The sequence below is a fragment of the Phyllostomus discolor genome, chromosome 5 (assembly GCF_004126475.2).
Source record: "Phyllostomus discolor isolate MPI-MPIP mPhyDis1 chromosome 5, mPhyDis1.pri.v3, whole genome shotgun sequence".
Lineage (NCBI taxonomy): Eukaryota > Metazoa > Chordata > Mammalia > Chiroptera > Phyllostomidae > Phyllostomus > Phyllostomus discolor.
The window spans coordinates 126,136,996-126,207,290 of NC_040907.2; the positions used below are offsets into that span (position 1 = coordinate 126,136,996).

Sequence of the window (70,295 nt, forward strand, 5' to 3'; positions counted from 1 at the left end):
GGAAGAAAGAGAGAGAGAGAGAAACATCAATGTACGGTTGCTGGGGGCCATGGCCTGCAACCCAGGCATGTGCCCTGACTAGGAATTGAACCTGCGATTCTTTGGTTTGCAGCTCACACTCAATCTACTGAGCTATGCCAGCCAGGGGAATTTCCATTTCTTTAACAGTAATTCCAGCACAGACCTGCCTTTGTACCTGGAAGGGAGGCCAGACAAGGATCCCTCTTGAGCAGGTGAGGAAAGCGGGGCCCAGAGAGCCAGGAGTGAGAGGTCCTGAGCTAAAGCCGGGTCTCCTGCCAGTCCAGGGCGGACAGGGGCTGGGGGCACAGACATCACGGGCAATGCCTTCCCCTTAAATCACTGAGGTGATGTGTGCCTGTGAAGGGAAGAGCCTGGTGCCACCACCGGGACCCCCCTCATGGGGGCCAGCGTCACCTGTCGGCTATGCTCTGGGTTCCAGCTTCCGCTGACCACTTCCCTTTTCTGAGGAAGTCCGGCCTTCATGAGGCAATCCTGGTCACTCTGGACCTCCGTCTTCCCCAGGAGATGACTTCCATATTTGAAGCAGGACCCCATGGGCTCTGGTCTGGAGCTCACCTTTGTTCCCGCAACTCTGAGTGCCCAGTGTTCTCCCTGAGGCCAGCCCTCCAGATGGGGCCTGCCAGGTAACACTGGGGGTGCTCCAGGAGGCCATTCTGGACAGTTTCCAGGAAGGCCACGATGGCCAGGCTAGGCTAAAACATCACAGGCCAGTGTGGGTCCACGGCTTCTCTGGTAGCCACTGGGGTCCACCGCCACCCCCCACATGCTCCTTGTTGAGCCAGACATACATTTGGAGGCTGGAGGGACAGGAAAGGGCACGGGTCCCAGGTGAGGGTAGCGTAAGAAAGCCACAGCTCCCACCTGGGTGCAGGCTGCAAGCCTGCGCCATTTCAGAACTAAGACCTAGGAGGGCGCAGTGCCCAGACCTGACAAACTAGACGGGGCCGGGACCTTCAGGCTCCTCCGGGGGCAGTGTGGGTCTCCTCCCTACCAGGCTTAGGCCCCGCCCGCCCCGAGTAGGGGGTCTCTCTGGGGGACATCTCCCAGAATGCGGGGGGTGGGGGGGGGAGCGTGTATATGATCTGAAAGCTTCCCCCAAGGAGGAAGGGCGGGGCTGGGCGGCTAGGAAGGCCCAGGCTATAAGGACTGAGGCGCGGCTCTCAGGCTCGCCCAGCCCACCATGCACGCCCACCGGCTCCACTTCCTCCTTCTGCACGTCTGGTGGGCCCTCCTCGAGGCGGGCGCCGCTACAGTCGCCCCCGCGCCCCTACGCGCGAGGGGGCAGCCCTCGTCGCCGTCCCCTCTGGCGTATATGCTGAGCCTCTACCGGGACCCGCCCCGGGCGGACATCATCCGCAGCTTGCAGGCGCAAGGTAGGCTGCCCACACCGCTGAGCTCCCCGGGCGCCTCGCGGCCCATCCTACCTCCGCCCCCTGGAAGGCGCTGGAGCCGGCTGGGGGCTGCGGGTTTCTGCGGGGGACGCCACGGTTGAGGACGCGCCTACGAGCTCGGAGGGCCCGGAGGGGGTCCTGGGTCTGGGGGTGTCTCGACGCCGGCATTGGTTCGTCTGCAGGGTTGGCGGGTGACGGGATCGCGACTCTCCGGGTGTGTCACGGACTGAGACCTCTGGGTCCCCGGTCGTGGGGGTAAAGTGCGGCACTGTAAGGGGGAGCCTGATTGTGCCACTGTCTGTCTGTGCGGTTTTGTTAGATGGCGTGATTAGGGGCGCGTCGGTGTGCGCACCTGTAGACTGGGAATAACAGAACCTCCTTCCTAAGTCTGTAGTGACGAAGCACAAAAAAAACTCGTAAATCTAGGTGACAGCGCACAAAAAAAACCTCGTAAGAACAAAAAAAGGTCGTTAATATTGCTACGGTAATTTTGTCTTGTCGCCTTTTTTTTATTTTTCGCGAATGAGGGTGGCCAGGTATCCGGGTCTGGCGCTGAGTGTGTCTCAGGAGGAGAGCAGGCTTCCAAACCGGGTCTCAAGCGTGGAACACCAGGCATTAGGGTTCAGAGAGCTGGGATTGGAGGTGGGACACCCCAGAGCCGAGAACTGGGGCGAGTTTGGGTACTCGAGGCCAGGCTGGGGAGGTATCAGTGTCCCGGGGTACACCGGGCTCAGGGACCAGATTTAGAGGGGGCTGGGGGAGTCAGTGACCGTGCTGGCCTGGGAGTTGCGCCCTCCGGAACGGGAGAGCGTGTCTGGGCACCGGGCTCGGCGGGCATAGGGGTGTCGCGCAGAGGGAGCCTTTCCCGCGAGGCCCCCTTACCCCGCGCAATCCACATCCTGGACTGGTGAGGGGAGCCCTGCCGCCCCGCGCCTCCCGCCGCGGCCGGGGCTAGACGGCCCCTCCCCGGAGCCCGGGCGAAATCCACATCCGATAATCTGATCTGACTGCCACCCGCTGGCCCTTGGGGTCTGTGGGTGGGGCCTCCTGGGTCCCTGGCCTGCCTAGACTCGGGTCAGACAGTTTGTGACCCTCTCCGGAAGGGTCATCCGGGGACCAGCCAGACTAGGGACACCCCGGGGAGCGGAGCAATTTGAAAGTGCTTGGCTCCTCCACCAGAAAGCGGCGGGGGTGGGGGAGGGGGCGTCTGTGCAAAGCGGGTCGCACTTCTCCAGTTCCTTTTCCCGGAGAGTTCCCCAAGGTGGGTCGGTCAGTCTGGGGCTGGAGAACTGGGTTTCGGCCCGCCAAACCCTGCTTCCCAATTCCCTTTGTGTCCCTGAAACTTCAGCTGATTTTTCTAGTTTCCTCTTTTGTAAAACAGGGAGCTGGCTTTCTTTCTGCCTCATTTGTATGTGTATGGAAAAACATATACATAACAAAAACCGACCATTTTACCCATTTTCAAGTGTCTAGTGACATCAAGCGCATTCACACTCTTGTGAATGGGCTTCACTTTGTGGGAGCAGCAAGAAGAGCCAGGCTGGAGGGAGTTGGACACGGACGGACAGACGGACAGACAAACAACGCATCCCGAGCGGCTCCTTTCTCTTCTGGGCTGACTGGAAGGCTGCATGCACCAGGGTGGGGGGCACAGGTGCCCTCCCACCTACGTCTGTCGCTGTTTGACCACTTCCACCTTGGACGGTCCGCTCCTCACCTGCAGATGGGGGTGCAGGTGGAGGGTTAAAGGAGACAGTGTTTATAGAACACTTGGCACGAGGGCAGCCACAACCGCATTTATTGTTTCAGTGGGAGATACAGTTTCCCCCCCACCCTGGGGAGAGCTTTCTTAGCTTTTGTCAGGCATCGGTGACCCCTGAAAAGATTAGCACCCCTATTCCAAGATGAACTGGAGCCAGATCCAGGGGAACCTATCAGTGCTGTGTCCCAGGGGGCCCTTGGCAGGGGTGGGGTTGTGGGTCCCAGACTCTTCCAGCTGGAAGGAGTCATTTCCCTGCCCTCCCCTCCACTGCCCATCCCTGTAACACTTGGCTTCGGCCCCGGCCAGGTCCCTGTCCACCTCTACCTCCATGTCTAACTCTGGACTGCGCGGAGACGGTCGACGGTGGCCCGAGGGCGTCCCACTCTGGTGGCTGTGCTCCGTAAAGTTCTTCACACACGTCTCAGTACATCAGCGGTGGATGCTGTCCCTACTTACAAAGACGGAATCCGAGGCCCCAGAAACTCTCAGATAGTAACCAGCCCACTGTGAAATAGCAAATGGCAGAATTTGAACCATCACCGGAGACAACAGGGCCCCTGCTCTGAACCACTGGCTGGAAGGCCTTCCTGTAAAAGGCCATTTGTGGATACTTGAGACTCGAGATAAGATGCTAACTCCTGGCGTGTGTGTGCCCCGAGTTGCTGCATGTCCCACCTCATCCCCGGGGGGCCAGGTGGTGCTCCAATGGGTAGCAGGTACTGTCACCCTCCTCCCCACACCTCTGGGGAGAGCTGCCAGTCTGGGGCCGGTTATTGCCCCCTGCAGGTGCTAATGAGGAGGGAAGTGGAAATAAAGTGAGAAGGAGCAGCTGGGGAGTGGCCGGGAGAAGCTTCCAGAGGCTGAGCCTAGGAATTAGCCCTTCTAATGCAGGCTGGGTTTCCAGGGAGAAATTCACTCACCGTGACCCAGCGCACCCTGCGAGACAACAAAACAAACAAACAACTGTTATGTGGTCTGTCCAGAAGGACTTAAATCAGAGATTTAGGACCTTTGTAGAAAGAGTTACTGTTTTTGTTTCTAATGAATAACGCTTGACTTTTATTAAGCAATAAACCCTCAAATCTCTTAATTACCCTGGGTCTAATAATGCAGATATGAATAAGGCATTCCCATTACAAAGAAGAAGGAATTGGGCTGGAAAAAGTTAAAGATCACTTTTAGGCGACCTGAACATTTATAAATTCATGTCATTCCCAGACATCAGACCAAATTAGTCCAGGACTGAAATAAATGGAATGTGCTTCCTGCTCCTTTGCATCTGTTTCAGGCTCAGTGCCTTAGGTGAGGGGAACAGGGCCATGTGTGTGCGCGTGCATGCGTGTGCCCTTGCTGAGGCTGCCCTGGGTGTGTGGGTGACCCGGGGCAGGAGAGGGTGAGCGCCCTGCAGGTAGGGAGGAGAAACCACTGGGTGGAAAGTGGGAGGTCAGTGCAAAGTCAAGTTTAGATGCCTTGGGAAGCCTATTTGTAAGGTTGCCAAAACCCTCTGTAGTTGCTGCCTCCATCTTGAGGAATGGGCCGGGAAGGGGGTAGCTGGTGTGTGGTTTCTGCTGTCTGTGCCTCCCTGGGAGCTCCCCGCCTCTCCACGGCATGCACACCAACTTCACCGTGCCGGTGAAGTGGGCCACCCTCCTAATGAGAAAACAGGGCCTGGGAAGGCGACTTGAGCCAGGGTTAGAGGGTCTGTGCAAGCCCAGGGTTTAGGTTGGAAGCTCAGGGCATGGCCTTAGGCTGTGTGTGTGTGTTTGTGTGTGTGTACAGGGGAGGGGAGATGAACTTGTCCAATTTTTACCAATTGCTCTCTGGCTTCGGAGGGTCTTGAGGGGGAGTAGCAGAACAGTGATTTGGAGTTTGGGCTTTTCAGCTAGACAAATCCAGGTTCGTTTTTGGCTCTGCCACCTGCCAAGAATAAAACCTTAAGCAGGTAATTTAACTTCTGAGCCTCCTTTGTCCTCATCTAAGTGGGTTCAATAACACTCCCAAGTCATAGGGTAAAGGAGAGGATTCAGGGAGGTGATCCGCAGGAGGCCAGAGCTCAGACAGGAGCTGTGGCTGTTGTTACGCCCACTGAGACGGCAGGACCCCGCTCACCCTGCTCCCTTCCTGTGTTTCCCCCACAGATGTGGAGGTGGACGGGCAGAACTGGACCTTTGCTTTTGACTTCTCCTTCCTGAGCCAAAAAGAGGATTTGGAGTGGGCTGAGCTCCGGCTGCAGCTGTCCAGCCCTGTGGACCTTTCCCCTGACGTCCCGCTCTCCATTGAGATCTTCCATCAGCCAAAGCTGGAGGCAGATCAGGACCCAGCCAGCTGCCTGGAACGTCTTCGGATGGAACTGTTCACTGTCACTCTGTCCCAGGTTACCTTTTCCTCGGGCAGCATGGTCCTGGAGGTGACCAGGCCACTCTCCAAGTGGCTGAAGCACCCCAGGGAGCTGAAGGAGCAGATGTCCAGTTTGGCTCGAGAGTGCTGGCAGCGGCCTCCCACGCCGCCTGTCACCAGTGTGCTGCTCCTGCTCTACTCCAACCTCTCTCCTGAGCAGAGGAGGCTGGGCGGCCCCACCTTGCTGCGGGAAGCCGAGAACTCCTGGAGGGCCCAGGAGGGACAGCTCTTCCGGGAGAGGGGCAGGAGGCACCCTCGACATCCTTTGCCCGACAGAAGCCAACTGTGTCGGAAGGTCAAGTTCCAGGTGGACTTCAACCTGATCGGATGGGGCGCCTGGATCATCTACCCCAAGCAGTACAACGCCTATCGCTGTGAGGGCGAGTGTCCTAACCCCGTGGGGGAGGAGTTCCATCCAACGAACCATGCGTACATCCAGGTGTGGTGCCAAAGCCTGGGGGAGGGCTGGCAGTCTCGGGGAGAAGGGGCTGTCCTCCAGGTCAGGGGCATGGGACTCCCGCCTTGCTACTAAATGACTGCATTCATTCCTGCACAGTTATCCAGGCACCTTCCAGGTGCCAGGCCAGGGGCCAGGGCCTGGGGATATGGAGAGGACCAGTGACGTCATCCTGAGAAAGCCTCCATGCAGTCGTGCCCCCTTGGGTAGCCTTGAACACATTGCTTTCCTGGGACTTTGTCCTTGTCTTTCATAAAATTAGGGGTGGAGGGTATAGACTAGAGGGTCTCACCTCCTCCCCAGCCCTGACATTCTAGGAAAGGAAGTTCAGCATCTGGAGTTTAGAAACAGAGAGGCCTGGGTTTGATTCCTACTTATTAGCTGTGCAATATCAATCAACATGCTTACTTTCTCCAGTCCTCAGTTTCTCCACCTGTGAGATGGGGACAGCAGTGCCATATGTCATAGGGAAGTCACAGGGTTAAATGAGGTGCTATGTATACTGCATGTACAGGAGTTGGCAGGTAACAGGCATGTCTGATGTTACCGTTACTAGAAGCCTGAGATTCACTGATGAAATGGGGGCCACAGTTATGGGGCTGTAGTTGAGATACTACTATTCTAGCTGCTGTATGTTTGCTGCCTAAAATAGTTAGAAAGGCCACAGGCTACCACCAGGTGCCACCAATCAGCCCAAGTCCTAGAAGGCGGTGGAGGGAGAGGAGTGGAAGGAGGAGGAGATGGAGAAAGTAGGGAACAGAGGCTCATGTAGCGGCCCTGATGTTGCAGGCAGCCTGCCCTGCTCTCAAAGGTCGTAAGGGGCCATCATGTGTTTATTTGCTCCAAGAAGTCTAGGCTGAGAACCCCTTGGTCCTATAGTGCCTCTTCCATGCAGGGTTCAGAGGCTCTGGGGAGCATGTGAGCTGACCCTGCACTGGTGGGGGCCAGCTCCTCAGGGAACATGGCCTGGGCAAAGGCCCTCACGAACCTCTCCCAACTAACCCACCTGCAGCAGATCAGAGGGAACCACAGACGCCCAGATAGTCCCAGTGGCCAACTCAACCCGTCATCGGATCACAGGGACAGAGCCCAGCTCCAGAACTCGGAGGGGTGGCTGCCTTCTCTCCCGTTGACTCTGTCTGCCCTTCTCGGGGCAACAAACAAAATCCTGCAAGAATGTCCACACGGCTCTTTTCTTGGAACTAAACCAGCAGTTTCTGAGAATATTTTTAAAACTGGTATTCACTCTAGACTATAACAATAGGAGAACATATAATTTAGCCACCGTTCTCCCCAGAAACAGCTTTAAAACCTTCTGTTTAAAAGATGCTTAAAAAAGAGAAAATTATTCAGAAGTTAGAGTTGATGATGTATTGGCATGCTGATTCTTTCTGAAAACAACTTTCCTCTATGTTTACACCCAGAAAGTGATTTAGACTCTATCTTTTACCCTCTACCCAGAAACGACACTATTCTGACCTGCCCGTTGGGGTGCAGACTGACTGACCCCCGCTCTCGCCCCTTTCACAGAGTCTGCTGAAACGGTACCAGCCCCACCGAGTCCCCTCCACCTGCTGTGCCCCCGTGAAGACCAGGCCGCTGAGCATGCTGTATGTGGACAACGGCAGAGTCCTTCTGGACCATCACAGAGACATGATTGTGGAAGAATGTGGGTGCCTTTGAGGAGCTCCTGGAGCGGTGCCGGGTTTGCCTGTACCCTGGGAGGTTGGGAAGCTCCTGAAGGCACGACAACCATCTGATCCCAAGGGGAGAAATAACGGGGGAAAGCTGCTCTGTCCACCGGACCGGAGGAGGACGGGCTGCCCAGCCTGTAAGTGAAGGCCCTGTGGAGTCTGGCTAAACACAGAGGCCATCGGGAGAGGGAGGAGGAAGCCTGTGCAGCAGCCTTGCTGGGTTTTCTCTCTACTGAACAGACAGTGGCAAGTAAAAGCACTAATGTGAGAGTTCTTTACCTGAGTTTTTTAAACCTGTGAGCCTCCAGAAATTGTATGCCAAAGTTGGGGCATATGTGTATTTTTGAGATGGGATAAGACTGTCTATAACTTTTATGTATTCTAGAAAGTGGTCTTTGACACCCCCACCTCCAAAGATTAAGCTTCACCGAGTTACATGGACAAGTTCGGCGCTCTCGCTGCCTCAGGCTGGGTGAGGGGCCCCACACCCTTCTGGCTGGCCAGTTGGGCTCTGTTGGCCTTGTCCAGGCTCCCTGAAGTGTGTCTCTGCTAATGAGTTGTACAAACAATAAAGCTATTGTCTAGTCCTTCTAGGCCAGCTGGTGCCTTTGAAGGGAGAGGCAGGAATGCCTCCATGAGAACTGGCCACACTGCACTGCAGAAGCCAGAGCCCTCAGCCACCCTCGAGGCGGTCTGCTTTGGCAGACACAGTCGAATCTCGCAAGCCTGGTGACAGTTTACCTCCCTCTTAGTGCTCACTGTGCACAAGACCCCTCAGCTTCCTGTCCGTAGGGGTGAAGGCCCTGCCCTGCGTGGCAGATTTGAGTTACGGTCACAGCTCCGCCACTGAGAAGCTGTGTGACCCTCCTCCCTCAGGTGATAATTCACTGCACATCCTCATCCTGAGACACGAAAGCAGGTGGACCCGGATGCATGCCAGTGAAATGTCTGTTGGCAGGCTCAGAAGACTGCCCTCTGGGCTTTATCCACATCTCCCTATAAAGCCTGCTAGCCCAGTCCCGTCCCACCCTTTATCTAACCCTTCATCAGCTTTTGCTGCTCAGGGTCCGAAGACTAGCTTAATTTCAAATTCCTCATAGCACAGCAAAGGGACCTAAGTTCTCTTATAGGAAGCTCTCCCATCAAACACACAAATCTGTCTTCTGGCTGAAAAGACCCTAAAGGCAGAAATTCTGCATTTCTCTTAGCAGCATTGCCAGAATAGGAGAGAGATTATATATATATGGTGTGTGTGCCAGGGCCAGAGGGCCATCTTGTTGGGAGTGCAAATCCACAGTAAATCTGTCCCTGCTTTCCCCAAGAAGCCCCCTGACTTGTGCTCCACCCAGCCCTTGGAACATGATCTCAATCGAGTGAGGACACTTGCTGAGTTTAGACATGATTCAACTGCAGCCTTGGTTGCCCAGGAGGGTTGGCTAGGCTGGAGCGAGGACTGGACCTGAGAAACTGCAATGCTCTGATTCTGCAAAACAAAGCTGACCCAGCTGCTCACTTCCTGGAGTGGAACTAGACCTGCCCTAACTACAGTTCAGGGTCACGATAGGATTCTGCATCTGACTCTGCTCAGAAGACAGTGCAGCTGGGGAGGCCTGGTGAGGTCAGCTTTCGTCCTACCCTCTTTCCTAAATGAGGCCCCCGAGGCCTAGAGGCCTGACCACACAGCTAGGAGTGGCTCTGGTCTCTGGAGCCCCAGGGACACTGTCCTTACTAGTTTTTAGAGGTCTTTGCCCCCTAGCTTTGGATCAAGGCTGTAGCCTTTGGAATCAGATGTGAATCCTAATTCCACCACCAAACTGAATTTCTTGGGAGAGAAAATCCCATCCTAGAGCTTCAGGGCATCTTTATTAAGTAGGTGCCGAAGAGTTCTACAGTTGGAGCCAGGACAGCAAAAGGTCAGGCTATTTGTGGCTACAGCTTGTGGGAGTGCTCAGTTGGCGGCTCTGACTGAGCACAGACCTCCCTGACAAGGCACTGCCTCCTACTAAGCCGAGAAACTCTACTTTGCTGACCCCTGCTGAAAGTTCGGGTCTGCTGCCTGGTGGAGGCATTTGGGGCCAAACCTAGGAACGCAGCTCCGTGGTCTGGACCGTGTGTGCTGGTAAATGCTTTGTAAGTCAGAAGGAATATTGCCTCTGAGAACAGTCCTGCCCTGGCCAGGGGGCCAAGGGGGCTTTTATAGATTTGTCAGAGGTACCCGTATTTTACCTTGCTCTGAAGGCAAAGGTCTTCCATTGTTTCTACAGCAGTGCCAAGCCAGTAGGTCAGTGGGAGAAGTGTGCATGACTCTCCTTGGCTGGGGAAGTGGGTGGTGGCCTGGCAGCAGGAAGGAATGGAGAAACGGAAAAAACGAAGAAACAGAAATAGGACATACAGCAGTTGGGAGGCAGTTGTTACAGCACCCTCAGGGTTTAAATCAATCTTGTAAAGCCCCCTTTTTATTAGCAGCAAAACCATTACCCCTCTATCCAAAGTTGCCTTTGAGGTTAATATCCTATTTGCCTCTGGGGCAGAATAAAGGACGTTTGAAAGTGCTTTCAAAATTATTGAGCCCCATGTTTCCTAAAGAGATTCTTCAGTCCTTCTGGAGCTCCCACCACCAGATGGGGGCTACTGTCCACAAGCCTGCTCCACTCCCAAACTTGCACACTCGAGGAAAAAGGAGACCCAGCTGACCAAGCTCTGGTGTCATGCCAGCTGAGTTGTGCTTGAGCCCTTGAATGAACTCTGTTACAAGGCACTGGGCTAAGTGCTTCCACCATCTTACCTGAGCCTCACAACCACCTAGGAAAGGCAAAGCCGAGAGACTGCCGTTGGCAAGGGTGCGGCTACTTCGCAGCAGAGCTGGGAGCAGCCTATCTTCCAAAGGCTGTTCACATCAAGGCTGTCCCAACGGGAACACTTCCCAAGTCCAGTTTTATTCTGTGGACTTGTTTACTGCATCTAAAACACGGAAGGATAGAATTCTTGTTCTCAATACTAATATGCGAGTCTCACTACATTAGTAACAGCAAGGAAGCTGAGGCTCACGCAGCACAGCCCGGTTTAAGTCATCAGGTAGGATGGATTTCTAGCAAGTGCTCCTGAGAGGCAGCGGCAGCTCTCCTCAGAAAAGCTGTTAGGGCCCCCTCGAGCCTGGCCCCCAGTTTTCTTGTCCGCCTGCCCCCGGCATATACACTTTCACCTCCAAGCTCCTGAGGGGACACATCACCTTCTTGCACGTACAGGGCCCAGGGGACAGCCAGTGCTCCCCAAGTGTCGAGAGCAGACACGTGAAGTGGCCAACTGCTTTCACCCACCTCACCAGCCAAGACCCTCAGAATGTGAAACCAACAGGACTTCACCTGTAGTTTAAAAAAATTACACAGAACACCAAGTTAATATTCAAGATCTTTATTGATTTAACTGTAACAGCAACCATTGGTGAGAATTTATTTTTTCCCCTAATTTTCCAAACACCTGCTGGTTTGGAAGGACAGTTAGACAAAAATGAAACAAACAAAACCCCCAAAACAACTGATCACAGAATCACACAGGACTGCCTCAGGGCTGCACGGTGCCCTCTGCCACCGTCCGGGGCCGGGAAGCAGACGGGAGGGATCGGGACAGAGGGAAGATGCAGGAACTGGCGGTCTCTGCTTTTCCATTCAGAAAGGCTGGGGCTGGAGCTGGAGCTGGGCCACTGGTGTCACTAAGACTGGGAAGGGCATTTTTTAACATAGAAAACATTTTAAAGATGATTAAAATGGACATCTGAATATGTATGTCCACCGGGCCCTCCAAGCCACGTTCTCTAAGGTTTACCCTCGGGTAGTGGGGTCTCCTCACCGCGGTGGGAAGAAACGGGCCCCACCCCTCCACCCTCAGGAGTTACCCTTGGCCGGGACTGGGTTTTTGCTCCCGCCCCTTTTACGATTAAGACGAACAGGATTATAATGGGGCAAAAATGGATATTCTGTGCTAGATTCATGGAATTCTCCAAGTTTGAAGGATCTAAGAATTCTGGTTTTAAGAACCGACAAGAACTCCGTTTGCAAATTTCAACATAGCCAAATGATTCTGCAGCACCTCTCGCTGATAGAAAGGTGGCAGGGTTGGGGTTTAAGTACCCCAGAATGTGTCTTCGTCGGGATAGTCTTTCCCATCAGGCGTCCACACAGTGTGGTCTGCTAGGCCGCATGCAGAGGTTAAGCAGAGAGAAACCACCGACCATCCGAAGAGGGCCTTGAAAGACTTCTCCTGAATCTAAGCTTTGCCAAAATGTATCAACTGCCAGGAATAACCCAAAGAAATGTAAATAGAATTCTAGAGCATGAGAAAGGTGACGTAAATGATTGTTTGGAAAAATACAGATCCATCATCTTTAGTCTTCAGTAAAAAAATTTTTTCGACCTAGCCCCATGGACACTCCAATACTAAACTGGAAAGCCCTTACTAGATCAGGAAACGCCCCTGGGGTCCAAGCATTCTAAAGGGCTGAGAGCCAATGCGTCAAACTAGGATTTCTTCCATTAAAAGCTGAGAGGGATGAAGGGGACAGGCCCGGGGGTGGGGGTGTATGTGTGGTAACCATGTCCCCTGCCCAAGCACAGACAGAAACTGCCCTCCCAAAGAAACAACGCTTCTTTAAAACAACTAGTGCCCCATGCCAGAGGCCATGGGTGGGTGATTGGGTTTCGCAGATTAATAAATAGCTGCCTGTATGTATGTAGGCCAGAAACATGCCAAGAAGGGAAAGCTCTGACTCACATAAAGGCACTGGGCCTCCTCTTTGAAGGAAACTGCAACGGGCTGAGGGCTTGGGCTTGAGCAGCCAAGACGCTCAATGCCCCACTGAGGATCCAAGATGGGAGAAGGGAAAAGGGTGCAATTTCTGGGATATTGCTGTCAATATGATGAGCCCTTACACCAGTGGTCTTAAGTCAAATCAGGCGCTCGATACACACTGGCTGAGTGCTGGGCTCCGGGGGCGACACCTACGCAGTTTAGCAGGCTGCACTGAAATGGAAATGTCTGAACTGGGAAGGTCAGTACTAACAATCCCAAAGAGCTGGGAACTCAAACGGCAAAAATAAATCACCGTCTATGTTGACTCCACTTTAAAATCAGGAGGAAAGCAAGACTCATTTGAAGGTGCTTTAAAGATGAGTTCCTTACTTCTGGAGGAAATAGCTTTTTCTCACAGCTGCCTCAGTAGCGATGCTTTTATTCAAGTCTACTCGCAAGCAAGCAGGGCTACAGACAAGGAAGTGCTGGTGAGCGGCAGAGTGTAAATCCACACAAGAGCCTACATATTTGCGATGTCGGAACTCTCTAAAGACTTGGCGGGTGTGGGAGCCCAGCCACACAGCAGTCACGGAGAATGTATGTGCCGAACTGACGAGCCTCACCTAAGTTTCTCTCAGGGGTGAAGACAAGACCGGTTCTTTTTAAAAACCCACTTCCACCAGGAAGCCCAGAGTTAACCTGTGCACTGGACTTAAAGGAACCATGAAGCACAGACATTCCTAATTCCCAGATGTTCCCTACTTTGACAAGTAGCTTCTCGGGTGAAACCTGACCCAAGACGGTTTCGGCTGGGGTAGCTGAAGAACGGGCGTCAGGCATCGACTCTGGTGGATGTGGTCTAGACGCTCCCATCTCTTCTGCCCTGAATCTGAATTCTGCAGCAAACAGGGCTACGGATAAGAAAGTGCTGCTAAGAGGCAGAGTATAAATCCACTCAAGATGCGTTCCTGTACAGCCTCCCTTCAGCTCAACAACTCAACATCTAATTCGGGTTTGCGCCCTTTGCTGGGCAACCCTGACTCCGATTACGTCAGCTTTAGTGGATCGGCTACAAGGATCCACTTCCCTTTGTCAACTCCTGGCCAGGAGGGAGAGCATGTAAGTGGTATCGAGTCTTAGAGGCACCAAGCCTAGAACTTACAAAGCAGCATCTATGGGCTGCTGGTAGTTAGGCAAGTGTACAGGTATTATGTTCTGGGAACTGCCATATCCAGCCACTCCTCTCAAAATCAGCAGGGAGCTTTCAGGAAAGAAAGTCTATCTTCTATCCCAGTTTGGTGACACACACCTTTGAGAACTGTTTCCAGTAGCAATGTCTCTCTCAACATATCATCTAGTTTAAACCTAACCCCTACCGCCATTGGCTTGGTTTCATCCTGTTAGGGATGAAGTGGTATCCACAAATTCTCTGATACGCTCCATGCAGTAGGTGGGGCCTAATTCTGCCCTTGAGTGCAGGCTGGGCTTAGTGGTTTGCTTCTCAGGAATAAAATAAGGAAGTAAAGGTGTGTACTTTCAGAATGTCAATAAAAGGCATGGCAAATTCCCCCTCGTCGTCCCTCCCCCCAGATCACTCACTCAGGGGAAGCCAGCGGCCATGGTGTGTGGACACGCACAATGCCCTACAGAGACCCACATGGGGAGAAACTGAGGCTTCCTGCCAACAACCACGAGAGCTTAGAAAGGGACTGATGCAGACCCTGACAATATCTTGACTGCAACTTTGAGACTGCAGTGCCAGAACCACGGCGCTAAGCTGCTTCTGCATTCCTAACCTATAGAAACTGAGAGATGATATTTGCTCCTTTGAGATCGTAAGTTCGGGGGTAGTTACACAGCAACAGATAACAGAGGCGGAAGGGCAAAACTCTAGGCTTGGAAGCCTAATACCTACAAGCCAGTTTCCCTACAACTGTGCCCTTGAGAATGTGGTAGCTTTTTAATCAGAACGAGGAAGTGGTGAGCTCAGGAAGCCACACTATAAAGAAGGCAGAACCATGACAATGCATGTTGCCTGCTGGAATTTAGAGGAAGATGTCATTTATCTGAAGATGTACTGTCCCCAGAAATATAGAAACATGGTTTCCTCATAAAAAAAAATAAAAACGCTAAGATTTTAAGAACCATCTCACTCAAATGGTACCCTAAGGGTGTTTCCTCCCCAAGGAAAAGCCAGGATAGACAACTCATTTTGGGCTTTATCTCAATTTCCTTCCAAACATCCAGAAGTAAACCACCTACTGGATTCTGGCTTGACCTGAAAACAATTCTGAGGCATGGCCAAAAGTGTCATCTGCTGAAAGTTTATCTTTTGCCTTGTGAAATCATCTTTAAAGCATCAACATATGAAGTCAAAGTATCTCGGGCAGAAATGGCCTCCAGGAAGCGCACCGAGCAAGAAGGAAGCCCTTGCACGGAAGGCGAAGGGGCTGGGCTGCTACTGTACCATGCAGCCGACACTCCCAAGAGCCCTAGAAACGTAGCTTCTGATTAGGCGGCCACGTGCAGCTTGCTCAAGATGGCCAAAAAAGAAAAAAGAAAAAAAAATGGTGCCTTAATACTACTCATGCTGTCATGTTTTAATTCCACTCCCCACTGTTTGGTGAGGGAGCCGAGTTTTCGTGCGCAACGATGAAGACCAGGAAGGAGATGCTCTCCTGGCTCACTGACAGACCGACCGGCTGCAGGAGTCAGATTCCACAGGACGCCAAGGCTAGGGGGTGAGGAATGAAAAGCTTCATTCCCACAGGATCATGCTCCCAGGGGACAAAGAGGTCCTGAGCAAGCTTCTTATGCAAATTACAGTGCCATTTGAGATTTTCCAAGAATATAAAGCCAAATTTGGAGTTTAATAATAATCAGAATAGGAATACAGTAAACAAATAGACATAACGTACTTTTCTGATCATTAATTTTTGAGACTGAAAGCATCTCCAAAACTTTGGAGGTCCAGCTTATTCCTGAGACATCAACCATCACAAAAGGTCTTACTCTGAACTATTCACATTTCATAGCAGAAAACAGAACAAAGTCCCTCTCACACCCTCTCTCTCGTCTAAAATGTATTTGCAAACAGAATCTTTTCAGAGTTCAAAAGAAAAACAGCTTTCTTTCTTAGCCAGTTGGCCTATTACCCTCACCCTGGGTTGTGATCTCTTAATACGAGGGTTCAGGGCATCGAATCCAAACAGGAATTCCCAGGCTACTTGTCTTTCTATGAGGGGACAGAGGCATTAGTCTTTCTGAGCGGGGAGTCCTCTCCCAGGATTACTGTGCCAGTCCATAGTCAGGGGAGCGGCCGGGGAGGGGGAATGACAAAGCGCAGGGTAAGGGACAAGAAGGAGGTGTTCATGTACAACCCACGACAAGGCAGAATGGTCCAGCTGTACAAGCCACCCGCTACAAATGCCAAACATGCACACCCAAAACTAGAGGAAGGAGAGAGCTGCAGGAGACAAAGGCTGGTGAAAGGGGACAGCAGACTCGCCTACAGACATTCCTCACCTTCCTGACACTGGAAGATGTGATTAAAAAGTTGCTGTTCAAAACTGTACTGAAAACATATCTAAAAATAGGTCTGTAGTCATCTTAAAAAATAAAACGTCACTCCTCAGGTAAGAGAAGTGACAGATATTATCAGATACCAACATGTGAGGTATCTTTGATGTGTATTTGAAAAATGGCCTGGCAGAGAAAGAGGAAGGAAAGAAGAGGAAGGGAAGGAGGCAGGGAGAAAGGAAAAGAAAGGAAAAATTCGGAGTACAATGGGAAAGGCAAGAAAATGGGGAGGAACACATTTTGAAGCCCATGCTTATCTACTTCAGCAGCCAAATAAAGCAGGTCCACAAAGGAAAAAAGGCTGGTTCTTTCCTAAACTCAAAGTAGAAAAAACTACAACCTGAGATAAGCATTACAATAGTCATTGGATTGAAAAACAATGACCACTGAGACTAGTTATTTAAATGAGTCAATGCCCTTCCAAAATCATTCTTAAGTATCATCTTCAGGATACTTGATCAGGCCTTATCCAAAATGCCTGTCACTTGGTACGGACCTGCTCTGGGAGCAGTGAAATCACCTGGATGCTCAGAGCACACCAGGACACCAAGCAACATGATATAAACAGGGGGGAATGAAAGGAGAGGAAAGAACAGCTGGTTATCGACAACCCCCTTCTCATGCAGAGGGCTTAGAATTTTTTGCACACCTGTGCTAAGGAAAGGAGTGGGAAGACGACCTGTAACACCAAAGACAGAAGGTGGAGGGGAAGCAGAGCTCCTAACAGAGTCACGGGGTAGTGCTACCAAGAGCTGTTCAACCTGTGCTGGCCCCAAGGACAAACACCTCAGGGTAAGAGGGACAAGTATCTCCCTTCTTTTTTCCCCTCTTGTTTTGAAGACCCCACACCCAGACTCTTGTAGCACTGAACTGTGGGCTGGAGACAGGGAGGAGAGACACAGGGTAAGAACACAAACAATGCTGAACCCAGACTTCCCTGATGACATTTGTTGTTAGGTTGGTATTTGATTTGGGATTAAAAAATTTGGGGGGGTGGGCGGTGTATTTCTCAATACGAAAATGACTTAGGGAAGCCAGAATTCAACTCTTTTCCTTTGTGGGCTGCTTAGTTCTACATAAACATGCCATGGGCCTTCCATCTAATCTAACGGGGAAGGGGAACAGGAAACAGGGAGAGGAAATGGTCAGATGAAGCTCATCTTCGCATCATTTGGCACCCAGAGGAAGAGGAGGTGGAGACTGCAACGGCACCACTGGTACCGCCTCTTCTGTGTTTTCGTTGTTGATCCTACGGGCCACATCAGGTTTACACAGGTATCAGTGTTGCTGCTGTTCTTCTGATCCTTGCAGGACAGTTAGATGTCCATCTCAAACTGAGCATCATCTCCTGGTTAGAATGAAAAAGATAAGAGGTTTTATCTTTTGAAATAAAAAAGATAAGAAGACGACAAAAAGGAAAAGCAGAACAGCTTTAATTGTCATTCCTCTGCATGAGGGTCAAAAATTAATTCAAACTGTCCCATTTTCTGCTACCTTAAAACAATTATCCTGCTTTACTTTGGCTGGTTTTTTTAATCTGGGGGAAGAAAGAAAGAACGGCTTTTAAATCTCCAATGGGAAGGAGCATCTGAAGAAAAGGATGCTAGTGAAAACTTCCTCAGTGTCCCTTTCTCCACAGGCTGGCGAAGCAGGAGCTCCAGGGCATGCCATCTATCCAGGGCATGCCATCTATCACACTGGCACACTCTGCTGGAGGCTGCGAACTTTGGCCCTGCTTTGAATTGACAAATTGTCCATTAAAAACTCATCTGGATTTTGGGGAGGCAGCATGCTGGCTCATGTACGTGGGTCACGGAGTGCAACCTGCAGTGGACTTTAGGGGCCGGCTGTTGTTTCCACCTCCCGCTCCTGCTGCCAGAGACAGTGAGGACTCATCACTAAATGTGTGTGTGTAGGGGCTATTTAAATATTGTAGGCAATCTTAGAAAACAGGGGAAAAAACATACTGCTTTTCCCCACACCATAAAAACGATGAAAATGGGGACTACTGAATGGTTTTGAGGTGTTTGGTATGTGTTCTCCCTAGTCCCATAAAGCCTAAGTTCAAGGAGTCATCTTTGGAATGTACCACTCCCTGATTTTGGATTTTTCCTTTGCACCCAGTAGATGAAGTCTGATTTAAACTTAAGGTTTCCAGAACATTTCAATTCACCTTGGTGAGGGGACTGGGGGGAGGTGGGAACCTTAGAGTCATATAACTGAACATTAGTTATAACCGAGGCATCGGCATTTTTCAACTACAGCTGACTGGCATTCAAATTTCCAGAGCTGCCTCCTTGGTTCCCAGTTCTGACATTCTCTTACCAACTGCATGCTTCCTATCATGATTGTTCAAGTTGTTCAAATTGTTTACTTCTACTTTGGAGTCTTCGATTAAGGTGCCGGGGCTGGTGACTCCTGGGATGTTGGGCAGACGGCAGGGTGGCGTCTGAGCCATGGGAGAATTGCGACGATCCAACAGAAACTTCCGATCGTAAATGATTCGGGTTCCTGGAAAACATCAGTGGAAAGAGTTTTAAACAAATTAAGGGGTTATTTTGCAAATCGAGGAAATAGGGCTGGCTCTAACCGCCCTGGCCCCTTTGCCATCTGGAATACCTTTTCCTCCACACCCTTTGGGGAAACTCCCTGCTTATCCTTCGAGCCCCAGCCCCAACATCGCTTCCTCTACACAGCTCTAGAAAATCATTCTTCCCCCCATCTTACTCAATGCACATGACCTATTTCAGGACGGTGGTTTATCTGTTTGCCCCTCTAAAGACTGTGAGTTCCTTATGCCAGGGCCAGGGCTCATTTATGTCTGATGCAGGTCCCACTCGTTCAGTAGATCTCCAACAGAGTTTGAAATATAGTTGGCAGATAGCCACCTTTAGGTTAAAAGCACTGAGATTGACATTCTTCCCAGACAGAGCTGTAGTAGAACATGAAATTGGCAGCCAGTCCCCTATTTTACAAACGGGTCTGCTTACAAGTAAGTGCTACCAAAATATTTTGTAACAGTTCTGGAGTGCACTTTACCTGATAAACAGTTAAGAAAAACTGCTGCTATTTCTTCTTTCCTGGTCTTCCCAAGGTACTAATGGCTACAAATAAGACAAAAAACTAAGTGACAATTTAGAGATGCTTGATGACGGCCTGATGCAGTGGATGCCTGGAGCTCCGCTGCCCACTCTCAGACTCCAGTAAGCTCAGGAGGAGAGAACGTGGGGACCACGAGGTGGTGTCTGTCGAACAGGGGAGGCGGGAGGGGCAGTGGCGGACCAGAACGCTAGCCATCCCTGGCCAAATAACAAAGGGAGGTAGTCATGTGAAGGCATCTTGCCCATACTAGGCTTAAATCCAGGGAAGAAAAACCTGATTTAAGGGTTTAGGCTAAAGAGAATGAAAATAAAATTGTGTACAAAGTTACATAGTTTAAAGAGGCAGAATGTAAATATTATCTGCTGATCAATGCTTTTAGATTCCAAGTAAAAGGAAAGAATCCTGCCATATTATAACAAGGAGAGTCTAGCTCAGGCAGATTTCCTCAAATAACAGGTGACAGCTACAGCCCAGGAAACAGAAGAATAAGCACAACGGCCAGCTAATCTAGCTGAAATGTGAGTAAGCAAGTGGGAAAAAGCAAGGCATTTACTACCAGAGGAATGACAACTCTGGGGTCTTCCCCAGAAAGGAAGGAAATGAATAGTTAATCTAAATAAATAATACCAACATTAAATAAACAGTTGGGAAATGAGCTATAAACTCAGTAAGTTTCTTGGGAGTAACAGCTGCAGTGGTGCCGTGACACTTTATGCAAATGCCAGTAAATAATTTCCTCTCGATGAGATGGAGAAGTGTCAAACTAGGTGAGGAAATGGCCAACAGGGACACTACCCCCCACCCCCGACCAGCCTTGCTTTAACCATCAAAATTAAGTACTAACCACACTCTCTTCTCACTAATACTGCAAAACTCTCCCAGGAAAGAATCACTAAGTCTCAGATTCAGATGGGAATCTATCAGCATGTGAAAGCATTTTAAAATAAAAATCTTTAAGACTTGTAAACCAACTCTACAGGTTATCAACTTTCTTTTTTACTGTCTAGTTCTATTGTAACTATACTGCACACAGTCATAGTTATAGTTTATAAGATGTGAAAATAAAATATTTGGCTCTCACCCTCTCTATAATTAAGAAAAATACAGTACCATATTTAGAACCTACCAAGATAGCATTTTTGCAGCTATCTGTATAAGCATCAACAGGGATGCTTGTTAAAAACATTCAAATTGAATTCAAATCCTTGGCATTAGAACCAGAAAATTAATATTTTTTCAAGTTCCCCAGTCTTGTAGTGTTCCTTAAAGTTAGGAACCCAGCTTCATCCTTCTTCCCAAACCCTAGAAACAGTACTTTGAGAGTAGATGAAATATGAAAGAATCAGTAAGACAGTGATGGAAGGGACAATAGAGATCACTTTGATGGATGATGCTGAGACTCAGAAAAGTGACTTAATCAAGGTCACAAAGCCAACCAGGGCACAATCTGAACTCATGCTGAGGTCTCCTGACTCCCAGTCCAGCCCCTTTCCCGTGCGCCTCAGTCACTATGATCTCCAAGAGTGGAAGCGAGCTGTCTGAAGTGAAAGGGATGGAAGGGTATACCACTCAGCATAAATAACAGGGTAAACAAGCACAGGTGTGGCAGGCAGTTTATGTAACACAGACCACCAATCATCTGCCCTAACACACCACTCTTCAAGAAGTGATGGAGGGTGTTTTTGCTTTTCTATACATTTTATAAATTACTTAATCTTTGTATTTCTTCTTACATGAAAGAGAAATACACAATTTTTAAAATTATGTGAATAGGTAGGTTATATAACCTAAGAAATTTATTTCAGAATACTAAAGGAGCATCACGAACTTTGGTAATAAAAGAAGATGCTGGTAGAGATGCTGATCTCTGAAGGACGGCATAGCGCAAGCCAGGCTAACAGCTCTAACTGCTGTTAGCGGGGCTTCTTCACCTATAAGGCTAAAGGATACAGGAAAAGGACAAAACTTCACAAAGGACATCTCTAGGTCTTCTGAGAGTGGGCTAGAATTAGCTTCCTAGTTTGACTGTTAGAAACATTTACACATACAGGCCTGTAGTCCATTTGTGACGGACCATGATCCTAACCTTAGTGCAACAGTTTTGTATGCCTCCCTCCAACGCCTTAGAACACTCAGAAAAACTGGAAATCATTTGCTCCTTATTTAAAAAAGACACAAGTCTTATATCTTGTTTCAAATATAATTTTAGGACAAGGAATGCAGAAATTTACCTTCAACCTTTTTGCTTTGAAAAATAAGAATTGTAACAACTCAAAAAGGCACCTGGAAATTATGAGTCATTTTAGATGGCAGAGAACAGTTCAACTTTCAAAAAGTGAATAATTCTAAGTAGTTTAGATAAAAAATTTTCTAATATGGATTTAAAATATTTTACTACCTTAAACAGAAAACTATTCAATGCTTTCTTGATGAATCAGGTTATGATTTTGAAAATCACTTTTTAAAAAAGATTTTATTTATTTACTTTTAGAGAGTGGGGAAGGGAAAGAAAAAGAGGGGGAGAGAAAACATCCGAGTTGTTGCCTCTCACGTGCCCCCTATTGGGAACCTGGCCCGCAACCCAGGCTTGTGTTCTCACTGGGACTCAAACCAGCAACCCTTTGGTTCACAGGCTTGGACTCAATCCACTGAGCCATACCAGCCAGGCTGGAAAATCATTTTTTAATACTATATTGTCACGTAGAAAGTCTCAGGGCCTATTCAATTGATGCTCTTTATTTTCCTTACATTGCACAGAATTCAGATGGCCAGGGTTGTGCTTGTACCCTTCCCTCCAGAGTTTGTCTCCTCCCTCACTCTTAGGCTAAGAACTGCCTTTTGCCCATGCCTTAGTCAGTATGGGCTGCCATAACAAAACTCCATAGACAGCATAGCTTAAAAAGAACCACACGTGTATTCTCTTACAGTTCTTGAACAATCCAAGATCCAAGGTGGCCAGCATCAACTGTTTCTGCTGAGAGTTCCCCTGTGGGCCTGCAGACAGCCACCTTCTCACCGCGCTCTCACAAGGAGAAGAGGGGGAGCAAGCTCTCCAGAGTTTCTTTTTACAGGAACATTAATCCCATCAGGAGGGCTCCACCCTCAAGACCTATTCTAAACCTAATTACTTCTCAAAAGCCCCATCTCCAAATACCCTCACCTAAGGGGCTAGGGCTTCAACATATGAATGGGGAGGGCATGATTCTATTAATAGCACACCATTCACCCACTGAAATTTAAAACTCCTAATCTGTTGGGTTTGGAAATCAGTGGTCTGCTTTCTAGAAGGATATGTAAAATAAGAGCAAGCGGGCTGAGAGGGGGCCTGATGGCTTTCCAGTGAACAGAGAGAAGGAAGGGGCGTTAGTGGATGGACTTTGCACATCTGCTATTACCCCTCCACACACACACTTCTGATGTTATCCTTAGGTTTCAGAAGGGTGAGGTTTCATTGTGAAATGCTGTAACATTCAACTTGCAAGTCAGAACAAGATTATTCTCATTTCTGCAATACACCAAGCTTGGAAACTGGAGATGAGTGGTGGAAAAATGCACAAGATAAAAGCTTTCTATTTATAAATTACATTTAGCAATAACATATGCATTAAAAAACTGTAAGTGGGCCCTGGCTGGGAGGCTACCTCGGTAGCAGCGTGTCCCATACACCAAAAGATGGCAGGTTTGATCCCCAGTTAGGGTGCATACAGGAGGTAACCAATGTTTTCACTGTCTCTCGTCCCACCTCCCTTCCTCTCTAAACAAACAAACAAACAAACCATGTTCTATGGTGAGGATTAAAAAAAAAACTAATTGAAATAACTAGGAAGTAATAGAACTATCTATATGTGTGAGATGGTATAAGAGAAACTTTGAAGAACTTCTGATTGCAGAGGTGATAGGGCACTTTTTTACAGCTTTCTTGAGATATAATTCATTCACTCAAAGTGTAGAACTCAATAGTTTTTAGTATATCTACAGAAATGTACAACCATTACCATAATCAGTTTTTAGAGCACTGTCATCAACAGAGATAACCTGCGCACATTTAGCAGTCCCTTCTCCTTCTCCTCCAACCTCTTCCAGCCCCAGGCACCCACTAATCTGTTTTCTGTCTCTAGATTTGCCTATGCTGGACATTTCATATAAATGGAATTATATACTATGGTCTTTTATGACTGCCTCTTTCACTTAATATTTTAAAGGTTCATACGTGTTTAGCACTTATCAGTACTTCATTTTTCTTTTATTGCCAAATATTCCATTGTAGGAATATATCACATTCTATCCATTAATCGTAGATAGACATCTGGGTTGTTTCCACTTTGAATAATGCTGCTTTTACATTCATGTACAAGTTTTTGTGTGGACAAGCTTTTGTACAGGGTGGGGCAAAAGTAGGTTTACAGTTGTTTATATAAAAAATACAATAGTAGCCCTGGCTGGTGTGGCTTAGTGGTTGAGTGCCAGCCTGCAAATCAAGGGGTTGCCTGTTCGATACCCAGTCAGGGCACATGCCTGGGTTGCCTGCTACGTCTCTAGTGGGGGGTGTGCAAGAGGCAACCACACACTGATGTTTCTCTTTCCCTCTCCCTCCTCCTCTCTAAAGAATAAAAAAAATAAAATCTTAAAATAATTTTAAAAATACAATAATAAATAACAAGAATAAACTGCTTTGCGTACTCACAACTGTAAACCTCCTTTTGTCCCACTCTGTATATTTTCATTTCTTTTGGATATTACTCCTATAACCTAAGAGTAGGATTGTTGGATCATATGGTAACTGTTCTCAACCTTTTGAGGAACTACCAGATTGTTTTCCAAGTGACCAGACATTTTACATTTTTTAAAAGATTTTATTTACTTATTTTTAGAGGGGGGAAGGGAGACAGAAAGAGACAGAGAGAGAAACATCAATGTGTGGTTGCCTCTTGTGTACCCCCCACTGGGGACCTGGCCGGCAACCCAGGCATGTGCCCCGACTGGGAATCGAACCAGCAACCCTTCGGTTCACAGGTTGGCACTCAATCCACTGAGCCACATCAGCCAGGGCTATTTTACATTTTTAACAGCAGTGTGTGAGGGTTCCAATTCATACACATTGTAGCCAACACTTACCTTTTTTTAATTATAGCCATTCTAGTGGGTGTGATGTGGTTATCTCATGGTGGCTTAATTTTAATTTGCATTTCCCTGATGGCTAATGGTCTTAAACATCTTTTCACAAACCTATTGACCATTCCAACACATATCTTCTTTGAAGAAATGCCTATTCAGATCCTTTACCCATTTTTTAACAGGCTGTCTATTTACCACAGTTACGAGTTCTTCACATATGATGAATAGAAGTCCCTTATTCATATACAATTTGCAAATATTTTCTCTCATTCTGTGGGTTACCTTTTCACTTTTCAGTGACAGTGTTCTCTGAAGGGCAAACGTTTTTAATTTTGATGAAGTTCAATTTACATCTTTTCTTTTGTTGCTTGAACTTTTGGTGTCATTTCTAAAGAAACTATCACCTAACCAAGGTAATAAAGATTTGTGCTCATTTTCTTCTGAAAGTTTTATAGTTTTAGCTTTTACAGCTAAGTCTTTCAGCCATGGGGGTCCAGTTTCAGGTTTTTTTTTTTTAATCCTCACCAGAGGATATGTTTATTGATTTTAGAGAGAGACGAAGAGGTGGGGGGTGAGGAGAGACATATGTGCAACGGAAACATCAATCCCTTGCCTCCTGTAAGCACTCCGGCCGGGAATTAAACCCATCACCTAAGGTATGTGCCCTGACCAGGAACTAAACTCCTAGCTTTTTAGTGCACAGCACAATGTTCTAGCCGAGCCACCTGGCCAGGGCTCCAGCTTCAGTTTTTGCATGTGGATATCCAAATACACCAGTATCATTTGTTGAAAGGACCCCCCCCCCCCCACCGCCGCCATTTAATTGTCTTGGCACCCTTGTCAGAGATCAACTGGCCATAACCGTGAGGGTTTATTTTTGGTCTGCCGTTCCTCTATTATGTCTATCTTTATGACAGTACCTGATACTACACTGTCTTGATTTGTAATAACTTTTGAAATAAGGAAGTGTGAATACTCCAACTTTGTTTTTCTTTTTGAGATTTTTGGGGCTATTTTAGGTCTCTAAAAGCTCCACATCAATTTTAGAGTTAGCCTGTGAACTTTAGCAAAAGAAGTCAACTGGGATTTTCATGGGGATTGTGCTAAATGTATAGATAAATTTGGAAACTTTTACCATCCTAGCAATATTAAACCATCAATCCATTAACATGGAATGCCTTTCTATTTATTTAGGTTTTTTAAAGTTTTCTTTTTTTAGCAATGTTTTACAGTTCCCATAGTATAAGTTTTGAGCTTTTTTGGTTAAATTTACTGCCATGTATTCTATTATTTTTATGCCAATACAAATGGAATTGTTTTTCCTGGTTTTGTTTTTGGATTGCTCATTGCAAGTGTGTAGAAATGCAATTCATTTCTGTACACCAATCTTTTACACTGTAACCTTGCTAAACTCACTCAACAGTTCTTCTAATAATTTTTTTAGTGGATCCCTAGGATACATGGATTTGAATGCAAAAAAATTAAACTATTTAGAAAGGAAGACACCCTGAAGAACTAGTCTTAAATGATGCTGTCAATGGTCTCAAATACAGCCAGGGAAAATATAATTACAAAAGCATGGTATTTTACAGGTTTGAATTTTAGATCACTACAAGTTAAAAACAATTAATTGTAGCAGACAATTAGCAATAAAAGGGGAGTCAACCTGTTAGTGACTGAAGAGTCTATGGGGTAATTCAGAAACGTATGACATTCAAAAAACCAAAACTATTCAACGAAAAACATTAAGACTCAACTATGAATAAAATGCCAGGAAAAACCCCCCTTATTTCCTTTGTTAAATATTGTTTTTACTGTGAAATTGCATGAATTCCAAGACAACCAATTAGAAAACCTAAAACACTCAGTGTCTCTTATACACATGCACAGAGACATATTTTCTGAAGCAAAGACCTCCCAGTAATTCACTTTTCTTCCAAACTGCTGTCATGTTCATGTCCTCCTGACTTACTGTCAGCCATCACCTCTACAATTAGAAACAAGTTACCTTAAGGGAAATCAAAAGACCACATAAGAAACCCACAGCTTGCGTATAACACAAAATAAAATAGGGCATGATTATGATCAATTGGTGGAATGTTTAAAAAAAAAATCACTTGACCTTGACTAGAGAAACTTTTTCCTTCCAGTGAATTTTCCATTTCCTTTTCTATGAAAATAATCATACCCCTTGGTTTTGTGTTGAGAAGTTAAAATGGAAAGGTTGACCCTACTGGCAAAGGACAGGTAGGACAGATGGGCAGTATAATTGTATGCAGAGGAGAGCTACAGCTGATAGATAAACACAAAGGTTTAACTATATTATTTAGAATTTTAAAGGTAACTATTCAAAAGAACCAAAACTGATAACATAATGTACAGGAATTGGTAAATTGAGAGGGGAAATGCGGTAGAAAGTAATGAAAGTATCCTGGATTCCTCATCTTTCCTAATAGAAAGTCAACGATATTGTCTAATGTTAAGAAATTGTAGTATACTCACATTAATTACAGCAACAGTGGTAATCAGTAAAAGCACTATAAACAGAAACTATTAAACACAGTTGTTTACTGACACTTTACTTTGCATTTTATGCACTTCTGTTCAATATTTCTTTTCCTATTTTGTTTTTAAAATATGCACTTATTACTTTAGTCTTCATGTTTGGATATCAGAACAAATAAAAACTTTTAAAGCTAGGGTCACCATCATATATTGACAAATTTTCTTCATCCCTTGGTGACTAGATATTAGGGTAAATCTACCACCTTGAGCCAGCATGTTCTTGGTGCTGACATGACTAGCAAGCACAAGAGTAAAACTAATGAACAAGGTGGTAGTTATTCTACTTTCACAGGGACCCCATCATAAAATTCTGTTTAACTAAGGCTGCTTCCAGAATCAGAATTAAGCTACACTCATGCAAAAACACAGCCAGGAACAGAAACATAACTCGCCCAACTGCAGAGCTTAAATAACATGGTGACAAAACTGAGATGGATCTATACCCTCACACAACAGTGTCCCAGGCAGGCAGGAGAGTGTGGAGTCAAATGGGACTTCCCTAAGGGGCTTTTTCCACTGAAGAGAAAACTCTTTCTCTGAAAACTTCTAGGCAACTTCTCCCCTCATCTAATTTGGCCAGAACTGGGTCAGATGCCCACCAGAATGGACACTGGGGAAGCCAGAGTAGTCATGGTGTATACCTGGGTCCTGGTACACCATCACTTAAAAAAAAAATAAGGAAATTTGGGGTAGCACAGAAGAAGGTGGAATAACTATTGGGCTGGAAACCAACAGTGTCAGCCACATCTGTTTAATATTTACCTAAATTTAATAATTATTATTTTAACCAAAATGGATTAAAAATTAAATTAGTAAGTTTGGAGGTAGAAGTATGTATGAGGTCTGTCTGGAAAATGTCTAACCATTGTTAATATAACAAGAATGTTTTGCATGACATTGATGCAACCGGGCAGCCAAGGCGAGAGGATTGGAATGCGCATGCGTGAACAATGAAAACTTCACTAGACTAGTCAGTGGGGGTGGTAGACGCTGTTGAGTGAGCATGTATATTGTGTGGCCGCCCCATTCAAAATGACTCAGTGAGTAGAACAATAAATCTCTATCAAATTTTGCATTAATCTTGAACATTACTCTGTGAAAACTATTTGGATGATTCAGAATGCCACAGCTTTGGGCAACTGGTGATTGGCAGTTTCATCACAACAATGTACCCACTTGTGCACTACATCTCGTGCAGTTTTGGGGGGAAACATCAAATCACCTAGGCGACACAGCCCTACTACAGCCCAGATTTGCCGCCCTGCGACTTCTGGCTTTTCCCAAAACTAAAATCACCTTTGAAAGGGAAGAGATTTCAGACCATTGATGAGATTCAAGAAAATATGATGGGGCAGCTGATGGTGACTGGGAGAACTGTGTGAGGTCCCAAGGTGCCTACTTTGAAGGGGACTGAGGCATTATTGTCCTATGTACAATGTTTTTTGTATCTTCTTCAATAAGTGTCTTTTTTCACAGGGCATGGCTGGATACTTTCCGGACAGATCTGTATTGGGAAGATGTATATAGTAACTAAATACTCATCTTCCACAGAAAGCTAATTGTTAATATCAAAAACAGAGAAATAGCATTAAATCATGTTACTCAGAAATCCAGAGGTAAACACTAAAAGAAACAGCTAAAAGAGTTTAGAGTAGAAATGAAGATTAGAGGGGGTGCATGGGGCATGAGAATGTTGCTTTTTGTTATTAGCCTAATATTACTATCACTTTTAAACCTTACTTTCATAGGTATTAAAAAAATAAATGCAAAAGAGAAAAGGGAGATTACATGAATCTTGGAGATATTATGCTGCATCAAAGAAGTCAGTCACAAAAGGACAATTATTGAATGATTTCATTTACACAGGTACCTAGGGTAGTCAAATTCACACAGATAGTAGAATGGTGGCTGCCAGGGGCTGAGAGGGCTGGGTGATAGTGAGTTATTGTTTAATGGATATGAAGTTTCAGTTTGGGAAGATAAAATAGTCCTGGAGATGCATGGTGGAGATGGTTGCAAAACAATGTGTGAATGTAGTTAATGCCATTAAAATGTACACTTAAAACTGGTTCAAATGGCCCTGGCTGGTGTGGCTCAGTTGGTTGGAGCATTGTCCTGTGAACCAAAAGGTTAAGGGTTCCATTCCCAGTGCTCAGGGCACATGCCTGGATTGCAGGTTCGATCCCTGGGCGGGGAGGGCCCAAGAGGCAGCGAGACTTGCATAAATGTTTCTCTCCTTCTTTCCCTCCCTTCCCCTCAATCAATGAGCATGTCCTGGGGTAAGGATTGAAAAAAAAAGATTAAAATGGTAAATCTTATGTTATGTATATTTTAACACTATAAAAAATAAACTTGATTTCAGACTTCCAGCCTCCAAAAATGCAAGCATAAATTTCCTTTGTTTAAAGCCTTTCCCCTACAAAATTTTTTAAGATCAAGGGACAGTGTAAAAAAATAATTACAAGGGTCCTGATCAGAATGGCTCAGTTGTCTGGGCATCTTCCTATAAGGCGAAAAGTTGCCAGTTTGATTCCCAGTCAGGGCACATGCCTGGGTTGTGGGTTCGAATCCCAGTAGGGGCACATACAAGAGGCAACTGACTGATGTTTCTTTCTTGCATTGATGTTTTTCTTCTCCCTCTGTATCTCCCTCCCTTCTCCCATCTCTAAAAGTAAATATATAAAACATTTTTTAAAAATCACAAGGAATTTAAAAAAGGTGACCCCAAAGTACTTGTGAATATATATACATACTAGACCGACACTGCTAAGGCAGCAGGGGCCATGAGGAAGGAAGATATCCTTCAAAACTAGAGAATGAATTTAAAAGAAACAAAGCACTTGACAAGTAACCTCAGTATTCCATTAGGAAGTCTCAAGATTTCTGCATCTATGCCTCATGTAAGAGCCCACCAAGTGATCAGAAACAGAAGGAAGATGGCCCTGACTGGGTGGCTCAGTTGACTGGCGCATCGTCTTGGACACTAAAAGGTTGCAGGTTCAATCCCCGGTTGGGGTGCATATGGGAGGCAACAGATTGGTATTTCTCTCTCACACTGATGTCTGTCTGTCTGTCTGAAATCAATGAATACGCCCTTGAGTGAGGATTAAAAGAAAAACAGCCCTGACTGGTGTGGCTCAGGGGGTTGGGTGTCGTCCTGCTAAAAGATCTGTGGTTTGAATTCCCCATCAGGGCACATGTCTGGGTTGTGGGCCAGGTCCTGGTTGGGGGGCGTGTGAGAGGCAAGCAATCGATGTTTCTGTTACCCTTTGATATTTCGCTCCTTCTCTTTCCCTGTCTCTAAAAATAAACAAATATATATTTTAAAAAAGAAAGAAATAGAAGATGGACAAGCAGCAAAGTGCTTCTATTGAAAGGAAGTCAGCCTCTTCTGGCCACACCCCCTCTTAAGGGAAAAATAAGAAGACCTGGCTGGTGTGGCTGAATGGATTGAGCACCAGCCTGTGAACCCAAAGGTCTCCGGTTCTATTCCCAGTCAGGGCACAAGCCTAAGTTGCAGGCCAGGTCCCCAGTTGGGGTGTGTGAGATGTAACTGATCAATGTTTCTCTCGCACAGCTTCTTTCCTTCTCTTTCTCCCTCCCTTCCAATCTCTCTAAAAATAAATAAACAAAATCTTAAAGAAAAAGAAAATAAGTAAAAATACAGACAGAACTATAAAGAAAGTAGTTTTCTTTGCTTTTTATTCTTCCAACTTGGGAAGGTGATAAGAGTTTGTGTCTGACTGACTGGACTAAAGAACACTGCTGAACAAACTCCGGTTCTCAGCATCTGTTCTTCACGCAGGCTCTGGATGAAAAGACAGTCTCTTGCCCTGGCTGGCATAGCTCAGTGGATTGAGCGCGGGCTAGGAACCAAAGTGTCCCAGGTTCGATTCCCAGCCAGGGTACATTCCTGGGTTGCAGGCCAGAACCCCCAGCAACCACACATTGATGTTTCTCTCTCTCTCTCTCTCTCCCTCCCTTCCCTCTCTAAAAATAAATAAATAAGATCTTTAAAAAAAAAAAAAGACAGTCTCTTGAAAGCTCCAAGCCAGAGAACCCAGAGGAAACTCAAAGCTGCTGCCTAACTCAGTACCCTCCAGGGAGGTGGGTGGTGGCTGACCTATGTTCAGTATATGTAACCATTAAATCCCTAAAGTGCTAATAAAACCAAAAAAGGGACAATTTTTATATCAACAAAAGGTACAACTGGAGCCTTGTGACCTAATAACTTAGCATGATTAAATTATTGTGGTGAATGGAAGATATCCAAAGACTGTGCAAAGCCAACCCTACTGTCCTTAGGCTAACTCCATGTACCAGTAACTTCTGGGACCAAGATTTCCAAGATATTAAGGAGAATGATGGCTCCCCACCCAATCACTTAGGACACTGCTATCACAGAAGACACTCTAGGATAAAAGGAAAGGTGATGATGACTATGCTCCTATTTGGAAGGTCCAGCATTGAAAAAGGACTTAAAAAGCATCTTGCATGCAGGAAGCCTGTTATTTTACAGATGAAGATACTAATGTCCAAGAAGTTAACAGTGTTTGTGAAAGATCACACAGTGACCCAGGAGTTTGGAAATCAATACAAATAAGCAAAGTCCTCTAAATAAGTATGGTTCTCTTGAGTCTTGACTGCAAAATGAGTTGAAACAAGTGATCTTTTAAGGTAGCACCAGATCCAAAATGGCATGTAAATCACGAACCAATCTCAAATAAATGCCACCTGATTTTAAGTCTGTCTAGCCTTGGCCATCAGAAAATCTGGATCAACATAAGTATATCAAATATGTCCTCTTCTGTTTGGGCTTGAACATTCATCTTGAAATATTTTTTCTCCACAAGAAAAGCCAGGCCTGAATTCCAAGAAATCCTGGTGTGATCTCCCAGGATCCAACTGGACCTGACTGCATCCTGCATCCATTCTCTGTGGACTAGATTTCACAGATATGGCTCAGCCTCTGTCTATAATGCTAATAATTCACGAAGAATCGTTCTATTGGTATGGGGAAAGCACGCAGATTCAAATCTGGCTTTCACTCTAACTATGTGCTTTCCTCGTAAATTCAATCCTCATGGGTACTTATTTTAAAAATAAGAAAACAATGCATATCTATCAATACCAACTTTTACTTGCAGTAAAGAACTTGGACTCTATCAACAAAGTTTATAAGAGACAAAAGCCTACTAGAAGATCACTGGACTGGGTCACTGTTCTTATCTGATACCTAATAGTTGAGGGACTTCTCAAATCTGAGAGCATTTTCACTTCAACTCAACACAGTCTCTGGTGATGAGATGAGCTCCTTTCTAAGGCTCAAATAACTAACTGTAACATCTTAAAATGAAGAATCACAAGCCTCTCACTTTCTGATACATACCTCTTAGAACCTAGAGAGCCATGGTCTATCATCACCAGTAAATTGTCAGCACTCCTGCTATAAAACGGCAGGCTAGTTCTTAAAAATTTAACATTGAATGAGGTGTTACCTTGACACTCTGAACAAAGACAACACAAGAAAAATACAAACTAATATTCTTCATGAGTACAAATGCAAAAATCCTCAACCAAATATTAGCAAACCCAATTCAGCAACACATAGAAACGATTATATACAATGACCAAGTGGGATTCATCGCAGGAATGCAAGGCTGGTTCAACATCCAAAAATCAATTAATGTAATACTGCCGTATCAACAAAATAAAAATCACACAATCGCCTCAGAAGATGCACACAAAAAAATGCACTTGACAAAACCAACCCCCTTTGAACACACTAGGAGTGGAAGAGAACATCTTCAACCTGATAAAAGGTATCTTAAAAATCCACAGCTAACATCCACACAGTGCTTTCTTCATATACTGCACAATTTTTTTTGCGTTTCAGTTGTGTTTTTACTTTTTGAAATAATAAAGCATAATACGCTGAAAATGTTATGTATTTTCTTTCATCTTCAGTATTAAAATGGCTGCACAAAAATTTACCAATTTTGTTAAGTTTTTTTACATGCAGGCTGATATGACAGCTGTCACAACACAATCTAACAAAATTGTTTTTTTTTTTTTTTTTTTAGGGAGGGAGGGAGAGAGAGAAACATCAATGTGCGGTTGCTGGGGGTTATGGCCTGCAACCCAGGAATGTACCCTGGCTGGGAATTGAACCTGGGACACTTTGGTTCCCAGCCCGCGCTCAATCCACTGAGCTACGCCAGCCAGGGCAACATCCCTGCTTCTTAAGATTTTTACTTTTTTAAACTACTCAATGAAACGAACAACTTCTATTTGTCAGTCCAGCTGTCCTAGAGATGTGAAAGATAATTTATTTAGCTGTCAGCACTCAAAGAATTCTGGGCTTTTGGCTTGAAGCTGTGACCTGAGAACCAGGTGAAGAGGGTCTTTAAACATTAGCCACATTTTGGATGAAAACTGCTGGGTGGTAAGGAGCACACAGGTTTTAAGGGACCTTCACAAAACAAAGTTGCATGACAAAAAAAAATATTTGAAAATGATAACCTAGGCTTCACCTATTCAGTAAATTGAATGACTGCAAGTCTCAAATGATTTTTATCCTAGTATAAATGGAGCAACAAAACTCTTCTGTTAAAAAAATATTTTATTTATTTATTTTTAGAAAAAGGGGAAGGGAAGGAGAAAGAGAGGGAGAGAAACGTCAATGTGTGGTTGCCCCTTGTTCATCCCCATTCAGAAACCTGGCCCACAACCCAGGCATGTACCTCGACTGGGAATCAAACTGGTGACCCTTTGGTTCGCAGGTGGGTGCTCAATCCACTGAGCCACACCAGCCAGGGAAACAAAAATCTTTTAAATATTGATCCGTTCATCTGAAGTCTTGGGAGTAAAGACGAAGTTCTGCCATTCACCAACAAACTATTCTGCTCAGGCTCTCTTCCTCTCCAACCAGATGAACTACTTTTCCGCACATTAACTTTACCCTGTCTGATCTGCAAACCTTTACACACGTGACCAAGCCTACAGTGTCTGTAAACCATGCAAGACTCCCTCCTATAAAAATGTCTCTAAGACTCCAGTCCTCAAAGTCTGCTAACTAACCCCTGGGAATGCTAGTCTACAATCTGCCACTTTTCATCCTTCCTATTTCACCACCAGCCTCAGGAGAGTGGAAGACAACTGTGCACACGTCTGCTGTGCGTGCTGCCACCTACTTGACAATCTGCACCTGACTTAAAGCGCTGCCCTGAACCAGGAGATGAGGGCTGCTGCCTTCCCCAGGCTCAGACTTCAGTTTCACATCAGAAAAACTCCCCCAACATAAAAAAAATGAAGTACGTCTTCCTTGATATACACTTTGGCAGCTGATGAATATGAGACTGAAGCTGACACTCCCATGGAATGAGAACACATGTTAATTTGCGTTACTCTGAGATAAGTAAATACCACCTTCCTTGAACACAAAGCAAAATGGCTGAACACCTTTCATTTTGTTTTTCATGCACTTCTCACATGTAATAATGAAGCCCTTTGGTTAATTAACTAAAGCTAGAGAGACAAATAGTACAGGTTTGTTCAGAAGTTTCTGCCCTGGAATAAACTCAGCCCAAGGTCACTCACTGGGTTAGAAATTTTACGACAATAAGAAACTGACCTTCCTTTCTCATATCTACACAAAGAGTTCTATTCATCTCTAAGAAACGAACCAGATTAAAACTCAGGACTCCCCCAAAGGCACTCTTATTTTATTAATAATCCAAGCAGATTCTTTTTCCCTCCTTCTTGTCTTCTCCTTTATTTACAGACCCTTTCAATGGCCTCAGGTAATTCTGGCCCAGTGAACCAATCACAGCAACTTTCCAGCTGGCAGAGAGAAAAAGTAAAGGCATGAACAAGAGTTCAGAGCATCACTGTTAGTTCCCCTCTTGCGCTCTTGTTATGGCAACAGCATACTTTTCCACAGCTGATGACTCTCTTATGCAAGGCGGAAAGAGGGCAGAAAGAAAGGCTAAAAGAGGTCTCTATGTTTCTGCTAATTCCCCAGAGCACAAGTCTCCCTGAAGGACAGTTGAGAATTTACGAAAGGAATAAGGTAGCAGAAAGAATCACATTAGCTAGCATTCCAGAGACAGAAAAGTCTCTTTAAATATTTGGAAAACGTCCTTTCTCAGTAAAATAAACGTCTTATGATAGTGAAGGAGGAAACTGGGATAGGAGAAGACACTAAATTTGAGGCTACCTGCTGCTATTAATTAGCAGTCTGACACTCACTAACAAGTTATTTAATTTTTCTGGGCCTCAGTTTCTCTCAGCTAACCAGAGTGTCATTAAAGTGAAGCGAACCATAATAACTTTACCTTCCACTCAGGCTAGGAATAGCTTCTCAAAGAACCAAAATTAAAGTAAAATCAAAGGGCATTTTTTTGGCCTGGAATTTATTCTAACAAAAAATTTCCTCTTCCCTAATAATTAGAAAAGCAACATGAGAAATTTAAGAGGTTACAGCAAGTGTGTTTTCATCCACTTCTCACTTCTCAAACTGCAGGAAGGCAACTTTGAGAAACCTTTTCAAGGGTAGACTGTATTCTCTGATCCCCAATGAATAAAGGACTAAAGGGGGGGGGGGGGGGAGAATCAAATGTCCTTGCCCAGTGTGGTTATTTAGGGCAGGAGTGTCAAACTCATTTTCACTGGGGGCTGCATCAGCTTCGAGGTTGCCTTCAAAGGGCCAAATGTAACTTTAGGACTGTATAAATGTAACTACTCCTTGACTGTTAAGGGAGAGCTCGGCACTGCTGCTGGGTAGAAACAAGGTGCCGGGCCGGATAAAACAGGGTGGAGGGCCAGATTCGGCCCACAGGCCTTGGGTTTGCCACCTGTGATTTAGGGCACTCAGCACATCAACTGTTACTCTGGAATGCTCTGACACGTGTAGCATACTCCTGAGACAGGAAATGCTAATTCCCTTCCTTACCAGTAAATAAAGATTTCCAACACAAGTCTACTGACTCATTTTTCTAAACATTTTCAAGCCTGAAATACGTAAGCTAGCACTTAACTCGATTCAATTTTTTTGTTCTAAAACTAAAAATCTTATCCATCCTCAACACTCATCAAGAAAATGAAGACCATTCAGAGCAAGGACTGCATATCCTACTTTAATGTCTGTGTTCCCTTATGCACTGCACTGCACTGGGCCCACAAGGCTCACTTAAGACACCTAACAGCATCAATTCAATTGTCTGGAGGAAACTGAATAACAACAAACTATCCTACCTTGGCTCCGGGAAATAAAATTACATGGGAGCAGGGGAGAAGAATGCAGCAAGAGAAATGAACAAATCATAAGGGGAAAATTAAATCAGTAAGTTATTGAACAGCTAAACAGCACTGTGTTAACTGTTATAAAATAGTGGTTAAATCCAATTGCAACAGTGCTATACTCTCTAAACACATTAAGTAAGTCTTTGCGTTAAAAACCCAAAGAGCACGATGTATTCTACCAATAAATACAGGCTTAATGTAATAATATATGAGCTAACATGACAAGTATTTAAATCTGAAACAAACAAACAAACAAACAAAAGTGTAGAAACTATCCGGAGACAGGTTAAGTGATATTTGAGAAAGCAGTGGTGTGTGTTGGGAGGAAGGATAACTGAATCAGTAGTTCTGGCAGATGTCTTCTAAGCATTTTCAGAACCAATCCAGACCATTAGACTGGATTACATCTTTAAAGTAAAGCTTAAGGACTATGCCTTTATTTTAAAAGAAATATGCCAAAAGGGTGCCCCTCTGTGTCTCTTCCCTCAGGGGAATAATGATTACTATTTAGCAGCAATTTTCAACAACTGGTGCGCTGCAAGAACTTTTAAAGCATGCAATACGCAATACCTGACTATTTAGTCAGGGGCACTGACCTCTTTTCCCTTAGATTGTCAAAAAAATGACAACAGCCAACACAACAATAGCCATCCGGTGTGAATGAACCAAAATTATACATTTTTGTTGTTGTTGTTAGATCAGCAAAAAATATTTTTGGTGTGCCACAGAATTTTAGTGATTACTTTATGTGTGCCATGAGCTGAAAAAGGTTGAAAAATCACTACTATATAGCTAAAAGTTGAATTCCTTCCCCAAATACATAGCTCAGTTGCAAATGTTACTATGACATATGGTCTGAACTGTTGGAAGCACAGACATTTACTGACCACAAAGAATTCTGAAAGTTATAAATTCCTTTCCATCACCTCAGAAAACAATATCCATTTCTTAAAAGCTGTCAGTTCAAGTTCAAGGCAACACTATCTGGAGCAGACTCTGGTCTGCCAAACTCTTTCATGATTAAAAACATGCTCAGGGGTGGGCCTTGAATAGATCAGGTCAGGAGGGAGGTTTCTCCAATGAGGTAAGCCACCTCACTAAAAACTCCGCTGTTCTGCAGTTCAAACTTCCTTAAACACAGCTCTCCATACACATTATGAACTTCTCCTGCCTGGGTCACTTTAAAGTCTCCTGAGCCAGCCACCCCTTCCCTAGAATGGCCTGGCTAGATTCCTCTATGGAGCACTCAGATTTTTATCCCTTGTTGGCAAGGAGGTCTTCTTACTCTAAGGTCCCTTGCAATTGTGCAAGGGATTCAAGGATCGCCAAGGTCTAACTGCACCGGATTGGTTGCAGCACGACTGGCGAGCTGAGCTCAGCCCACAGGAACGATCTAGCAACCTCTGAGAATGCAGGGGCTGCCACTGCAGTTCCAGCCCTCTGGTGACCGGGCACCCCATCACCAAAAGAAGGCAAAGTTCTGAAGTTAAAAATGAAGCACCATTCCCTTCAATAAGGTCCCTCTTTCCAGTTTCCTCCCTTTGGAGAACAGCCCAGTCAGAGAACACACAACCTTTGAGCTCCCATTTCCCGTGACCAATTCAAAACTTCACCTCTACCCCAGTGTGCTTCCTTGTAAACAGCTCCTGGTCGTACTCGGTAAGCAATGCCCAGGAACCTCCCTCTGCACTGCCCCTTCCTCAAAATCAAGCAATCCTACAGGCCAGGGTGTCCTTCTTGATAACGGCCTCTTCGATCTATCTCCAAACGCGCCGCTACCAAAATCCTACCCTAAGTCTGCCGCGCTCTACCGCCCCCATTTCCTTTCCTTTGGCTATCACTTGAGCATTACTTTATCACTTTCTCCGTCAGCCTGGGGACTGCCCCCGCCTCACCCGCCCCCGCCCCGTGAGGCCTCGCCCGCCGAGTAAACAATGCTGTCAAAGCAGGATAGCGCTGGGCGAGGCTTCCACACTCCGCATTCCAGCCTCCTCGTGTTCTGAAAGCAGCAAAACAAGCCATCGCTAGGTCCCACGAGCGAATTACTCTCCCCAACTTCCTTTCTAAAAAGGCCTAGGAGACAGCTCCAAAATCAAGCATTAACGTGCACAAACGCACAACATGTAAGCAGCAGAAGTAATGAGGAGGGAGTGCAAGGCCAAGTGTAGACGGATTTGCCCGGGAGGAAGAGGAGAGGGGGCAGAAAACTAGGTCGAGTGCATAAATCTGCCACGAAGCGGGAACAGGGGCCCTTTTCCCACCCGCGACAGGACAGCCACTCTTCCAGAGTGGACGCGCGCCCAATCGAGTTTCGGGCAAGAGAGAATGCGAAGGTACCCGAAAGCAGTCCCACGGGGCTTTGGTGGAGCTGGGCAGTGTTGGGTCGGGAGAGTTGGCCCAAGGGAGAGGCCCAGCGTGGACACGCCCTAAGTTAAAGGACCGCAGCGGGAGACTAGTGGGACGCAGAGGAGGCAGCTGGCTGCAGGCTCCGCGGTGTGGACCGCACGGTGCCGGGCGCCACGGCGAGCGCTCACCTCCCGGTGTGGTGGAGAAGAGCGTCCCCCCAGGCGTGGTGCAATAGTCATGAGGTAGCTGCGCGGCGTCGCTGATGGGAACCGTGCGGGTGGGGATGGCGCGGCTCTGGCTGGGCTGGTGTCCGCTGCCGGCGGACGAGGACATGGCTCTGGGCGCGGGCTCTCGGGCTTTGTCCGGAGGGCGGGCGGGCGAGCAGGCAAGCGGGGGGCGGCGACGGCGGCGGCGGCGGCGGCGCTGGGGGCCCGGGCTACTCCGGGATCCTCCGGCGCGCGGGAGAGCAGGCGGAGCTGAGCGCGCTCCGCTCGTTCCTCTCAGGCTTCCTCTAGCTCCTTCGTCCCGCTTCGCTCCCGCCGCCGCCCTTTCAGCCGCCGCCGCCGCCGCCGCCCGATCCTCCGGCCTCCGCCTGCAGCTTCAGCAGCAGCAGCAGCAGCAGCGGCAGCAGCGGCGACGACGACAACCGGAAGCGGGCGAAGGCGGGAGCCAGAGGGAGTTCGGGGAAGGGGTTCTGCCGGAAGTGACGTTTGTGGGCGGGGCCCCAGTTACGAGGGGCGGGGCCGTGGGCAGAGAGGACAGTCCCTCCCCACTTCGGCTCCCAGCCCGCCAGACGATAACGGGAGGGGACCTGCACGCAGCTTTTGTGAGTCCCGTGAAGTTAGGCACAAAAAACTTTACTGGTTTTTCGTTTGCGTCAATCAGCACTACTTTACTCGAGCCGACTTCTGCTTCCTAACCATCTAAACAAAAGTGTAGTTTTACTTCTCACTGCTGAATCATAAATATAGGCAGTGCATGCATGATGTATTAAAAACTCAGAGCAGGAAGATTTACGGAGTCACAGCCTCCCAGTTTCCCAATACCTTTTTCCAGGGGGAACCACTAGTACCAGTTTATTGTGTATCCTTCTAGAGCCAGCCTCTATATACACACATAATGCAACAAAGAAACATTAAGAAAAGAAAGAGATACCCGGTAATCACGATCCATGTCACAAGGATGAGTATTGAGTTAGAGATAAACTGAACACAGGGAAAGGTTAGGACCACGAGGTACCTGAAAAAAATCTAGATCTGAGACCCTATTCTTTCCTCCAGGAAGGAGGAGACTTTTTTAGTCTGAAAGTTTGGCCTCAAAGTTTACATTCTTAAAAATTATTAAGGATCCCAAAGAGCTTTTGTTTGTGTGGATTATATCTATTTACTGTATTAAAATTAAAACAGAATTTTTAAATGTTCTTTAATTTATAAAATGCCACTATATGTTAACATATTTTTAAATTTATATCCCCTCCCCCCAAATAAGTGAGAAAAGTGGCATTGTTTTATATGTTTGCAAACATTTTAATGTCTGCTTGGTAGAAGACAACTGGAGTCTCACATCTCTTTCTGTGTTCAGTCTGTTGTGATGTATTGATTCAGGTATATGGAGAAAACCCAGACTCATACAGGTATGTAGTTGAAAAAGAGGTATGCTCACAGGTTTCTAGACAAGGTCTCAGGGAGCCCCTCACCCCAAGGGTTCTCCAGACCACGCTTTGGGAACTGCTGCTCTAAGCAGCATTGGCTCTGCCCACAATGTGCCCAAGACAGAATTGGAAAGATAGTTATGGGCACCTTCAACACAGCTATTTTCCTATTTTGTGAAGGAGGAAGATGGAGGCTGAGACGTGTGTTCAACCCAAGTAAAACAGCAACTCCTTCACTTCTCAGAGAGAAGTGAGCCAAACTGACCATGTGAGTGGAGGGTTGGACCTTTCAGTCCCACACCCCTGATCTCTGGGGAGGACAAAGGGACTGGAGATTGAGATCACCAATGGCCCATGATTCATCAATCATGCCTTTGTCATGAAGACTCCATAAAAACCAAAAAGGACTGGAGGCTGGGAGAGGAGTCTGGAGAACTTCCAGGTTGATGAACACTTGGAGATTTGGAGAGGGGGCACACCCAGAGAGAGAGTGAAAGCTCTGCACCCTTACCTGGTATCTTGCCCTATGCATCTCTTCCATCTGGCAGTTCCTAAGTTGTATCCTTTTATAATAAACTAAGTTATATCCTTTTATAATTTAGTAAGTAGAATGTTTTCTGAGTTCTGCAAGTCACTCTAGCAAAGTAATTAAACCAAAGGGCAGGGTAATTGGAATCTCCAATCTACAGCCATTCTATCAAAAGCATAGGTGACAACTTGGGCTTGTAATTGGCATCTGAAGTGAGGGGGCGGAGCACAGTCTTGAAGGACTGAGTCCATAACCTGTGGGATCTGACACTGTCTCCAGGTAGTTAGTGTCAGAATTGAGTTGAATTGTAGGACACTCAGCTGGTGTTGCAGACTTGCTTGGTGGTGAGGAAAAAACCCACACATTGGAATTGGGAGAAGAATCTTATCTTTGAATGTTATCTGGGTCTTTGGGGACTGGGAAGCTGCCGATACAATTGAGACCTCACAGACACAGTCCCCCTAGATCCATAACTGATGTACTGCTAGGATTGAACATGTAAAATGTATCATATCGGAGCAGCCCTTTCTTGGAACTTTGAACATTTATTAGTATAACTTGAGTTTTAAAAAATGAAAGTGGCTTGAGTGTCTCCAGCCCAGGCGTGCTCTTTCTATAGCCTGTTATCCCACTATTTAACCCCCTTGGCTTCCCAAAATTCACTCCTTCCGACTCCCCTGTAGTCACCTTGTGCTCTATTCTCTCTGGTTCTGTCTTTCCCAGGGGCAGAGGAAGGCTGTTCCCCACCCTCTATAATAAGGCCACCCACACTAGATCTGTATCATCATAAAGATAATAGCCCATTACCTTTGGATAACACTTTTCCAAAGCACTTTCAGACCATTATCTCAAGTTAAGCTGAGCCACAGCTCTGTGATGGAAGCAAGTACCTTATTATTCTTATCTATCTTCCATAGATAAACTGAGGCTCAAAGAGGTTATGACTTTTATGACATCACACAGCCAGGACCCATACAGCTGGGACTTGTGCTCAAGCTTCTGGCTGGCCATCCTTTGCTCTTTCTCCTGCACCTGCTGGCCTCCTGCATTAAAAAGAGGACAAGATGCTCCCTGGGCACCCACTCTTTATTGTCACATCTACTGAACTCATTGGGGGATGAGCAATATCCATTTCCCGAGCTCCTAAAACATAAGAGACAGAACATGTTCAAAAGGTGGTGATAATTATAGATAACATATAGGCATTTAGGCTGAATCAGGTGCTTTACTAGGCCTTCTAGAGATCTTATCTCTAATACTCCTAACTGCCATAAAAGGATAGGTGTTATGCCTATTTACAGATGAGGAAGTAGCCTCAGAGAAGCTAGTTTGCCCAAGGTCACCTGCTGTATCTCTAGAAATTCTCTAGCCCCTCACTGTGGTCGGAAACAGTGCACTGTGCACAGGGTTTGACATCAGACATGCCTTGGGTCAAATACTTGCTCTCCACCTGCCTGCTGTGTGACTGTGAGCTCTGAACGTGTTCTCACACCTGAAAAATAAAAGGAGGAACCTCTTATTTACAGAGTGCTCTCCAGAGTACTAAATATCAGACCCAACCATGGTCGGGCTGATAGGAATGGTGGTTAGGCACCAATCAGGTCCAAGAAGGTGCCGATGGCCATGAAGCTGGGAGAAGAGGGCCAGGTAGGAAAGCAGCATGTGTGACAGAGGGGATGATGCTTCAGTCTCAGCATTTTCTCCTTTGTTAGTCTTGTCAGGTGATGCCAGCAAAAGTCTGTAGTTGTAGATTTCAGAAAACAAGGAGTGGTTTCTTCAAAATTCCTTAGGCATCATAAAGTCCTCCATTGAAGCCAATTTATTATCTGCCTGTTTACTACAATTCAGCATCTTCGTGTCTGTCTGTCTGTCTGTCTGTCTCTCTTTCTCCACATCCCAATATTTAGTAGAAGATTCTTCATAGGGTACAGCCCTCCCTGTATTACCCTTGGCCTGCAAGGTGAAAGTGGACAGTATGCTTAAGGCCACACTGCATGCAGTGGCATGTGCCTGGTTTTGATAGCTTGAGCTCCAACCAGAGAGAGCACTTTTGAAATGGAAATGCACTGTCATCCAAACAGCAAATGGTGTGTGATGCTTGCTCTGTGCCAAGCCACAGCCCAGAGGCATGGCACATGGTTTACAGAGCTTGCAAGCCAAGAGTGGGTGCTCACCAAGTTGAGACAGGTGCTCTGGCCCCAGGAGCTTTTGCCTTCTCTTGGGTGGAGCTGAGGGTTTTCAGAGGAATTCTTTATGATGGCTGGGTGGGCCCTGTCGGGTTCAGAGTAGAAAACTCTGACTTGATGGCTGGAGATCTGATTCTCCATGCAGGCTCTGGACAAGCTACTTGGCTTTCATCCATCAACTAATTCATTTACTCAGCTCCTGGTGTGACCCTGCTCTAGATTAAGGGGCAAACAAGGGCATAACTCGTGGAGCTTCTACGCAACCATGGGATTCACCTGCCTTCATAACAATTCCTTGCATCTAGCTCTTTGGCCAGATTTGGATTGGGTTATTCATCCATCCACACTGAATTAGGCTGCGAAGCCCTGGGGTAACAGTAGCTGGCAGTGTGTATTGGATTGTATCATCACCCTCTTTTCATGGCTTCCCCTTACTCCTGGAATCTGTTCTGGCCTCATCTCCTACCTTTCTTCCCCTGCCTTTCTTCCCCTCGCTTAATGTGCTGCTTGTTCCTTAAGTAGACCATGTTCCCACCTATCACAGGGCCTTTGCACATGCTAGTCCTTTTGCCTGGTTGTTCACTGTGGTGACCAGATATTAAGGTGACCCACGTGATCTTCACTTCCCGGTGTTTAGGTCCTTGAGTGGGGGTGGAACCTGTGACTTGCTTTTCACCAATAGACTATGGCAGAGGTGACAGAATGTCACTCCTGTGGTTATGTTATGTAAGACTCCATCTTGCTAACAGACTCACTGTAGCCTCCCTGCATCCCACCGCCTTTGCCAGCTGTAAAAAAGCAAACTGCCACAAGTCCTGCAGTCACAAGGAAACGAATTCTGTCAACAAGCCGAGTGAGCCTGGAAGTGGACCTGCCCCCAGGTGCGCAGCCAGGCCTCACACCTTGACTACGGCTACGCAGAGCCGCCAGCGAAGTCGTGCTGGACTCTCGACCAACGAAGCTGTAGATAATAAATGCATTGTTTTAAGTTGCTAAGTTTGTTGTTTAAAAAAAGGCTGTGTAAATTTGTTACTGTTTTTTATAGGCAACACAGAAAACTGCTGTACTTCCTAATATCTGCCTACTTGGCTCCTACCCCCTATCCTTCCCACCCTACTCAAATGAATTTTCTCAGGGCAGCCTTTCCTACCTTCTCTGCCAAGGCTCAACCTCCTTGCGAAAGGCCCTTGTACCACTGTGTGCCTCATCTCCAGATGACCTGTATCCTTGCAATTGTGATCATTTAATGAATATCTGCTTCTCCTCTAGACTGTACGTGCCAGGAAAGCAGTCCTCTCCTTCTCTCCAGGGACTAGCCCGGTGCCTGGCGTATGTGGGTGCTCAGTAAGTATATATTGAAGAAATAAATGATCGGTAGGACATTCAGGTCAGGAGGAGTGCAGGAATAGATAGGGGTGGGATCGTTCAATGGTTAGAGGTTAAAAGGGCTTGGGGGATAGTGCATGTTGTAATCCTAAAAGGTCACTTTTGTTGTGACATATCTGGACAGCTGAAGCTAAAAGTGTATTCTGGGGCACCCTTGATGGAAGTTACATGTGTTCATACAGTTGTCACACCAGGCCACCCAGGGACTTGGTAGGAGCGTGTTTCTCTTGGGAACTCCAGACTCCTTCCTCCTTCCAGAAGAACTTCTTGTAATTTGATCACCAGGCAACTATCCTAACAATGTCCTTCCTATGAATTTTCACCTTCCTAGTCAGAGGAGGGAAAATGCAGGGGCAGAAGGGAGGGGTGTGGTTAGGTGGAGTGAGCTCCAGCTTGGCAGTTTCGATAAGGTCCACAAAACGTCAGATAGCCATCCTAGTAGAAGAGAGACAAGTGAGTACATGAGTGCTAAATTCTGAATATGTCCCCCAGACTCAAACGTTGAAACCCTAACCCCCAATGCAACTGTATATGGTGATGGGACCGTTAGGTATGTAATTAAGGTTAAAAGAGTAAAGAGTAAGGTAAGAGGTCATAAGAGTAGAGCCCTAGTCCAATGGGGCTGGGCCCTTTATAAGGAGAGGAAGAGGTACCAGAGATCTCTCTTCAGCATGTGAGGACATGGCGAGAAGGTGGCCATCTGCAAGCTGGGAACAGAGACCTCACCAGACACCAAATCACTGAGCACCTTCGTGTTGAACTCCCCACCTCCAGAACTATGAGAAAATAAAGTCCTATGGTTGAAGCCACCCAGTCTATGGTGTTTTGTTATGGCCACCTGAGCGGAATAAGACATGGGGTTATCCAGAAGGCTCCATTGTCTGCTATAAAAACAAGGTTGAGGGGCTTCAGAGTTTAGGCCTATGTTTTCCTGTGTCTAACTGTGTCCCCTGAGTTTTTGGCATTAGAGTTTAAATGTGCCCCAGTCTCTATAAGTTTAAACATCCCTCCCTAGGGTTCTCCCTAAGGCCCTTCCTAGCTCTGGCCATGTTTTTCTCCTTTGGTTCCAGCTATGCATCCTGAAGGAGTTGTCTGCACTCACTTGCTGGTTGTTCTCTCATTCCCATTCATTCACTCTTCTGCCACTTTAGTTTGGTCTGCATTGTGCAGAAGCTGCTTTGATGTCACATTCAGTGGACACTTTCTGGTCCTCATCTGACTGTTCTCTTTTTCTCGACCCTTTCTCCTCCCTTGCGTTTCTAGACACTGGTCTCTTCTGGGCCTCATGGTCCCTTCTTGCCCTCGTGCCTGCTCTCAGGTAAAGCAAGCTGCCTTACTGAAGGAAGCTCAATGGAAAGACTCACCTGGCAAAGACCTGAGGGAGGCCTCTTGTCGATAGGTTGTGAGGCCTTGTGGTATTAGTCCATCAGCCCAGGAGAACTGAATCCTCCTAGTGACCAGTGAGTGAACTAGGCAGAGAATTCTTCCCAGCCAAGCCTCGAGAGACTGTGAGAAAATCAAAGGCAAAGGACCCAGCTAGTCCATGCCTAGATTCCTGACCAATATAAACCATGGTGCAGAAAATGTTTTTAGCCACTAAGTTTTAGATAATTTCTTTATACAGCCATAGATAACTAATACAGTCACTAAGTTGACTTCTCAACCTGCTAATGGGTAATGACTAATAAACTGGAAAACACCTATCTGGTTCTAGATGCCAGTACTGTGCTGGGCATCAGAGGGAGATTCTAGGATGAATAAGACCCGCTCACTGTCTTCAAAGAGCTTTTTGTGTCTTTCAAGCATCTAAAAATTTAAAGGGATGCATGTATTTCTAGGGCAGGAAGTTCCGGCTGTTCAGACCCAGTAGAAGGAAATGAGAGGTTCCCTCAGGCTGAGTGAGATACAACGTTTGGTGGGCACTGAGGTGTCTCGATTGGGAGTCCTTACAGGGAAAAGAGAGGCTTCACTGGAAGACCCAAAGGGATTTGCACATCCAGAAAGGCTTGGAAGAGAGAAGGTGAGCCCATGAAGGACTCTGCCCAGGGGAAGGATAAAGTGGCCACAAATTGTATCTCATTTCCACTGTGGTTAGAGCCTGAGATCAGCAGGCTCATGTCAGGGAGGGACATGTAGAATGGCGAGAGCTGTCCTGAGGATTAAATGAGTAGACCATACAATGCCTAGAACAGTACCCGATGCATACTAAGTGGCTATGTGTTGTTAGTGTTTTGTTATCATCACCTAGTTGAGGCTCAAGACATGTTTATGAACAATTTTCAAATCAGCAAACCTGATAGCCCTTCTCAGCCCTTCCCTTGCCCCCTCCACTGACAGGCCTTGGTACTGATTCTAGTCATTGTTAGATGGGAAGGGTCCCCCTGAGGGCTCAGTCATCGAAGAGAGCTGCTCTCTCTGCTCATAGGATAGGGACCCTTCCACAAGGGCCCTGGGAGTTTATCTCTCTCAGCTAGGGGTAAACCCACCAGGAAACAGGCAGATAACAGTTTTGTCATTTAAGAAGAGGTTCCCATCTGGTGGGCAGTTTGCAGGGCTTTCAGGCGTCAACAGGGCCTGTGTGCATCTAAGCCTCTTTCTTTTATAGGTGAAGGGTATATGGCTTCCAGCTGAGGTGAGTGGGGGGGAGGGGGGCGGGGACCAGGGCCTTAAGGAGCCCAGGCCTCCAAAGATGCTCTGCATTTCTTCAGAGAAACCTCCCTGGGCCAGCTGAGAATCCCTAATGTGGCTTCCCCTTGCACACCTCTGTCTTTCCCAGCCCCTCCTTTGTTATTCTGAAACTAAAGGTGGCAATGGATGTTTTGTAAGAGATAAAATTTTGCCAATTGGTTGTGTTCAATGAAATCTGTAAACATCATCATTGAAAACCTCAGAATTGTCAATAAATATTTACTGAGCACCCACTAGGAATTGTGGGAATATTTACTGAGCACTGCAATAGATTGCAAAACCAGCTTCAATTCTCTACCCATCCCTATAGCCATGTTCCTTGCAATGTGACTTTGATGTTCCTGCCATCAGAACACGGAATCTATTTCCCCACCCTTGGACCTGGATTGGACTTGTGACTTGGTGTAGCCAATACAACTATGGAAGTGATGTGGTGCCAGTTTTGAGCCTCGACCTTAAGAGACCTTTTCTGATTCCACACTTGTTATTGGAACTCTGAATCTTGATATGAGCCAGCCTGGGCTAGCCTGCTGGTGGATGAGAGACGTGGCCCACTTACCTCAGTTGACAGTCAGCCACTTCCAAAAGCAGAGGCCTCTGGCTGCCTAGCCACTGAGCCCAGATGCATGTGGGAGTCCAGCTGGGCCAGAACAACTGCCCAGCTGGACCCAACCTAAAATGCTGAGCCATAAAATCATGAACTAAGTAGTTACTGTTTTAAGCCACTTCTAAGTTTAGGGGTATCTTATTATGCAGGAGAAAAATTACTGACTGATGTAAGCACTTACCATGTGCCAAGCTCTGGTCTATTTGAAATCAGGCAAGCCTTGAGAGAAAAGGTGTGCAGAGATGGCACAATAAGGGCATGATGCTTTAAGTGCTCTGGTGAACCACACACGCTAGGAATAGAAGAAGTGGCACTTGAGTTGGAGAGGAGTCTTGTCTTTGTGGAGTTGGAGGGGCCAGGGTGAAATTCCTGGGTGAGGGCACTGAGTAAGGGAAAGCATGGATATGGAGCACCCCAGACTGGGGCCATCGGTCAGTGGTATCTACTGGGCTCTGACCATGTGCACAGGAGCACTGCACTGGCTCTCTCAGGTCTGTGCATGGCCTAGCAGGGGAGGTAAGACTTCTACCTGTAGACACTGGCCAGAAATTAAGGCTGGTTTTAAGTGAAACAGAAGTAGCAGGTTCTGCTTTGTCTAGAATAATAAGGATCTTGGCTTGGGCATAATAGGACTTGATCCATTTATTATTTATATGTGGTACCTGGTATATATGTTGCAGAGATTCAGTGATGATGAGTTTGGGGAAAGGTTTCCATAGTATTCCTGGGAAGGAATCAGAAAACATGGCTGCTCAGGCAGCCTCATGATGATAACTGCTTGAGGGCAGTTCTGTGTCTGATTCATCTTGGTATATATACCCTAAGACACAGGGCCTTGCCTACACTAGCCATCCAGGGTGTTTTTCTTCATTGATGAGAGGGAGAGAGTGAGCCAGAAACATCAATTTGTTTTCCTACTTATTTATGCATTTATTAGTTGATTCTTGTATGTTCCCTGACTGGGGATTGAACCTGCAACCTTGGCATATTGGGATGACACTCTGACCAACTGAACTACCTGGCCAGGTAGGCATTTAGTTTTGAAACACTTTCTTTGGAGATGTTTCTAATTGCCTTCCCTTTAGTCCTGCTCACCCAATTGTATTAGTTTTCTATGGCTGTTGTGAGAAATTGCCACAAGCTGGCTGGCTTAAAACAAGAGAAATGTATTCCCTCACTGTTCTGGAGGTTAGCAGCCTGAAATCAAGGTGTTGGCAGAGTTGCCTCCTTTTTGGAGGCTGTGAGGCAGAATCTGTTCCTTGCTTCTTCCCAGCATGTGGTCCTTGCCTATGATCCTTGGGGTTCCTCGATTTGTAGAAGCATCACTGCAATCTCTGCCTCCATTGTCATATGACACATCTCTGTCCATGTGTCTCACCAGTCACCCCCTACATGCTCCAGTATGACCTTATCTTATGTCTGCACTGACCCTATTTGCAAATAAAGTCATGTCCTTAGATACTTGGGGTTAAGACTTCAACCTATCTTTTGGGGGAGACACAATTCGACCCATAACATCCATCTATCCCCAAGGGGACGTGTTCCTTATCTCACCGCCCCAGTTCCCAGAGGCAGGATTAAATGTTCTTCCTTCAGGACTCCCACTCATTTAATACGTTTCTGTTTATTAGAGCATTTGACTCGTTGGGCGTCCTCACTGGTTGAGCCAGGGGCCTGATTTCTTTCATCTTCCCCATAGAGACTGCTAGTGGGCATGTGGCGAGTCCTCCATAAATGAAGACCTGTGAAGCAGCTTCCCTTCCCTGAGCTATCATGCTGCGCAACTTCAACATCCTCGCAACGACCCTGCGAAGTAGGTATTTATATATTTAATTCCGATTTTACGGATGAGAACATTGGGATTCAGAGAGGTGAAGTAACTTAGTGTAGCCAGACTTATTGTCTCTAAAAACCTGAGTGGACGCCTGAAGCTATCACCTGAAAAGTTTCCTATTCCCATTTTCACATTTCTCAAGAGTACCCGGATCCGGCTAATTCAACTCAGTCTCAGTCCTACGTTGCCGTCTACACCCTGCCCTCCCAAGCGTTTTCCCTCCAGAAGCCGCACACAAAGCGGATCCACCCATGAGGGCGCGCGGCAGCCCTTCCGCGCACCGCTCCGGGGCGCGGCGTGAAGACAACCGACAACCGCGCCGCTGAGTTGCGCGCGGCTCCGGCCCTCTGCCTCCTCCCGCCCCGGAGCCTGTGCTTGCGCAGCGATTGGCCGGGCGGCGGAGCGCTCAGGGCCCAGGCCCACACGCCCCTCCCTGCCGGCTCGAACACGCTGCTGTTGTATGGGGCGCCGCCGGCGGCCGAGGGAGCGTGACTGCGCTGCGCAGGGCGCTAGGAGGCATTGTCGCCGTAAGTGTAGCAGAAAGCCTCCCGGATCCGGGCCCCAAGCTTCATGCCCCGCAAAGTAAACGTAGTCTGAGGCTAAGCGCTGGAGGGGCTGGGGGAGAGAGGGAGAGAAGTGTCCCCTTTTCTGCAGCGTACCCTCCCCTCCCCCAGGTCACCTGGTGCAAGGAGCAGCGGTGCACCAGCTGCGGCTTCTGCTGAGTCCAGGGGCCCAGCGTCACGCCGGCTCATGCTCGCAGACTGCAGCTGGACTGGGGCTGGTTCCGGGGGAGTGGGGGCAGCGGTGCCAGGGAATGGGGAGCTCGAGGAAGCAGTCCTGGGCGGGCCTCCATTCCCTGAGGGAGGCACCCCTGCGGCGACAAGCTGTTGTGTACTTCATCCCTGAAGTGAAGTGACACTTTCGGTGTTTGCTTGTGCTTTGGGAAACTACAGACGCGTGCCCCAGGGTGTGCCTCTCGGCCCCCGGAAGGCACGGGAGTCCCCGGCCCTCTGTGATTGATCATAGCATTCTTTCCTCTGTCTGCTTTATTCTCTCCAGTCCCCGCCTGCCGAGAGAGCGGGCCGCGACGAGGAACCATTGGCTGCGGGCGTCGGGGGATGGGGTAGGCTGGTGAGGCGAGCCCCTTGAGACACGCGAGGGGACCCTAGCCTGGCCACCTTGCTCAGTCCTGGGAGGCACAGCCCGAGGAAGCTTAAATGCCTATAGGGAAGCACGCGCAGACGCTGTGAACCCCATGGCTCAAAAACAAGGCGCCAGCCGTTTCTGCTCACTCCCCAGCGGGCTCCTTTCCCTTGGGTGGAAAACTGGGTCAACTGTGTTCTGGCTTCAAGTGGGCCTTCTGGACTACTTGGGTCCCGTCCAGCCCACCAACTCTCACCTCCCCATCGGCCGTACCATTGGTGTGGTCCAGAAGACCCGCTGGAGCCAACGTTGGGGGAGCTTTCACGCATGGCTCAGGAGGCTCGGGTTGCTCTTCCAAGCGGCTGCCAGGCTCTAAAGTTCCCGAGTGACTACACCAGTAACTAAATATAGGAGCAGCTGGTGTGGACGGCGTGTCGCAGCAGCTCCTTTGCACAGATCTTGGGGCTCAAGATAAGGTAGAGTTCTTGCTGGTGAGGGCGGGAGCCATGGCAGGGGGCTACTGTCAGGGTTTGAGCAAAAATGTCCCCTCTCCCAGCCTCCTGTGCAGGTGAAATGAGGTTATAGGTACAGGGGGGCCGTGTTGCCAGCTCTCATAAAGCAGGGCACCTTTTTTTCCCCTAGCACCCAGTTTATTCTAATTTACTGTACCTGTTTAATAATCTATTGGTAATACCTTGTGTGAGAAGTGCTTAACAGTTTGCAAAAGACCTTTCTCAGAAGTTATATGTCATTTACCATTTAAAACAACCCACTGAGGAAGATGACATTTTAATTTTACAAATGGGACTGCTCACAACACTGATAACTTTCCAAAATGTTGGTTGGTTAAATCTGCTGTCCTCAAAAATCTCCCCAGAGCTCTTTGCAGAGAAACAGAGGACAGGTTTACAGAAGGGCTTTCAACCCCCTTCCCCAGTAATCTGGGGACAGACTGGCTGCCTGTCTTCCTCTTTCTTTCATTGTTGTGGGTACCTCTGCTCAGCTCCTTGTTCTGTTCCCTCCTCCCAGCTATGCCATGTGCCTTCATGGCAGAGGGCATGCATACTCCTCGGCCCGGTGTCATTGCCCTGCTAGCGCCGGACTCATTCTGCCTCCTGTCACTGAGTCTCTCTTACCCAATGGGATGCTTATTCTGGCCCATACCCTGTCTCTGTACTTTTACTTCCCAAAAGAGTGTAGCTGTAGTCCTTGTAGGAGGTGCCCTGTAGGTGTTTGTTGGATGTAAAGACTTGCTGCACACTCTAAGGAAAGCGGAGCTGGGGCTCTGCGGAGAGGGTTGTGTTGCTGGGTGGGACAGCAGCAGTGTGAGTATGAGTTTGAACCCTGTGCACAAGGATCTCCAGGATTTGGAGTGCTGTTCCTGAAATTTCTAAGGCTGCTCTCTAGTGCCTGGAAGAAGCTGAGGCCAGCAGAGCCATCAGATTTGGGTACCCAAGGCCGGACCAGACCCATGTGGGCTGGTGGTTCCTGTTTCTCCCCTTTGGGATGCTCTTTCTGCTACTGCTCCCTGCTTGTGGGGTTGACCAGATGCCTCGAGGGTTTTTTTTTGTTGTTCCCTTCTCAAGCCTCCCTTCTCTCTGGGCTCCTGTTACATGCTAAATAAGTTCTTGCTTTTTTTTTTTTTTTTTTTTTTTTTTACCAGAGAGGCCCTGTGCTGCTGAAAGAAGCACTCAGTGAGGTTGGACAACCGTGTAGAATTCCTTTTGGGGACACAGTCTAGACTCCTATCATCCCAAGTTTGTTCTGCCCTCAGTTTTGGAGCCCTCTTACCTTGTCTTGAATCTTATACCACATGTGGCCCTGCCACCCTCCTAACTCACAGCCCTGCCTGTGACAGTGACAGATCTTCATCATCTGACCTGAGAGAGAGATTGTCAGCTGAACTTTGTGAAGGAACTCTCCCTTGAAGGGAGAGGTAGTTTTAGGTAGTTTTACAAGGGAGGGTGGTTTCCTAGCTGGTTAGTGAGGTTGGGCAGCAGGAACCTCTTGGGGGACTATGGCATATCTGTGCTGTACCCTTGAACTTCCTCTGGAACATAAGGGGCCCCTCCTCCTAGTTACTTGCTCTAACTCACAGACTTTACAGTTTGCTCCTGTTCCTGCTTCAGTATGTATTCTCTGACCCATACAATAGGGTGTCTGAGCTTGCCAGCAATGGTGAGATTTGCTTGCCAGCAATGGTGAGATTTTTAAAGACTAGTGTTCATCAACAGGTTATACGGCCTAAGGCACAACTGCTCCCACCTGGTGGCAGCTAGAAGAATTGCAGGCATAGCATCTGAAAGATTAGTTTAGACAATCCCACTAGGGTTAGCATAGACCCTGGGCAGGTTGGAGATTTACCTTCTTTTTCTCCTCCTCTGAGAGGCCAGGATGGCCTCTGTGATGTTTCTTAGAAAGCTCTTCCTCATCGAAATCACAAGTCAGAGCTATTTCCTGTATTTCTTTCCTCTTCATTTTATGCTCTGTACCTAGTAGGTGCCCAATTCATGTTTGTGATTTCTGATGATAAATATTGGAGATGGGGAAAGGAGGGAGCATGGTATGGTAGGAAGACCTGGTTTAGGAGTCAGAAGAGGCAGGTTTTTTGTTTTCATCTATCTGATTTACCTCCCTTCTTGGGTCCTCAGGCCCCTTCCTATCTTCCTTCCTTCCTTCCTTCCTTCCGTGAAGGGGTTAGACTAAGTCACGAGGATTCCAGCACATTGCTGTGACTCAGGCTTGGGGGCATGTCTGAAAGGTAGCGTGGTGAAGGTGTTGGGTCTAGTTTGCAGTGGTTCTCACCATTCCCTACTGTCCTGCCACAGCTCACCTGCTGTACGTTGTGTACCTGGCACTGTTGGCATTTGAATTTATGACCTTTCTCAATTAGTGCCTTAGATTTGTCATAAGAGTAAGTTGACTTGTATTTAGATTTGAAACTCAAATGATGGCTGTTGATCATCATCACCATTGGGGAATGCTAGCTGGGCGTCTGTTTTCAGCGTGTGGTGTAAAGTGCGGGTGGAAAGCACAGTATAGATCTGCTTTCCTGCAGACTAACTGAGGAGACAAATGTGTATAATTTAAAAAAGCTTATTAACAACCCAGTTGGCTTGTGCTAGGGCATCAAGTGCTTCTGAAACTCAGAAGGAAAGAACACTGAGGGCTGAGGCAAACAGGGAAGACTTCCTGGAGGTGGAGAGATGAAAATTCTACTCATTCCTTAAAGATGAGTTCCACTGAGTTGTTTGTTCAAAGTCACATGGGTATGAAACTGGGATTAGATGCCTGCATGTGTATTGCCTTATCCTCTCAATTCGCATTTATTGAGTACCTGTGTGTCCTGGGCTCTGGGCTAGAAAGGTATACATATTTTGTTTAATCTTTGTATGAACCCAATGAAATTATTATTAGATCTCTTCAGATGAAGGAATGGACTCAGAGTAGTTAAGACACGTTGCCAAGGCTTCTCAACTAACAAATAGCAGAGATAGGCATTAGGCCTGTGTTCAAAAAACAGTGTTTTCCCACTGCACCATGTGTTTCACACCTTTAATGTCAGCCTCCTTGGTGAGATACACATACATAGTGAACTCACTGCTAACTCTCCCCTGAGCAGATGGGTGGGCTTGGCCAGGCCCCAGCTTGGCCTTGGCTGCCCTGCCTGTCAAGCTGAGTACATGCCCAGCTCTGAGCTCTATCCTTACCTCCTTTTTCTCTGCCCCTCACATTCTTCTGCCTTTGACCCTCAGATTGAGTTCATTTGAGCTCTTTGAGTTGTGTGCAAGCCTGGGATTAGATGGGGGTGAAGTGTGGCATTGACCTTGGCCTCAAGTTCATTTTCCCTGAGGGGTGCTGCCAGTGGTGATGTGGGTGACTGGTAAAGAAGTGAGCACTGAGTGTGGAGGGGGGGTGAGCTGATTATTGCCACTTACTCACTTTGACTTTGGGCAGTCATTTAGTCCCTGTCTATGCCTCAGTTTCCTTCCCTATAATAAATGGAATTGGCAGCGTTTCTAGTGTTCCTTGTCTTTAACGCCTTATAATTTTTTGTTGTGCTCTTCACCCTTCTCTAAGCCTCTTCTCTCTAGTAATTCAATTTCCTTTCTCTCATTTCCCTACCCTATCCACCTTTTCCCCTGGGGTCTTGCAGATAAATTCAGCATCAGGTTGATAAACAGGTCTGCGGGCTAAACAGGTAACTTTCCTCTATACTAATACTTGGGAAGGGAATTCTTAGAGACCAACCAACCTGCCCGACTGTGAGCTCTGACCAGGCACACAGGCAGAGCCTGGCAGAAGTGGGTGAGGCAAACCCGGAGCTGGAGGAATTGTCCTGGAGGGTGGCGGAGAGGGCACCAGCGCATAGGCTGTGGGGTGGAGGGACAAGTGTCCCTTCCTTGCAGTTGGCTGTGCCCCACCTCCTCCTGCTGCCCTGCCTGTTAAGTGAATCACAGGCCAGCACACACCCGAGTTCTCACACCCGCCTGGCCACTGGGTCAGGCCCTGGCCCTGTGTCTGGTGAGGTCACACATGTTGATCCTCCTAGGAAACTAGTAGGGCCAGGTTGCCTCCATCCTCTGATGGGCAGATCAGCTGGATGTGGCCTGGGCTTGGGGTCCCCTCAGGAGGAGGTGAGTGGCCTGAGACTGTCCCTGGAGGCTTCCAGCAGTTTGGGTCCCTGGGAAGGGTGGATTCAGAGGGGAGTCCCTGGCCGATGGGCAGGCGATTCATGCTGCTGTGTCTTCCCCAGGTGCAGGCCCCCTTGTGAGCAGCAGACCGGCCTTGTGGCTGGCAGCAGGACACCCACGTCTGCATGCTGAGGAAAATGGGTGAGGCGGTGGCCACAGTTGCGAGGAAGGTCAATGAGACGGTGGAGAGCGGCTCTGACACCCTGGGTGAGTGAGGGGCATGGCTTTCCAACTGCAGGACCCCCGGAAGTATTTGTGAAATCGGTCTGGAAATGAAGTAGGAAGAAGATGAAAGAGACAGTATCAGTTTGCCCTCGTCGTGACGAGCAGGGTATCACCGAACTTGTACTGCAGTTGTGTTTAGTTTGCGCGTATCCTGGGGACTATCGTAAGGCTTGCTATGGGTCACAGTCAGAGAGGTCTGAAAAGCACTGAGTGAGGGGTTCCTCCCGCTGGGAGTCGTCTGCCCGCCGCTGGATTGCTGAGGACTCTGAGGGTGTCTGTGCCCGTGGACGGCATGACGAAGCTGGCAATGCTTAGTTGTCCCATCCTCGGGCCTGTGCTGGTGGCCGGGTGTTGCCTACTGAATTTTCACAGCTTCCCTGCGGGGGTGCCCCACGGGCTTGGCTAGCTGTGGTCTTTGGAGAGGAGGGCATGAGGAGTCAAAGGCAAAGGCGGCTTTTTCTGGGTCTCCTTCCAGGAGGCCCTTTTAAATTCCACTGTTTTACTTGAATTGTAGCTTATATATTTTTTGCTTTGAATTGGTCATAGCATAAATAAATATCTGCTGCATTGACTACCTTGCCACGTGAAAGGATTAGCGGGGTATGCAGTGTGATTGTGTGTGTGTCACTCACTGGATGCGAATGGCACCTTACAGCCACAGGCATGTTGTGGGGACCCAGAGTAGGGGAACGCCGGCCAGCCTTGCAGGTGATTGTGCAGATGGACAGATTGGGGTTTGCTGGGCCTTTGGTACACAGGGAGAAACTTCTCAGGTTGGTAGGGATGTGTGTGCCTGTGTGTGTCTGTGTCTGTCTGTCTGTCTCATGGAGGAGCATTTCCATGGAGGCTGCTGCCTGAGCAAAGACCCAGTGACTGGGAAGGCAGAGCATTTCTTCGAGTAGCTGTTGACCAGGGTGTATCTGGAATGTAGGCTTCTGGGTCAGAGGGTGGTGGCCCAGGAAGTGGAGGGACACTCATCCTTCCAGATGAACTTGGTCACTGCTTCTTCCAGGAAGCCTTCCATCCTACCCTGTCCACTTGTTGCTCCCTTCCTCTTCAGTAGGACCCATTCAGTGTCCCTAGGGGACGACGATCCTCAGGTCTTTTGCGATGCCCCCCCCCCCCCAAGAACTGGCGCAGTGTCAGGTACTTTATTAGCATGTGGAGGCATTTGCCAAATTGAGCTACAGTAAGAGAAGCATCTCCTCTATCAGCAAATAATTTGACAACTGCTGTTGATTTTGGAGGGAAGTCTCTGTGGGGAGCCTTCAGCTGGAACCTGGTGCTGGTCACTGATATGGTTGCACTCACCCTAGTGCTCGAGGCTCTTCACCACTCATGTGGTGGTTGAGAGCCAGGCTTGGGGGCACACAGGCCTGGATTTGAATCCCCACTCTGCCACCTACCAGCCTGCTATCTTGGCAGGTTACTTAACCTCCCTAAGCCTCAGTTTCTTCATCTATAAAGTAGGCGTGTAACTGTGTCTCCCTCATTGAGGTGATTAGGAGTAATTGTAGTATCTGTAAGGTGCCTGGCATGTAGGTAACTCGATAAATGGCAGTTGTTATTTTTCATTTTTTTCCATCCTCAAGGGCATGAGGTGGGGAACTAAGCCCCTGCCCGACTCCAGCCCCACCACAAGATACCTCCTCTACGTGTCAGCCAGCTGGGGCTTGCCTGGGTGTCTGCCCTGCCTCTGAATGAGGAGTGCAAATCGACAAATCTCTGCGGTGAATAACCCCTACTTTAGAGTGTCATGGGGCAGAGGGACACACATGCAGCTCGGTCTCCTCCAGACTCCAGACGTGTGAAGGGGGCAAAGTGGAGAGGCAGCAGGGGAGGGACAGCGGAGTTCTGACCTCCTGGGGGAGGTGCTGTTTGAGAGAGGACTTCCTGAGGCAGGGGAAAGAAGGCAGGTGTCCCAGGAAGGGGCAGGGCAGCATCGTAGTGGGGAGAGGCCACTGCAGCGCAGCCTCTGTGGCATGCGGAGCTGGTGAGGGGTGGCATCCGGCAGGTGGAGGGCCTGAAAGGCCATGTCAAGCCTAGGAGCCTAGATTTCAGTGTTCAGAGATGGCAAACTCAGTTGCCTCTGCAGGCCAAGTGGGGATTTCTATGAGCTGAAGGCTGGATACTCTTCCTGGAGCAAGCAGTGTGAGCAGGGTAGGAGTGCTGTGACCAGCTCCGCAGCAGTGCCCAGGGCCGTGCCCTCTGAGGAACCCAAGCCAGGCTCTGGCCACCCAGCCAGACCACCACAGGACCTGGGATTGGAATCCTGCCTATCTGACGTCAGAGCCAGGGCCCTGTCCCTGCCGTGCTGCCCTGGAGTGGGGGCAGGTGGTTCAGGATCACCAGGGTCACAAGCACAGTGAAGCTCTAATCACTTGGGTGAGGCTGACGCTTCAGTCTTTCATGTGTCGTGGAGGTGATAGAGTCTTTAAAGTTAGGGCTGGGTGATAACATTAGGGGCCTTCTTACCTCTTAAGTGCCCAGAGAAGAAGCAAAATGTCAGATGGCCACTAGTCTGGGTACCTGCCATCCTGACCCTTGGCAAATGGGCCTCATCAGGCCCATGCAGTCTGAGTGGCCTGGGGCTGAAACAGTCAGCACATACTGGGCAGCTGCTGTGTGCAAGGTGCAGTGGGGTCCTGGACCTTAGACTAGATGGGGTCTGTGACAGTCCGAGAGCAGCAAGGGACACACGGTCCCATGCCCAGCCATGCCGGACAGCCCACGGCTGGCCATGATTCAGAGGGGCCGGGTGTTGGTGGGTGTTGCAGTTGTACAGGATGCGGCTCTCATGTGAGACAGCAAACACTCTGAAGTGGCCTAAACAACCAGCACCACAAAATTTCTCCCATAAATTGTGTTGCAGCTATAGAATGCAGTTTCTGTTGCCATTAAGAGTGGTGTATAAAATTTCATTCTATGCTTGAATTGAGACTGGAAAATTCTCATGTATAATGTGAACTGGGGGGGGAAAGACCCTAAACTCTGTATATAGTCAGATGCCAGTTATCTTAAATGTGCATATATGCACAGAAAAAAGTGGAAGGAAAGAAAACAAGCTGCAAATGTGTGTTAGAAGACATTGCTCTGCATTTTGTGAATGTTCTGTGATGGACATGTTGCCCTTATATAGAGAGAAGAATAAGTTTTAGGGAAAGGACCGCCTGCCACTACAGGATGTGGAAGGAAGTAAAACACATTTCCTTCCTAACAGACAAGAGTGACAGGGGTAGGGCCTTCTCCAAGTCCCTGGCCCCAGGGGTGGAATGGGCTCCCCTCAAGGCCTCCCTGTGCGCAGGCCTGGGCCCTGGGCCCAGGGGGGTGGCAGTGGAGCAGCCACAGGTGTCTCGCTGCAGAGGGGGAGAGCCTTTAGAGACTGGGCTGGGCAGAGCTCAGTTACAGGCTGGTTCTCACCTTACCCAGGCAGGTCACCCTGGTGCGCGTCACAGTGCTCCCTCAGTGCTCGTGGGTGTGCCTCCTGGGCCAGGTTTGCTCCTCCTGTAACCTGAGCTTTGGATCCCAGCCCTAGTCACCGCTTCCTTCCGGCCTCTTCACCGCCTGAGAAGTGGGCTCCTTTCCACCTGGCCACTGGGATGCCCCTTAGCTTGAGTTGAAGCTGCTTTCCTCTAGCCCCTCCCCCTTCTCTAGCCCCTCCCCCCTCCTCAGCCTCATCCTACCAGCTGTCAAAGAGCTGGAGACTCTGCACCTTCCCTGAACCTGGCTCTCTTCTCTGTCCGTACCTTGTCCCCCCACGTTAGCTCTCTCTCTGTAAAGGTCTCATGCCCATCTGGGCTTCCCTTGGTCCTCGCATCCCTGAGGGGTCTGATTGACCTTACCCTTCCCTCCCTGGCCTCCTATAGCAGCATGTCTGTGCCGTGGACCATCAGGCCAGGCCACTGTGCACCCCACTCACCTCCAGGGGAGGGGATCCCAAGTCTGCTGTGTGCTTTGTGGGGGACAGAGGAGCGGGATTTGGAAAGTCCTGGGAGAGTGCGGGCAGGGCGGGCACAGCCGGCTGGGGTAGAGGCAGCTGAGAGATGGGAAGGAGACCACTGTGGGCTGGGGAGGAATGGACCCAGGATTTATCTGGGCCTACTGTGTGTCAGGGTCTATACGGGCTCAGATGTTTGATATCTCATTCCGTCTTTTCTATTGTATTTTTCACTTTCTGACTCTGAGGACTCATGTCTGTGTTCATTTCTAGAAAATTCTAGACAAAAGGCTGTTTTGTCTAGAATTGCTCTCGGGCTTGCACATGCATTGCCTCCATCACTGTCGTGTATTTCCTTTCTCTTTCTATGCGGCATTTTCTCTGATCGTTGTAAGCACTTTACCGGTTTGGACTCAGTCTTCACAACTACCCCGTGACTCAGGTAATATTAACATCCTCATTTAACAGATGGAGAAGCTAACGCATGGGGCATTTTCTCTCCACTGTTTCTAGGTGTTTTGTAGCCTGAGAGTGTTCAGCTGGTGTCCTAGGACGAGTTGCTTTTGCAGTTGCCCTGTTTTATAGGTGCTGGAACTAAGGCTGAGGGTGAGAGTGATTTGCTGGTGACACAGCTGTTTGGGGGTGGAGCCGGGGCTCATCAGAGGTGTGCCTGGTGCCTAGCCTGCCTTTCCCCAGGCACCCGCCGCCCCCATTAAGGGGTGAGGGAAGCAGATATGAGCAACTTGCAACTCCCTCCTCCCACCCTTACACTCGCCTCTCTTCTCACGCTGGAATGGTAGTTGGCCTACGTGTTCCTAGAAAAGGTGGGAAATAATCAGAGGCTGATATCTGCCTGGTCATTTAAGATGTCTTAGGTGGTACTGAGAAGGCGGGGACAGCCCCCCATAGGGCAGATGTCCCCTGTCAGTCCCTCTTCCACAGGACTTCCTGAAGGGTGGGTCCTGCCTGCATCAGGGCCATGGGCATATTCGTGGGCTCTACTCCAGAGCTCTGAAAACAGAATCTCTGAGGGTGGGGCATGGCGGTCTGCATTTTAATGAGCCCCCCACCCCCGTGATCCACGCCTAATTAATTTCTTTATTTAGGCTTTTAAATTATAATTTTATTTTAAGCACAGTATCCTATTTGTAAGAGTTGTGCAGTGAAGAGAGTTCCCATTTGCCCCACACATGGTTTCCTTGTCATTAACGTTTTACATCAGTTTGGCACATCTTTTGTAATTAGTGAACCGAAAATGATACACTATTGTTCACTGAAGCCCATGTTTCATTCAGGTCTCCTTCGAGGTGAACCCACAGCCCTCTTTGATTGAAGGATTGTCACATCACATTTAGTTGTCATGGCTCTTCAGCCTCCTCTTAACTGTGACAGTGTCTCAGGCTTCCCTTGCTTCTGATGGCCTGTCTTGACATTTTGAAATGCACTGGTCAGGTATTTTGTAGAATGTCCCTCAACTGGATATGTTATTTATTTTAGCAAGGTGTAATTTACATAAATGAAATTTACCCTTTTCAGTGTATAATTCTTGAGCTTTGATAAACACATACAACTACGTAATCACCACCACCACCACAAGATCCAGAACCTTTTCCATCGCCCCGCAGACTCCCTTATGCCCTCCCAGGGCCCCTGGACCTGAGAGCCACTGACTACTTCCTAGTCCTATGGCTTTGCCTTTTCCAGAATGTCATGCAGACAGAATCTAGAGTCTGGCTTCTCTCATTGTAGCTGAAAGTACTTGAGATTCATCCATGTTTTTATGTGAATCAGGAGCCTGTTCCTTTCTGTTACTAAAGAGTATTATTACATGGTGTGGGTGTACCATGATTGTTCATCCATTCGTTCATTGAAGGACCCTTGGATTGCTTCCAGTTTTTTTTTTTTTGAAGATTTTATTTACTTCTTTTTAGAGAGAGACGAAGTGAGAGCGGAAGACAGGGAGAGAAACATCAATGTATGGTTGCCTCTCATGTGCCCCACACCAGGGACCTGGCCTGCAACCCAGGCATGTGCCCTGACTGGGAATCGAACCAGTGACCCTTTGGTTCACAGGCCAGTGCTCAATCCACTGAGCCACACCAGTCAGAGCTGTTTCTGTTTTTTTTTTAAGATTATAAATAAAGCCTATAGATATCCACATACAGGTTTTTGCATGAATGAGTTTCTGTCTCTCCTGGGTAATACCCAGGAGTGGGATTTCCGGGTTGTATAGATTAAGTGTATATTTAACTAAATAAGAAGCTGCTATGATCTTGCAAAGTGGTTGACAGTTCTCATTCCTCCACACCAATGTCAGCACTCCACGTGGGTTTTACTTTTGTACGTTCGTACAGGTGTGCCATTGAGTCTCATTGTTTTATTTCATAGCTCTGTGATGATTAATGATGCTAAGCATCTTTTTTCCAACTTTTTTTTATTGTTGTTCAAGAACAGTTTCCTGCCCTTTCCCCCCACCCGTCCCCACCACCCCAGCCCTCCCCAAACTAAGCATTTTCCTAAGTGCTTATTTCCCACCCTCCTGTTTTTCCTTGATGAAATGTCTATTCACTTTTTTTGTACATTAAATATAATGGGTTGTTTATTATCTTACTAAGTTTTGGTGGTTCTTTATTTATTCTGGATGCACATCCTCGGTCAGATATGTGTTTTTATAGTATTTTTTTCCAGCATGTGGCTTGTTTTTTACTCTCTTCACAGTGACTTTTGAGGAACAGACATTTTAAATTTTGATGGAGTCCAGTTTATCATTTTCCTCTTATGGATGGTGTTTCTGGAGCAGTATCTAGAAAAATCTTGGTGTAAACTGAGGTCACAGAGACTTCCTTCTATCAGAATCACCTGGTGTTGGTTAAACATACAGATACGTGGACCCCACTCTAGAGCTTTAAAAGTGCAGCCTCAGAGGGTGAGCCTGGTGGTCTACACGTTACAGCGAACCCTTTGTGATCTTCCCTGCCTTGAATTCTGAGGATCACTGGCTTACTACTACTTACAATTTGCAACTCCCTTCTCTTAGTGCTTCTGGGGGCCTGGCCAGGGAGGGGCGTTGCCGGGGGGAGGTATCTGGATGTGTGTGTGTGAGGGATAGAGAGAATGAAAATGAAACAGATGCTTTCTGTCTACAGGGAACTGAGCAGCCAGCTGGGAGCTGTGACGAAATCAAGCAGGAGACCAATGGTAGTGAGAGAAGGGACGCGTTACCTCTTTTCCTCCTTCCCCTCCCTCCCAGGCTCACCGGCTTTTAGGCCAAGTGCTTTTCTCCTTTTGTACTGACCAGCAGATGGCGCCCTGTCATCAGCCAACCTGGTGAGAGGAAGCTGAGGCCCGGACTTGACCTGGCTGTTGCTGGGTGACTGCCCAGGTCCTAACAAGGGCTTCCTTCCTTCCAGTCCCACCCAGTGCACACCCTTTATATAGGTTTCAGGCTGGCCCCCCTCGGGAGCTGATGGTGCAGCCCCTTTCTTGAGCAAGGGTACTCAGAAAGCAGCATATACTCACCAAAGCGGAATGGTATCTTTCCTTGGGTCACACAGTTTTTCAATACACACACATTGAGTACCTACTGTGGTGCCCCACCTGGAGGACCCAAGTGCCCAGGAGTGCCCAGTCTGGGGGGTGGGCATACATGCACACACACTCACATACACACACCCCTGCCCCGAGGGAGGTGGGCAGCCGGGAGCCTGATGCTGGTGGGTGCGAGGGCCGTGTGTGCCACTGTAATGTCTCCCGGCTTGGGGAACTCTGCGGGTCAGCCAGGCACAGACCAGCTATGCAGGCACAGAGGAGGAAGCAGACTCTCACAGGCTTGCCTCATAGCTGGGGAAGCAGGCTGGGAGTTTGCCCGCAAGGGATGGGGACACCTGTGCCCACTGCAGAGCCCCTGCTGCTCTCCCAGCTCTGCTTCCCACACAAGGTGATGTGAGGGAGTGACTGGGAGCCTCTGCCTAAGGCACCATCTCTAGCTGTTGTGTCTCTGGATTGAGGGTGTGCTCGTCTCCAGCAATTCTAGACTAATCCAGTCTGACCTCAGCAGAGCCCTGTAACTATACCTTTAGTTCCTTGAGGCACACGGTGCCAGGGTGGGGGGAGCCTGGCCTCTCACTGTCCACCCTTAGGGCCTCGTCTTTGTGCACTATTCACATGTAATACCTATTGTTATTTTTTAAAGTATTCTTTCAAGTGCAAATGGCTAGGCTGAAGCCATAAAACACATTTTCTCTGTATCCCAAGAGCTGCCTTCAGTACCAAGCTGTTCTCATTCCCTCCGTGGCCCCCATGGAACCCCATGCTGACCTGGGCACAGAGAGGCAATGCCAGACCATAGCACGGTGGGAAAGGTTTGCAGAAACCCCCACCCAGGCCTCTCTTCTCCTGCTCAAACAGTGGACCCAGCTCCACCCACCTGGAGGTGGCCCTCTGTGTCCACTTCTCTGGGGCAGCTCAGAAGCAGCTGGAACTCCACAAATGCTCTGGGCAGGTCTGACACCCATCACTCACCTCTGAATTGAGAAGGGCACCCCAGACCCAGGCCTCGTGTTTCTGTACCACAGGCTGCCAGTGCTGTGCCGGCCGGGCTCCCATGAAGGCCCTGATCTCCAAAAGCTGTACCGATTGTCTTCCATGCTGGTTATTTGCCTCTGAATATACCCTCTCCCCCACCCCCCCACCCCACCAGGGTCCCACCTCCACCCTTTCTTTGCTCTGGCATGTTCTGCAGATGCAAGACCTCCCAATCCCCCTCAGTGTTTACCAGCCACCTCTGCCAGCACGGCCAGTGCCCAGAGCCAGCTTTCTTTAGAACCTAAGGGGCAGAAAGTGTCCATGTCTAGAGTAGAGGCACCTGGGAAAATGGCGGCCCTCTTGGCACTGTGGTTAGATGAGGACCCAGCCACAGAGATACGAGCTGACTGCCAAGGTCACCCAGTAAATCTTCCACAGAACTGAGACTCTCAAGTTCAGCCCTCCCAACTCCTAGGTCAGGGCTCTTACTGCCACCCAACATCCTTGCCTGACAGTGGCTCCATGGGTGCCCTGGGCATCTGTCACTTGCCACCTCTCCCTGCCCGCACCCCCACACCCCAAGCCCCCAGCACTCAGCCGCTGTTCCTGGAGGATGTACCACTGGGTGTGGCCTTAGAGAAGCACACACACATGTACCAGGGATGCACTCAGGAATGTCCACGCAGCACTGTTGTGACCGCCCTGTGTGTCTGCAAGCAGTGGATCGGGTTGACACATGGATGGTTCACTGGTGTTGTGAGGCCTTCTCAGGCTTGTTCATAGCAGTGGTGGGAGAGGACCTCAAAGCCCTAAGGCTGTGGCCCAGGTCTCTCTTTTGAGGGTATCTGCATCCCCTTCTAGAACTTTGGAAACTCCAGTGGCCATGAGCCTCAGCTGCCCCCATTCCCGCCCCACTGTGGACCTCAGACTTCCAGACGGAGGGGAGGAGGCTAAGAGTGGGGGCCAGTGGTAGGCAACCTCAAGGACATTTGCCCTGTTCCTTGGGGTCCTGCTCACTGCAGCGCTGTCCTGCAAGTGCCGGTGCTTAGAGTGCTGGATGAGTGGACGAACTCCCTCAGCCCATGGGAACAATCACTCGGTCTTCTCTCTTCAGTTCACTCTGCTTGCCATTCTGTCTGTGGAAACCGCCCCAGCTGTGAGAGCGGTCCAACCCTGAGGGGTCTCCAGGGAAGCCCAGCAGCTGGTGGAGTTCCCTGTGCAGTGAGGAGACTGCGACCTAGATGACACGTGACTTGTGGAGGTGCCACAGCCCCTGAGACAGGCCCCAGGGGAGCGAGCTGATGACAGGGGTTGCAAAGTACCTGAAGAACGTAGAACATACTAAATGAGGATGAGTCCCTCTTCCGTTGTCTCGAGTGGCGTACACACAGTGCGTCGGGTCAGCCTCCGTGCTAAGGGTTGCATGGAAGAGGCGGCGTTTCAGCTGAACCTTAGAGTGCAGCAGTATGGGACGGGGGTGAGGGAAAGGCATTCCAGGTGAAGGGGTCTGAGCAAAGCTTGATGGCGTGAAGGTGCTTGTGATGGGACTAGCAAGGCTGTGATGCAGAGGAGCACGGGGAGCTGAGGGGGAGGGAGGGAGGCGGAGGTTGGCCCCAGACCTCAAAGGGCCTTGAGTGGCACCTTGAGTAGTTTCTACAGTGAAGTCCTGTCTTACACAGGGGCTAGATCCTACTGAGGGCCTGAAAAGGGAAAATCATCTACAGTTCAAGTGACTCATGAATAAAAATGAGCTCACACTTCTTTAATACCCACCTCTGCTAAGCTGTCCCAAGTGCTCCACAGAGGTCTCGCTCTGACTTCCTCCCAACCCTAGGGTTTAGTCACACTCAGACTCTGAGGTGGCTGGCGTTGTTATCCTCATTTCCAGAGGAGGAGACTGAGGCACAGAAAGGCTGAGCGACTTCCCTAAGGGAGGGACTTGAACCCAGGCTCTCCGACGGCATGGGACAGACTGTTTTGAAGGTGGGGAGTCAAGTGAAATCGTGGGCCGGTGGAGAGCAAACTTGTGTTGTGGGGAAACACGTCCCTTCAAACCTAGCATCGCACTCAGCACCTGAAGCAGCATTTCAGTGCATTAAATGGGGGCTGAGCTGCCTCTGCTGAACTTGACCTGGGCAGGAGTGGGGAACCCCTGGCGGTCTCTGGGCAGGAAATGATGGGACCCATGTGGAGTTTAGGAGGAACCCTGCTGGACACAGGGTGATGTGAGACCAGAAGGGCCATGGCCCCTTCCACGTGCCAGGCCCCCGCACTGGTGTAGCTTTGTTCCGAGTGGGGCAGGTGGGCAGAGACACACAAAGGAGAGGCGGTGAGGCAGGTGGGCAGCTGATTGGTTGTGGGGCATAGTGTTTGAAACCTGGTCATGATGTAACAGAAATAGGACACCTGGGCCTTTTGGGGTGGGTAAGGGGATTCTGATGAGTTAGGGTCCCTGAGGGAGACCCCTGAAGAAGCGTACAGCAAGGGGGCTGGGAATATAGGCATAGCCAGCTCCAAGTGGAGATTTCTGCAGAAGTGCGGCTGCCCCAGAGGCAGCCTCTCTGTCCCAGCCCCTGCCCTAAATCTGGGTCCCTGACAGCCCTAGTGCTTCCTGCACCCCTCCCTCCAGCACAGACCCCAGGCTGCCTGGCTGCCCTCCACATCGATGATACTTGAGGCACACTTTTTGAAGATGAAGAGAAATATTCTCTCCCTTGGCTAATTACGCAGCTTCAAAAAATGTCTGTTGGCAGAAGAATGAAAATGCTCTGCCTCAGAGAGGTAACCGAATAGATCGTTCTGTGGCATCGCAAGCTGGTGTTGCCCAAGTATGAAGGTGTTCATCTTGGGGAGGGGACCTAGTGAGGCTGCGGCAGTGATTACAGTAAAATACTCCCAGAAACACAAACATGGCTCTGGCTAGCGAGGTGGCTGTGGACACAGCTACATGCCGCAGGGCCTGGCAGAGCCAGTCATTCTGGAACGGAGTTTCAGACAAACCCCGAGCTGTGACTGTGGTGACACAGACCAGGACGAGTGAGCCCTGCTTTCCTGGGAAGGTTAGGGACTCGTGGTTCTTTCTGATAGATGGGTGCTTCAGGACCTCATTACCTTTGAGATGAGGTTGAATTTAAGAGCCTCTTTCTTGGCAGCTGCCTCATCTTGGTTGCCTGAGTTTTGCTAAGATGCATATTTTTGCCGTGCGTGAATTTGTGCCCAGGATTCCTTATTCCATCAAGCTCATCCCCACAAAGTGCGTTCACTGTTTGCTGTGCTTGCCTGGGTGGCACTCTGCAGAGGACCAGAAGGTGAGAGAAGGGGGAGGAGGGAGCTAATTATTGAGCTCTGGCAAGTGGCCCATTAGGCTGTATACTTGCTGGTATTTCTGCCTGGACTGTCCTTGGCTCAGATTGTTCCATGTCCTGTTCCTTCTATTTTTTTTTAATTAAACAAATATGTTTATTGATTTTAAAGAGAGAAGGAAGGAGAGAGAGAGAGAGAGAAACATTGATGTGACAGAGAAACATCAAGTGGTTGCCTCCCATACACACCCCAACTGGGAATTAAACCCACAATCTAAGTACGTGCCTTGACTGGGAATCAAACCACCAATCAACTGAACCCCAGCAGCCAGGGCTCCTTCTCTTTATTCTGGTCTCAGTTAAATGTTGCTTCCTCCAAGAAGCCCTCCCTAACTACCCTCCCTGAGGATTGCCCTGTCCCTGCCTCAGTTACCTGCTCTCTCATTATACCATTCTGTCTTCTTGAGGAAATGTCACTGCTTGACGTTCTCTCAGGTATTGTCTCCACGTTCACTGCTGCTCTCTGCACACTAGAGTGGAAGCTTCTGGAGGTCAGGGACTCTGTTTTGCTCACCACCATACCCTTGGTCAGTGGTGGCATGTACTGGGTACACAGGGAATATTTGTCAAATGAATGATTGCGTTGAATTTTCTCAACAGCTGTGGACAGGTGGTATTTTCACATTTCTCATGGAAGGGAAACTGTGGTGCCGTGTGTGCAGTGGTTTGCCTGGATTCTCCAGCCAGCAAATCCTGTGCTGGAATTTGAACTTGAATTTTGCCCTCTGAAACATGCTACCTGCTCCAGTGGGACCTAATCCCTGCCCTCAAGGAGCATTGCACCCAACCAAGAAGAGTGACATACGCACACCCACAGCTCTCACATAGACACACAGTACTGATGCCTGGTAGAGGCAGCAAACACCTATTGGGCTCAAGGGCCGAAGCAATTACATGAGTTGAGGACACGAGCAAAGGCTTTGAGGAGAGGCAGCACTGAAACAAAACTCCTGACGTGGTGTTAATGGGAGAGCAGGTTTCTGAGGCTGAGGGCGTAGCGCCAGCAAAAATAGTGGTGGGAAAATAAAGTTCGCAGGGAACATCGTGCAGCCTGGCGCAGCCTGAGGGTGGGTGCTTTGGTGAGAGTCACAAGAGGGATGTCCACAAAGGGAGGTCGGACCCAGGTCCCTCAGCAGGAATGCCAGACTGCAGAGGGTGGGTTTGTCCCAGGTGGCACAGGGGTCCTGAAGGTACTCGAGTGGGAAGAGGTGTTCAGAGATGATGGTGAAGAAAGGGTGGGGGCAGGGTGGGGGGCCAGGGAGAGGGGTTTCTCAGTGAAGATAGGACCATGATCATTGTGAAGGTGGATTTTGGGGTTTTAAAGCTGGTTTCAGGTGACAGTAAAATCATACTGGACCTACCACATCTTTGCTGTAGAGGGCATAGCTCTGGTCGTGAACTCAAAACCTAGACAGATATTAGCTTATCTTTTTCTTCATTCCCCAAAAGGGCATTTGTACCTCCACTTTACAAAGGGGGATCCCAAGACCAAGGCTCCCAGTAGGGAGGAGTATAGTTATGTTCAGAGTGTTGGCCTAGCTCTGCACCAGGCCTGAGGGGTAGTCAGTAGGAGTTTGCATGCCCCTCTCGTCAAGGTCACCGCCCATGGGCCCTGGAAGCAAGTCTGCAGACATGGGCCAGTTGGGAGAAGGTGGTCCAGGACAAGCGCTCAGGCAGGTGTCCTGAGGTTGGAGGTGAGGTGGCTGGGGCACCCTTCCTGGGGACAGTGGGCTAGGGCTGGCGGGAGGATTTGTGGGGACAGAGAGGAGAGGGAAGAGCCTTCCAGACTGCAGGAAGGGTGCGAGCCAAGTCCAGGTGGTGAGTGAGCATGGAGGCTGGCGGGTGCTTGGGGAGGAACATGTGGCCATCAGGCAGGCACTGGTGCTGGGCTGGGTCAGACGCTAAGCGCAAGGTGCTGCTCGAAGGCGTTTGCTTCGGTTTCCTGGGTCCACTCAGTCAGCCAGCTGTGGCCTGAGAAAGGCCATCTACTGCCTGAAGAAAGCATTCTTTTTTTTAAAAAAAATTTTATTTTAATCATTGTTCAAGTACAGTTTTCTCCCCCCTACTCCCATTCCAGCTCACCCACCCAACCCTCCCCCCTTCCCCCCCATTACCCCTCACCCCTAGTTTTTGTCCATGTGTCCTCCAAATTTGTTCCTGTAAACCCTACCCATTCCTCCCTGAAATTCCCTCTTCTCTCCCCTCTGGTCACTGTCAGACTATCCCCTATTTCAGTGCCTTTGGTTATATTTTGCTAGTTTTTTTGTTTTGTTGTTTAGATTCCTGTTAAAGGTGATATCATGTAGTATTTGTCTTTCACTGCCTGGCTAGTTTCGCTTAGCATAATGCTTTCCAGCTCCATCCATGCTGTTGCAAAGGGTAGGAGCTCCTTCTTTCTTTCTGCTGCATAGAATTCCATTGTGTAAATGTACCATAGTTTTTTGATCCATTCATTTACTGATGGGCATCTAGGTTGCTTCCAGCACCTAGCTATTGTAAATTGTGCTGCTGTGAACATTGGGATGCATAGGTTCTTTTGAATTGGTGTTTTAGTATTCTTAGGATAGAGCCCCAGCAGTGGAATTGCTGGGTCAAAAGGCAGATCCATTTTTAGTTTTCTGAGGAAGTTCCATACTGCTTTCCATAGTGGTTGTACCAGTCTGCAGTCCCACCAACAGTGCACTAGGGACCCCCTTTCTCCACAGCCTCTCCAACACTTGTTGTTTGTTGCTTTGTTTATGATGGCCATTCTGACTGGTGTGAAGTGGTATCTCATTGTGGTTTTAATATGCATCTCTCTGATGGCTAGTGATATTGAGCATCGTTTCATGTGTCTTTGGATTTTCTGTATGTCCTCCTTGGAGAAGTGTCTGTTCAAGTCCTTTGCCCATTTTTTAATTGGGTTACTTGTCTTCTTAGAGTAGAGTCGTGTAAGTTCTTTATATATTTTGGAGATTAAACCCTTGTCTGAGGTATCATTGGCAAATATGT

At 48.1% G+C, this 70,295-nt stretch overlaps 3 protein-coding genes across 8 annotated transcripts in view; 2 read left to right on the top strand and 1 right to left on the bottom strand.

Annotated features, from left to right (window-relative positions):
- Positions 1 to 1,220: 1,220 nt before the first annotated feature.
- On the top strand, positions 1,221 to 8,718 carry NODAL (nodal growth differentiation factor). Its single transcript, XM_028511207.2, has 3 exons — positions 1,221 to 1,415; positions 5,334 to 6,031; positions 7,580 to 8,718. The coding sequence occupies exons 1-3, from the start codon at positions 1,223 to 1,225 to the stop codon at positions 7,730 to 7,732; spliced, it is 1,044 nt and encodes a 347-aa protein (XP_028367008.1). The 5' UTR covers positions 1,221 to 1,222; the 3' UTR covers positions 7,733 to 8,718.
- A 2,420-nt stretch (positions 8,719 to 11,138) lies between these two features.
- EIF4EBP2 (eukaryotic translation initiation factor 4E binding protein 2) lies at positions 11,139 to 39,191 on the bottom strand. The gene is made up of 3 exons (XM_028513229.2): positions 38,727 to 39,191; positions 18,433 to 18,618; positions 11,139 to 17,455 (listed from the first exon to the last, which is right to left on the bottom strand). The coding sequence occupies exons 1-3, from the start codon at positions 38,869 to 38,871 to the stop codon at positions 17,424 to 17,426; spliced, it is 363 nt and encodes a 120-aa protein (XP_028369030.1). The 5' UTR covers positions 38,872 to 39,191; the 3' UTR covers positions 11,139 to 17,423.
- Positions 39,192 to 49,302: 10,111 nt separating this feature from the next.
- Positions 49,303 to 70,295, top strand: part of LRRC20 (leucine rich repeat containing 20) — a 73,074-nt gene continuing 52,081 nt past the window's right edge. Inside the window, exons 1-2 of one of the 6 annotated variants that reach the window (XM_036026855.1) lie at positions 49,303 to 49,398; positions 55,319 to 55,463. In XM_036026855.1, coding sequence (XP_035882748.1) covers positions 55,382 to 55,463 — 82 coding nt within the window. In that variant the 5' untranslated portion in view covers positions 49,303 to 49,398; positions 55,319 to 55,381. Of the gene's footprint in view, positions 49,399 to 49,846; positions 49,947 to 50,164; positions 51,039 to 55,102; positions 55,200 to 55,318; positions 55,464 to 70,295 lie in introns of those variants that run through there. The other 5 variants (XM_028512321.2, XM_036026856.1, XM_036026853.1 and 2 more) reach the window with 5 other exon arrangements.

Excerpts from the sequence above, each read along its gene's own strand:
- NODAL (XM_028511207.2), top strand. The coding sequence starts at position 1,223 with ATGCACGCCCACCGGCTCCACTTCCTCCTTCTGCACGTCTGGTGGGCC. Across the intron at positions 1,416-5,333 it reads CCGCAGCTTGCAGGCGCAAG|ATGTGGAGGTGGACGGGCAG; the intron begins GTAGGCTGCCCA and ends TTTCCCCCACAG. Across the intron at positions 6,032-7,579 it reads CGAACCATGCGTACATCCAG|AGTCTGCTGAAACGGTACCA; the intron begins GTGTGGTGCCAA and ends CCCCTTTCACAG.
- EIF4EBP2 (XM_028513229.2), bottom strand. The coding sequence starts at position 38,871 with ATGTCCTCGTCCGCCGGCAGCGGACACCAGCCCAGCCAGAGCCGCGCC. Across the intron at positions 18,619-38,726 it reads CTTCTCCACCACACCGGGAG|GAACCCGAATCATTTACGAT; the intron begins GTGAGCGCTCGC and ends GATGTTTTCCAG. Across the intron at positions 17,456-18,432 it reads TGATAGGAAGCATGCAGTTG|GAGATGATGCTCAGTTTGAG; the intron begins GTAAGAGAATGT and ends CATTCTAACCAG.